This window comes from Elephas maximus, chromosome 22, assembly GCF_024166365.1.
Source record: "Elephas maximus indicus isolate mEleMax1 chromosome 22, mEleMax1 primary haplotype, whole genome shotgun sequence".
Lineage (NCBI taxonomy): Eukaryota > Metazoa > Chordata > Mammalia > Proboscidea > Elephantidae > Elephas > Elephas maximus.
Genome location: NC_064840.1, coordinates 55,013,652 through 55,085,740, shown reverse-complemented (window position 1 = coordinate 55,085,740; position 72,089 = coordinate 55,013,652). Strand labels below are relative to the sequence as shown.

Here is a 72,089-nt window from a genome sequence, read left to right as displayed (position 1 = left end):
CAACTCTGAGAGAGAAAGACTTGGCTGGGAAAATAGAAATGGCTCAGGGATTGCCAGCTACGATAGGGCAATAGTAACAGCAAGACCCAGGGCCCTGGTTCAGGCTTGGGTTGTCACATGTTTGGGTTACAGTAGCAGCCTCCTCACCTATCTATCTCCTTCCTGTGCTTCCATCTATCCTATATAAGCCAGTTGCTGTTGAATTGACTCCAAGTCACGGTGACCCCATGAGTATCAGAGTAGAACTGTGCTCCATAGGGTTTTCAGTGGCTGATTTTTCAGAAGTAAATCGCCAGAACTTTTTTTCTGAGGAACTTCTGGGTGGATTCGAACCTCTAACCTTTCAGTTAGCAGCCAAGAGCATTTACTGTTTGTACCACCCAGAGACTCCTCTATCCTGTATCATTCTGTCAAAATCGTCTTCTTAAATCATCCTTTGCATCGTGCTCCCTTCCCCACTACCAATAGATCGAAAGCCAGCTTTCCCCAACCTAGACTTTGAGGTACCTTACAACCTGGGCTCAGCCTGCCTCTCCTTTAGCTCCCATTTCTGTCGATGAACCTTCTTTCCCGGCCTACTTGCATTTCTTTCCATCATGCTGTTCCTCTCCTTCCCTCTCCTCATTGCCAAACTCTCTTCAGCGCACCTTGTGCTTTGCACAAGCCTTCCGTATTTCTTTCCTAAGATGCTTTCCTGAGCTTCCTTGCCCACGGAGATCTAATTCATCTTTCAGAGAGCTGCCCAGATTTATGGCTTCTGCAAGGCCTTCCCTCACCCAAAGTAATCATTCTTTCCTCAGAACTGTTTTAGAAATTTTCTGCATGTTTCACTTGGCAGTCAGTAAATATTCCAGGGGTGTGATCTTTAATAATATTTCAGGTCTTCTTCTGAGTAACTGTTCTCTTGTTGTATTTCCTACCTTCCCAACAGGATAACACATTCTCCTAGAGAGCAAGGGCTTACACACCTTGGTGTACACCACAGGGCATAACCCTCAAATACGGATTGATCTCCTTTGAATTCAACTCGACTTTTCAGGCTGTTTGAGGAAAGGTCTGTCTATATTTGTGGAAGTATGAGTTTCTTGAAAATAATTCAAGAGACCCAGTTTTATATCTTTCATATTGTATACTAACCAGAATAATACCTTCCAAAAATACTGTTCAAGAGAACTCCTTTGAGACTTCAATGCATAAATATGAATTATTTTTCGATTCTCTTGGTAGTTGGATACTGAGGGCTATTCCTTACTCCTGACAATACATAAAATTAACTTTTCATCCTTCTGAGGTAGTTCGAACCTCCACCCTGCTATCTTATGTACATTATTTCTTCACAGTGAGAGCCATTTCTTTATAATTACAAAGGTAAATGTCAACCCATCCGTCTTCTGGACTACCGTGGTTTCCCAGTATTGGGGGGGTTAACAATAGATGCACTTTACAAAATAAAGTCTCTTCCATAATTAGTCCACATGTGGGAAAAACTTTATCTTTTCTTAGCAAGCCCACTACTACATGAAGGAAAAAAAGAAAAAAGCCAAAAAAAGTTTCTGAGGGCTAGTTTCCATTCCTCCCCGTCTTCTGAAATGGGTGTGGACTCTTTCCCTAAAATGTGTAGCAACATAGTTCTAATAACAGCAGCAACGAAGTGATGAGCTTCTGTGGAACTCACTACACCTGCACTTAGACATTTAGGAAAGCTAAGAGGCCCAGAGAATAGAGCAGCTGATGAAAATCAGTGTGTGTGACTGTTAGAAGAGTTACCTACATAAGAGGGGCTGCTGTGACCTCATTGGGAAAAGGTCCCACAATGAGTTTCTTGTCCTCAAATGGATATTAAGTTTGTGAGATGTTATTCAAAGGCAGGGGGAACCAGTTGTCGTCGAGCGGATTCCAACTCATGGCACCTCTTGTGTGTCAGAGTAGAAGTGTGCTCCATAGGGTTTTCAATGGCTGATTTTTTGCAAGTAGATAGGTTTTTCTTCCAAGGCACCCAGGGCCAGAAGAAGGCATGTGAGAGCCCTAAGCACTGATAATCTGTGATGCCTCCTCCTTTCCTTACGCACACATTCAAATGGCATATGTGAGTTATATATATATATGTATATATATGTATGTGTGTGTGTGTCTTAGCTATCCCTGATGTAACGTCTTTTCAAATGCAACTATATTAGTGATTGCACGCAGAATTGGCGTATGCCATTTTAGTAGAATGAGATGAAATGTGCTTTAGGTGAAAGTTTACAGCTCAAGTTAATTTTTCATACAAAAATTTATACAAATACTGTTATGTGACATTAGTTGCAATCCCTATAATGTGACAGCACACTCCCCCTTTCCACCTCAGGTTTCTTGTGTCCATTCAACCAGTTCTTGTCCCTTCCTGTCTTCTCATCCTGCCTCTGGACAGGAGCTGCCCATTTGGTCTCATGCATCTGCTTGAACTAAGAACCACCCTCTTCGAGGGTATTATTTTACTTTTTATAGTCCTGCCTAATCTTTGTCTGAAGGGTGGGCTTCGGGAATAGTTTTAGTTCTGGATTAACAGAGGATCCATGGTGAATCTTTAAACTTAGTTCTCGTGTAAGAATGAACTTGGCATATTTCTCCATAAAGGTTTGTATTTAAGTCATTGAGATAAGCCTGCACTAATTTCTTGGATGCCTTCATACATTCTTTATCGGAAAAGAATGTATGAAAATCTATTTAAAGGAGCTTCATAAACTTCCACCGTTCTTTTCATGCAAGATCCAAGTGTGGCAATGATGGTGTAGTATGTGGTTATCCAAAACTGATATCTGGCACTCAAAGATACTTCTGGAGCACTTCCATCATTTACTTGTTTCTTTCTAATGCTTCTGCAATGGTGAACTGCTTGATAATCAGTGTTTGGCAGTATTTGTTTTGTTATGTTTTCAAAATTTCAAAATCATCTTGCCTTAGATTCAATTGTGTCCCCCAGAAATATTTGTCAACTTGGCTAGGTCATGATTCACAGTGTGTATGACTGTCTACCATTTTGTCATTTGATATGATTTCCCTCTGTGTTGTAAATACTATCACTATGATGTAATGGAAACCCTGGTATGATGTAATGAGATGGACTAGCAGCAGTTATATTGATGAGACCTACAAGATTAGATAGTGTCTTAAGCCAGTCTCTTTTGAGATGGGAGCTGGCACCCTGAATTTGGACTTCTAGCCTACTGGACTGTGAGAGAATAAGCATCTCTTTGTTAAAGCCATCTATTTGTGGTATTTCTGTTACAGCAGCACTAGATGACTAATACACTTCTCTTAAATTATATCAATGCCCTATTAATGATTAATAGAGATCTGTGCATGTCTTTAAATTTACTTCTAAATCTTGGAGAGCTTGATTTGTCTGATGAAAATGCTGCAATATATTATTCCACAAAACCAACATAAATATATACTCCAATGTTTGTATTTTGTTGGTGATGTTTTCGGCTTCTCTTTTAGTATCTCCTTTTTGTGTCTGGTCTTTGGCAATATTTTCTAAGGCATCTAGAATCTGAGTGTACAATTCCAGGATTGCACTCATCACTACACCATGCTTTTCCCAATGTATATTAGAAAGACATTTTAACGCTCAATCATTGCCTAAATATGTTTTAAGAACTGTCCATCAGTGAGTAGAGGAGGCAAAAAATGTGCAAAGTAACTGAACAGTAGGAAAAAAGTCAGCTGCTTCTGGAAAACAATCTACGGCACTACGTCCTACAAGATTAAGTGAATGTACAACATGTGGTATGAAAATGGCATATTCACAACATTCTAAAATTTTCTGTTGCATGCCTTTATAACATCCTGACACATTGGCAGCATTGTCACAGGGCTGGACTCTGCACTTAGAAAAATCAATTTTGCAAACTTCCCGTAAATAGCGAAGTACCTGATTTGTAATTTCTTCACCAGTATGCTTTTTAAACAAGTAAATGTGATAAATCACTCGACAGGTTTTCCATCTGTTGGAGGTATGTATCTTAAAACAATACTTAGCTGGTCTGTCTGAGAAAGATCAGGAGTGAAATCTACAGACAAACTGAAATATCGATCTATACTTATTTCACTGAAAATAGCTGATTGAACTTCATCACTTAATTAAGTTTATTAATTTGTCACACATTGCTTTAGACCTAAGATGGGTTGCCTTTTCCTGTGTTACCATATTTTGAAACGTGACCTGCTAAAAATGGACCAAACTGAGCAACAAGTTCAAGTAAACCAAAAAAATTTCCATTTTGTGGGGACCCAAACACATCATTTCTTTCTTGGAAAGATAGTCCACTATCAGCGATTATTATAATGACAGTAACAATCCATTGCAAAACGGCTTTCTGATACTGATGTTTTTCAGTAATTTGTGTTTTCAATTTATAAGTTAAGCCAACACCATGTCTTTGGTTTAAATTTGACAACATATAATTTCTGTAAGTTAAACTGTTTTCATGTTTATCAAACATATTTGAGCTGCACCAGTCGTTAAACCCATCTGTAACAAATTGAGAATTAAATGATTTAAAATTAATAGATTGCAAACAAAACAACATACAGAGTCAACTGATGGAGAATACAGTAACCACTCCCTCTTATAATTTTCATTATTAGCTTTGCACCCTAGAATTATATTCTGGCCACAGAACCTTGTTTACCATCCAGAAATTTTTGACACGCATTTTTAAATGGCCCACTCTGATGTTGACAATCATTTGGCCTTCTTCTGATCCAATAACTTACATCATTAGAAGAAAAATTATTCCATAAAACAGGATCTATATTCCTGTTATTTATGGGGTCTATGGATGTGACAACTTCAGATTCTAAAATAGTTTCACTTTCTGCATCATTATGAATTTTTTACTACAGCAAGGAATGGATGCAGAATTTGGAACTAGTTCTGGTATATTCATATTGCTATTAGTAATTTCAGCATCAGCGGTACTGGTACGACAATTTGCACTCATTAAACTTGACCGTTCAATGGAAGAAGTCTGTTCTGATTCATTACATATTAAAAAAGGAAGTTAATTTTGGAATTTTCTTTAGGGATTCAAAATTCTTCTCTTTTTATTTTCCGCGAGCTTTCGTTTCTACGTTCCACTTAGTTGCTGCTGCCATTTCATTTTATCTGGATATAAAATTGTGTCACTTTTTAAATTTGGCTCTACTGTAGTAAATAAATTTGAGTAATTGAAAATAAATAAAATTTATAAAACAAATAAAATTTACATTCAAATGTGTACCTTAACACAAAAGTTCATATTTGAAAATTAGTAAGGAAAAAAATTTATTTGGAATGTGTAAATTTTTTTAGTCAGGTCTGCAATAGTCAAAAGGAATAGTACTTAAATTCATTCGTCATATCATGTCTGTTGGCGGAACCTTCACAGATCTCCATGAGTGTTTTTCATCTTGAAATAATACTCAAAAACTTGCGCGCTTACTTTCTGTCCTTTGATGATGCGTCTTCACGGTTCATTGGCCCACTACTAATACTCAACAGGGGCACAAGTGATCAAAACGAGCATGATACAAGTACCAAAGACACATTTGGATTTGATTTGTGCAGGACAGGACCGGATATGTCATAAGTCATGTGATTATAGTGCCGTTGGCCTGTTTTTCTGTGGTCCATGAGAGAGAACTGAACATGAGGTTATAACAAATCCGACCAAAAAGAAAAGGCAAATACAATTGTTATCATACACAAAATTTATAAGACGTACATTTTATTTGTGGAGTTGTTCAACTCCCATATTTGGAGATACATACATAATTGAAGTAACAATAGCATCACTTTTCAAGGATCAGGTTTGTTACGTGAATCACAATAATATCAATCGATTTCTTAAAAGAAAGTCAGTCTGAAGGGAAATGGAAAACAAAATACATTTATATAATTTTTATTATCTAAATATTCATTTTATCTAAATATTCATTTCCTTAAGGAATTGTTCAGTTTCCTTCACAGAGATAGCAAATATTCTGACAAAATAAAAATGTAATATTTTGATAAACACTCTTTTGCTTTCTTGGGAGATGAATTTAGAAACACATTGTTGCAAAACAAACATTTTGTACAATAAATATTGAGTTTTACACCCTCTTAATGTGCCTAAGACCTCAGGTATTAGCATATTTGAAGCCCTAGGTGTACAGTGGTTAAGAGTTCGTCTGCTCTTTGGCAACCCTGTGAAGAAGTTCTACTCTGTGCTGTAGAGTTGCTGTGAGTCAGAATCAATTCAGCAGCAACGGATTTTTCTTTTTTAATTAGTATATTTAGAGTGATATCAAGCATTGTGTCCTGCACAACAGACAATAAAAAAACAACTCACTTGACACATGACAACCCCTATGGGTCTGAACGTTCTCTAGTATTTTCTACCTTTGCTCAAGCTTTTCTTCTTCCGCATGTCCTTCTTTATCAAGAGCCATATTGGAACTGGGGAAAAATGTACATTTTTTTTTTTATATACACTTATCAAAATAGGTCCTTATATTTTTAATTAAATATTAAAAAATTAATAAAAGCTCTACGATCAAAATAGCATTACTGTGTATGAAGCTCTATGTTACCCAATCTGTTCAGATGTCACTGTCAACCCTCATAAACTCACATAGGGGAGATGAGAGGATAACCCACTTAGCTGATCGTAAACAAGTGCTGATTGTAAACAACTCTTCTCATTGCACAAAAATGCAAGGCCGAGAAACAAATGAATGTGTCTTTATTATTGAAATTTTGATGTTCTGTTCATTATGGGTTGTTTGGTTGTTATTTGCATTAATTTTGATTTTGAAAATATTTAATTTAAAATATCAGTTATCTTGATTATGGAACTTTTTGGCATTCCTTTAAACTTTGCACCCCAGTCAATGACCTACCCTACTCACTGCCTTAAGTCTGGCAGAATCTGTTCTTTGCAAGCCTTATTTAGAATCTATTCCCCCTAATAAGCATTATCAGATCACCCTAGTTGGAAGTGATCTCTGCCTCTCTCGCACTTGTCCCGCATGCTGCTTGGGCCTGGATCTTGGTCTTGACCACTCTGCTGTGTACCAGGTGATTTATGTGTGGGTCTTGCTCTCTGCCTAGTCTGAGAGTTTCAGGAGCCCTGGTGGAGCAATGGTTAAGCACTCAACCGCTAACCAAAGGTTCGCAGTTCGAACCCACACTGTGGCTGTACGGCAGAAGGACCTCGCAATCTGTTCCCCTAAAGATTACAGTTTAGAAAACCCTACGGAGCATTACTCTGTCACATGGGATTGCTATGAGTAGAAATCGAATTGACAGCATTTTTTTAACAACAGCTTGGACCCCTGGTGGCGAAGTGGTTAAGAGCTCAGGCTGCTAACCAAAAGGTCAGCAGTTCAAATCCACCAGCCACTCCTTGGAAACCCTATGGGGCAGTTCTTCTCTGTCCTATAGGGTCGCTATGAGTCAGAATTGACCCAACGGCAATGGGTGGTGGTAGTGAACAACAACAACAATGCACACATAACTGTTCAATGAGTCTTGGTTTGATTAAATAACAATTCTAAATCCGTGCCTGGAATCTCATTCAGATGTTATTTTTTGTAAAGTAAAACTTAATACAAGTTCTATTGCAACCAAGGGGGATTTTGTCACTGAAGTTCCAAGGATATTAGTTAAAAAGTAGCCCCGTTATTTGGAGGCCAGAGTGTAGACTTATTGCACTAAAGTACCTCACAATGACCCCCTGAACTTCTTCTTCAATGTCTCTTTCAAATGGACCTCCTCCCGTTTCCCTAAATTAGACCAATGAGGGCTTCCTCTACAAGCAGGTCTTCCTAAATTCCTCACTTTCCTTGCTGTATGACTAAGCATAGGGTTCAGTGCTCCAAATTTTTTCCATATTCACCCTTATTTCTTACTCTTCTCCTTCTCTCTCTTACCCCACCTCTCGGGTGGGATCAGCCACTGCTCTCCTAGGTCACTGGGAAAGGAGGAGAGCTCCCCATAGCTTCTGTTGAAGTCCACCAAGCTTTGGGCCTGGAGATTCACTCTACTCCAGGGATGGCTCTGGGAAGGAAAACCCAAGGGCTTCAAGCCTTTGGGACTACTAACATTGTCCCTAGGTGGTTTGAAGACAATTCTACATGCGTTTAGTGGCATACTTTAACATACTGAAATCAAGCTGCTATGTGTTAAGAATTAAACCTAAACCAAGAGAATAAATTGGTATCTGAGAAAGTCAGAGCCAAGAGGTCTCAGTGATCTCTCTACCTCCCTGAAGGTGAAAAATTCAAGACCCTCAGGAGGAAAGGGAAGAGGAAGTAGACCCTGTTCTTTCTGGCAGGGTACAAAGTTTTCCAGGCTACTTCTGAAAAACCTCATTTGGTCAAGAGCACAGAGGAATGGAATTAGAAATGAGTTGATGGTGCTGGAGTTCAGCAAACCTGCTGGGTGTTGAAGGTGCCTATAGAGCACTGTGGCCCATTGGTAGCTACCTGCTGCAGATACCCACTGCAGACATTCTCAACTGTGTAACTTGACTTCCTGGAGGCCACCACTGATCTAGCCACCAAAACCCACAGCTCAGCCCTCTGCGTTGAGCCCAGAAAGGCCTCAAGAGAAACAAAACATAATTCCAGAAATGAATTAACCCTTTAGCTTGGGTTAACACCTTGCTTGCTCTATTCAACCTTTGCAGTGTTGCCAGGATGCTCTGACTCTCAACCCCAACTTTGAAAGCTGGGTATACATGCCCCTACTGAGCCAGCCTGGTAGGTGGTTTTGCTAGAATAATTCCCCACTTGGCCTCTTCAAGCCAGAAACAGACCTTGCTAAAGTCTCCCTAGAAGTGGTTCCTCAGTATTCTAAAGTCCGTGTCTCCTGTGCCTTATCAGTGGGGGTAGAGTAAATGACACAGGGATGTGGCAATCTATGTGGCTGAGCATGCCAACTCCAAGACACTATGAAGCGCTTTAGGGACCTACTGAAACAGACATGCTGGCCCACATGTTCACTGGCCCTGTCCCCAATACTGTGATCCACCAGAATATCTCTTTCCAATTCCAGGTTCTTTTTTCATTCACTCCATGTCCATTCATTCATATCTCATGCATACATTTGCTCGTCAAACATTGTTTGAGCACCTTCTACCTCCAATCACTGGCCAGGTGCTGGAAGAGGCTCAGAGATGACTCCCAGAGGACAGAGAACCACCAGCTGCCACTCTCCTCCCCGGCCAGCCCCCTACACTGCCAACACCCTTGAGGCTCAAGCCTCCCTTTGCCCCTGCCTCTGATTCCTGGGATGAAACTAAATCAAAATTCTTCAACAGGAAAAGTTTTGGAGACTGTCCTTAAAGAAAAGGTAAAAGCAGTATTCCTAAAAGAAGCAGAATGATGTTTCAATCAGGAAAACAGACTTTCAGATTAGCTGACTATTGCTGAGCACCAGGAACTGTGTGCAGGTCTAGAAGTTGTCTGAAAGGCCTGTGATGGGGTAATCTGCTGCTCAGCTCCTGGTGGGAGGTCAGTACGGGCCAATGTACTGATTCATCAAGAGGCTTTCTAAGAAAGATGGCAGGGCCAGGAATGTTCTAATTGGAAACATGTTGTTTTTCTCGTGCTTGGTCTCCCCTGACTCTCTTCACTAAGCCTAGTGATCGAGGGAGTTAATCAACTCAGTCTGTCCAGCATTGCAGTAGACATCAAGCAAGCCACAGTAAATAGAAGCTCCATTTCCCAGCTGGGAAAAACCTAGAAACTGATGAGTACAGCGAAGACCCATAGGCACATCTAAGTATGGAACAAGAAACAGTCAGATGTGTCAGCAACCTCTGAGAGGAAATAAAAAAAGATCTCACCGTCAGGAATCTCTTAATAGGAATAAAGGCGGAAATAAGAAACTAAGAATTTACTGAGGCACAGTACTGGGTTTCCCATATATAATACAATTAAGCCTCACCACAACCTACTGTAAGGCAAGTACTATTATCTTCATTTTCCCCAAGGGAAACTGAGGCTAGGGGCAACCTTACTTGATGCGACTATCAGTAGGACTGGGACAGGTACCCAGGTCTGTCGACTTGCACTCTCAGGAGTCTATTTGAGCTGGTGTCACTTCATTTTTTGTATTCATGCAGACTGGTTCTCACATCCACGGGGCGGGGGGTGGGGGGTGGGGAAGAGCATTTCTAAGGTTCCCAGTGATTCCCTAATTGTTTCCTATAATGGTTTCTTTTCAGACTACTTTTTACTTGACTTTTCTGTGACATTCAATGCTACTGACCACCACTGCCCTGAAGTGTCTTCTCGCTCAGCTTCAGGCAAACTCCAGTTTTTCCAGATTCATTTGTACTACTCCGTTTCTCCTTCTTCTTGGCCTGCTTGTCCAGCTGGCCTCAATTTAAGACACATGCCCCCTTTCTGCTCCTCCTTCTTTATTCCCTCTCTTGGCCAATGACATCACCATAGAAATCACCTCCCAAGCTAGAGCCACAAAACCATAGTGTTTTTAAGTAAAATTTTATTGTGATGAAATATATATAACAAAACATTTGCTACTCCGACCGTTTTTATGTGTACAATTCAGGGGCAGTGATTTGTCCACATGTTAAGCAACTGGAAACACTGGTGGCGTAGTGGTTAAGACCTATGGCTTCTAACCAAAAGGTCGGCAGTTCGAATCCACCAGGCGCTCCTTGGAAACCCTATGGGGCAGTTCTACTCTGTCCTATAGGGCCGCTAAGAGTCGAAATTGACTCAATGGCAATGGGTTTGGTTTTGGTTTGGGGGTTAAGCAACCATCTCCACTATTTGTTTCCAAATTTTTTCATCACCCTTAACAGAAACACAGTACCCCTTAAGGAACCAATAATAAACTTTGGTCTCTATGCATTTGCCTATTCTGGTTTTTTTATGTAAGTAGGATCATACAATATTTGTCCTTTTGTGCCAGACTTACTTCACTTAGCATGTTTTCAAGGTTCACCCACGTCGTAGCATGTATCAGAACTTCATTGCTCTTCATACAGGAGGCACAGTCATTGAAACAGCCTAGACATATCCAAACACCTGGCAGGACTGAGTTATTGGGCTTGAAGCCTAAGGACCGTAGTCCTGGGAGATATCTAGGTCAACTGGCATAACTTAGGTCATAAAAAAATCATTCTACATCCTGCTTTGGTGAGTAGCATCTGGGGTCTTATAAGCCTGCAAGCAGCCATGTAAAATACAACTATTGGTCTCTTTCCATCCAGAGCAAAGGATAGTGAAGAAAACCAAAGACTCAAGAAAACAGTTCAAAGGACTAATGGATCACAGGAACCACACCCTCCACCAGCCTGAGACCAGAAGAACCAGATGGTCCCTGGCTATCACTACTGTCCACTCTGACCAGGATGATGGTAGAAGGTCCTGGTTAGAGTGGCGGAAAAAAAATGTAGAGCGAAATTCAGATTCATAAAAATGACCCGATTTACTGATCTGAGAGAGACTGGAGGAACCCCCAAGACTATGGCCCTTATACATGCTTCTAACTTGGAACTGAAGCCATTCTCAGAGATCGCCTTTCAGCAAAAGATAGACAGAACTATAAATAAACAATGACACACTTTTTGAGGAAAGTGCTCACCTACATAAGACCAAAAGGACAACATATATGCCCAAAATAAAAGACGAGAAGGCAAGAAGGGCAGTAACCCAGGTGAACAGAAATAGGGAACTCAGAGTGGTAATGCACAGAGTGCTGACACATCGCAGGGATTGCAACCAATACCAGGGAACAATGTGTATATAAACTATTGAATGGGAAACTAATTTGCTCTGTAAACCCTAACCAAAAGCACAGTTAAAAAAAAAAAAAAAAAAGCCCACATCTTGCCAAATGGAATATCATTTCTTCCATTGGATTATATATGAAAAAATCTGTAATAAGGTTTCTTTATTTAAACACCTGGGATACTTTTTGGCCACCCTGTGGAACCCTGCACCTTCTTTCTTGCAGAGGCCAGTGTGGTGGCAGCTGCGTGCATCTGCAGCAGCCCCCTCTCCCTGGCCGTGGGAGGCCTTCAGCTCCAGCAGCTCTGAGGACGCCCTGCCCAGTCCTGCGCAGCTCTCTGCTCTGCGCCTCCCTCCTCATTACAAGTGAAATCACTGCGTGTTACAAAAAAAAAAAAAAACCGTGCCATCGATGCAGCGCAGAATTTTTTTAACCAGGCTGTGGCTCCGTTGTTAACAGCTAACCGCAGCGCTTCTGCCGCAGCTATTGCATTGTAAATAAAACAAATGGAAGAATTTCAGGAAAAATTAAGCCCTGCAGAGAGATTAGCAACAAAAGGGTGAAGCAGAAGGGGAAAAAGGATAACTGAGACCCCACCTCATCGAGGTAACGATTGAGCCCAGGCACTGTGGAGTATGTGTGGCGCAATCGTGTGGCTGGAGAAATTGACCACTTCTCTCTGCCTTCTTCCAAGGGTCCACAAGGCTCCCTGGCCCAAGCTGTGTGCACTTGAAGCCAAACACCTGGACTTTTATAAACTATTTTCTAATATCTTTCGCAGCCCAAGCTCCGGAAGGGTCTGTCTCTGGCTAGAGTGTTGATCCGCCTGATAATTACATGAGAAGAAGGGAATCCAGGTACAATTCTCAGCAATCCCTCCATCTGCAATCTCTTTTAGGAAGGCTTGCCACCCTCAGAAAGTCCCTGGGTGGCATGAGCGGTTGCACTTGGACAGTTCAAAACCACCCTGTGGCACTGCAGAGGACGAGCCTGTGGAGGTCACCCAGAAAAATCCCCTGGAGGGTTGGTTCTGTGTGTGGCACATGGGGTCGCCGTGAGTTGAGTGGACTCAAGGGCAACCGGTTTGGTTTGCTTCCCTCAGGGACCCAGAATATCATCACCTGATTCCTGCTAACCCAGTGGTGGTCAGGTTTGGCACCTCCAGGTATGTGGCAGGACAAATGTGGCCTGGACTTCTATCCTGAGATCCCCCTGCCTTCCAAGCTCCATGAGCTTCTGATCAATGATTACAAAGGGCCTAATTCATCTAGTTGGTATTCATGAGCACAAATGCCTGAGTTAGAGTTGAGGGGGTGGGAGGACTTTCTGTCTTGGCCAAAACTCAGAACTCACAAGGCAGATGAATACTGTGCTTGTGAGTGTTAGCCAACTTGACATCCGAATATTACTGTCTGACATATAGCATTAAATAATTGTCCCAGAGCCTCATAGGAATTCACTCTTTTATAAATAATAGTCCATATTATAAGGGAGCCACTAAATAAATCGCTATTAAAAAAAAAAAGCCCATTGCTGTGAAGTTGATTCCCACCTTGGCAGCCCCCTTTTTTGTGAGTAGAGCTGCTCCATGGGGTTTTCTTGGTTGTGGTCTTTGCAGAGGCAGATCATCAGGACTTTGTTCCACGGCAACACTAGGTGAGTTTGAACAGCCAACCTTTAGGGCAGTAATCAAGCGGGGAACCTTCGCACCACCCAGGGACCTATAAGTTGCTATAAACCCCTGCATGTTCCTCCTGCCTTCCTTACCTGAGCAAGTCCAAGGAGGGGCTTTAAACAGCTGTTGAAAGTTGATGGTCTCCCTTGAACAAGTTCTTTCCAAGCCCTGCATTGTGCCAAGCTGGGCCTTCCGCCCATCTTTATTCCTAGCAAGGCGCCCAGTCCGTGCGAGTTACTCACCTAACACATAAAAGTAAATGACAGTGTGTGTCCCCACAATGCCTAGCACAGTCTTAGACTCACAGTCCAAGCTTAGTATTATTGAACGAATAAATGAATAACTTCCTCACCAAAAAAAAAAAAAGATTCATCGCTCTTTATGGCTGAATAAATGCTACATTTTTTCATCTATTTATCTCTTGACAGATATTTGGGTTGTTTTCATCTTTTGGCTATTGTGGAAAACGCACAATAAACACTGGTGTACCAACACCTTTTTTTTTTTTTTAATGGCACATCCTTCCAGTCCTCACTCTCTGCATTCATTTTTACAAAGACCTATGAACTCTACATTCTTTTATTCCCGCTGTCTCCTCCATTTTCTCTGCTACTGCCTTGTTCCGGGCCCTTCTCTTTTCTCCCTTGTTACTAAGAGACTCCTAACTGGTTCTCCTGCTCACAGTGTCTCCTCCCCTCAGTCCAACCAAACACGACTGCCCAAAAGATCTTTCTAAAGGACAAATATGGCCATGTTAAAACCCATTGCTGTTGGGTAGATTCTGACTCATAGCAACCCCATTGCCATGTTAAGCAAACAAACAAACAAACCTGTTGCTGTTGGGTCGTCCAGACTCATAGTGATCCTATAGTAGAACTGCCCCACTGGGTTTCCAAGGAGTGGCTGGTAGATTCAAACTGCCAACCTTTTGGTTAGCAGATGAGCTCTTAACCACTACGCCACCAGGGCTCCTATGGCCATGTTAGGCACATGAATAAAACCATTAAAAATAGTCCCAAATGACTATACATCAATGCCTGAAGTCTCTGGGTTGGCTCTTAGGCCACTCTACAAAGGACTCCCACCGCATTTTGCCAGACCTCTCTCCAGCCACTCCCCCAGTCACCATACTCAGGCCCACTGACAACCTCCACCTGTCCCTGTCTTGCTGCTCACTTCTGCCCTGACGGCCTGACTCTCCTTTATTATGAGATGTATACTCTTATCTACCCCTCAAGGTCCAACTCAAATATCACCTCCTCTGGCCAACTCTCCATCTCTCTACCTGCTCCCCACCAAAAGTGGATGAATGCATGGTTCCCTTAAGGAGCCTTAGTGGAGAGATGGTTAAGCAGTTAAGCGCTGGGCTACTAACTGAAAGGTTGGTGGTTCCAACCCACCCAGTGGCTCTGAGAGGGAAAGACCTGGTGATCTGTTCCGATAAAAATTTGAGCCAAGGAAACCCTATGGGGCAGTTCTACTCTGTCATATGGGGTTGCTATGAGTCAAAATCAACTCTCTATACCCAACAAAAACAGGGCTCCTCTGTGCTCCCAGAAGCACTCTAATCCTTTGCCTGATAGAGCCCCACCCCTAAGCCCCTCTTTAATATTGAGTTAATGGTAGGAGTCAGGTTTTATCCAACTTTGCTTCTCCAGCACAGTGACTGATACACCTTACGAGCTTTGTAAATGATAACAATGACCATGAGAAGGCAGGAATGAACTTATGCAGTTAGATTAGGGACTTGAAGGAAGGAGGAAAGGAGAGAGATGGGGGTAAGCAGAGGCAAAGAACACCATGGCATAAATCAGCTTATTGATGAATTTAAAGGAAAGGACCAGGTAGGTTTTGTTTGGCAGAAAGCTGGTCGGCAGTTTAGAACTGGTGACTTGCCTTTGGAATCCCACGCCTGTTAAGAAGCAGCGGCTAGGGACCACAGTTCCAGAGGCTGTTCTTGACCTCTGGACCAACTGTGCATTCTGAAACGAAAGAGGATAGAAAAGTGATCAAAAAACCCCTTTACAATTTTCCCTCCAGCCTTTTTTAGGGTAACAGTTTTCTATGCTTGAAGAAAACTCCTTGAAATTGAAAAAACCAGAAGCTTCCAAGTTGAGGAGCCAGCTTTCCATAATGTGGTAAGATTCGCCTCCTGGTGGATATATATAAAACTTGGGTGGCGTAGTGGTTAAATGCTATGGCTACACCCCAAAAGGTGGGCAGTTCAAATCCACCAGGTGCTCCCTGAAAACTCTATGGGGCCGTTCTACTCTGCCCTGTAGCGTCACTATGAGTCGGAATCAACTGGATGGCAACGGGTTTGGGGTTTTTTTTGGTATAAACCCGTTGTCACTGAATTGTATGTAAAAAAAAGCTAAAATGATAAATGTTTTGTTACGTATATATTCACCACAATTAAAAAAAAGTGCCTTAGGAAGTTTTAAATAAATTTCAGAGACTTTGTTACTGCTAAAAAGAAGAAAACCAAAACCCATTGCCTGCAAGTTGATTCTGACTTATAGTGACCCTAAAAGACAGAGTAGAACTGCCCCATAGGATTTCCAAGGAGCGCCTGGTGGGTTCCAACTACTAACCTTTTGGTTAGCAGCCATAGCTTTTAACCACTATGCCACCAGGGTTTCCAAAAAGAAAGAAAAAGAAAATGGAAGGTGTCCTAGAAGATGGAGGAGGCTGCCAGCAGTCCCTTGTAGCTGAGCGTGAATGTGTATCAGAGATCCCTTCCTCCCTAGGGATGGCTCCCGGAAAGCCTCCTAGAGGCTCTCTGCTTCCACCCTTCCCCCAATAAGGATCCCACTGTGCCCTGAGGCAGCCAGTCTGCTGTTGGGTATATATCCCCTCACTGACAAACTGAGCCACATGCATGCCCAGGACGGCAAACTGATCTGGGCACATCAGTCCCTACTACTCCCTTCCCGCCATCCCAGTGCGGAGAATAAGAGGCTCATGGAGGGTCTAGAGACCATCTTTTCAAAAAAAAAAAACAGTTGCCTACAATTGCCCTCAAGTCCATTCCGACTCATGGTGACCCCACGCGTGCAGAGTAGAACTGTGCTCCAAAGGGTGTTTTCAAGGCTGTGACCTTTTGGAAGTAGATCTCCAGGCCTTTCTTCCAATGCACCTCTTGGTGGACCTGAACCACCAACCTTTCGGTTAGCAGTCAAGCGAGTTGACCCTTTGCACCACCCAGGGACTCCTCAGAGACCACCTATGGCACTGGTTTTCAACTTTTGTTTTTGTTCTTTAAGCAGCATAATCCTTTGCCTAAACAAAATTTTAGGTAAAAATTGGGGGGTGGGGGGGCAGGGATGGCCCCAGACTCTGCCCACTCATCCTTACAGAACAATGGGGATCACAGGTTGCAAGCTTCTGATCTAGATGACCCAAAACCCACAGGTGACCTCTGCTAATACCTTAATTCTTCCTCACAGTGAAGCCTTAGGGGTTAAATTGCTTGGGGCCCAAGTAATGGATGGATGAATGGAATGTTTTATGCCTTGTGTAAGTGTACTGAAAAGAGAGGGTGAAGAGAACATGATATCAGATGCTGTCGTTAAGCGAACGGTGGTGGCAGTGAGTGCCCATCAGATCCCACTTAGGAAGAGTAGTGAAATTTCTCTAATTGCAGCCCCAGAGAAGTTCAAGATCCCTGCCATTCCAGAAGGTGAGGGAGGGAAAGAGCACCTTGTTAGGAAAGAGTGGAGCCAAGGGCTTCCTAGGAGCTTTGGGGAGTTTGGGGCGCCATCTGCTGGTCACCTTGCCACAGAGCACTCTGAGTTTCCCGTAAGAGCAGGGAGCTGGAGGTGGTGAGTTTTACAGGTTTATAGCCCCCAAAGCTTCAAGCTAAGGTCTGGAAATTTCAAACAAACTTTCAGAAAGGGCTCCTTCACCCTTGGTTTATTGCAAAGTACACAGACTACCAGATTCTCCACCAGAGCTGGCTATAGAAGTACCCACACCAGTGGGTATAGAGGTATAGAGACACAAAGGAAGGGACTGGAAGAAATCCCAGGTGATCTGCTTCTGAAAATCAGCCAGTGAAAGCCCTACGGATCACAGCAGTCTGATCTGAAACCAGTCGTGGGGACGGCACAGAACCAGGCAGCATTTCATTTCATTGCGCATGGGGTCACCATAAGTCACGGGCCAATTCAACGGCAGCTAACATGTTCCTAGCATTGAATACCATTTCAAATCTGACCAACAACAACAAAAAACAAAATCAAGTTTTGTAATGGAATAAAAATAATATGAAGCAATTTAATCAAGTGTAAGATAACATTCCATATTATATTCACAGAATATAATAGTATCTCATAAACAAAGCTCCTCACAGTGGTGTCACTAGGGGAAGTGGGGGTGCAGACTGTGCTGGGTGACAATGTCAGAGGAGATGACACCAAAATGACTGCCTATAAAATTTTTGTGCAGTGTTTCAGCAGAAATTTATCATTTTTTATAAAAATATCCCTGTAATGAGTTATAACAAAGAAAACATTTTTTGCAAGCCCAGCTTACATGTCTCAATATACCTACTAAAAAAAAAACTATGCTAATTTACCTTTTGAACCTTCTAATGCACTCCAGTCAGAGCTGCCATTACACCCAATTACAATGACGCTTCACACTGCGTGGCTTTGTCTGCACGTGCCACAAGCACGCGCTGTCATTTTCATGGCTGCCGGTGTTTTTATAAGCCGCTGCCGTTGTCAGATTTTCATATTGTTTTAGCTACAATGTTGTAGTAATTAGTATTTGTGAACCTATATCAATAACTTTTTTTGAGACTGAAGCAGTATTTAAAGGAAAAGAAGGAGTGATATATGGAAATTATAATTTACAAGTAACAATACAAAAAACATTCCTAAGGATTCTGTATGGTCCTGTATGGGAGGAGGCCTATGGGGAAGGGGCGACACCGACCCTAGTGACACCACTGGCTACTCAGTGAGCATTTACTTTCATGCAAATTTTTCTCCAATTCAGTCTCATACCAAGCAAAGCCCAGCTGATGCTGATTTTCTCATGGCCCTTTTGGGAAGCTGGGTTCTCCATTTCCCCACATCCTTTAAGTGAGATTGTTGGTAATTCTTCTTCTGTTTCTGGAGAGTGTGAGGTCAAAGCCTGGACCATAGTGAGCTCAGAGCTCGATGAGGTGTAGACCTCTTTGTTATCAGTTGCCATCGAGTTGATTTCCCACTCGTGGGGATTCCCACTCATGGCAACCCCCTGTGTGCAGAGTAGAACTGCTCCACAGAGTTTTCAAGGCAGTGGCCTTTTGGAAGCAGTTCACCAGGCTTGTCTTCCAAGGTGTCTCTGGGTGGGTTCGAACCACTGACCTTCTGGTTAGTAGTCAAATGCTTAACCCTTTACGCCACCCAGGGATTCTGTAAACCTCTTTGGGTTCTCCCAAACCAGAGCTCGTGTCTCCCTTTGACTGCCGAGGACTGGCTTGACGAGTTATATGAAACATGTCAATATTCAAAAGATTGAGAAAACAGTCATTAGATTTGGCAGCCACAAGCCACTAGCACATTCCACAGGCCCACACAAGTAACTCCAGCTGATTTCAGTCACTCAGCATTTCTCTGTGTGAAGAGGAAAGCAAGATCCATAGAGTCCTAGGATGGTCAGATTGAGAAGGACCAACCTCCCTGTTTCATAGATGAGGACACCGAGACCCAGATTTGGGAAATGACAGCTAGTTGAGTGCTAGCAATGGGATTCCTGCTTCAAGTTTCAGTCAAGATTTTCCAAAAACTCACTTACCATGGAAAATTTGGAAGAGGGCAAGAGAAGTGTGCTGGGCAGAAGTACCCTTGAGGGGCTACTCTGAGCAGTATGAATGAGCACCAGGTGGTGTGTAAACAGATATCCAGGTAACTGGCACAGCTGCAAAGGCACAGGACTTTAGAGGCAGAAGAAGGTCAACAACTCCCACAGGTTTGAGTGGGCAGGGAAAGGCTCTCCCCTACCATCTTGGTCATCTACTGCTGCTATAATAGAGATACCACAAGTGGATGGCTTTAACAGAAGCTTATTCTCTCACAGTCCAGTAGGCTAGAAGTCTAAATTCAGGGCACCAGCTCCAGGAGAAGGCTTTCTCTCTCTGTTGGCTCTGGAAGAGGGTCCTTATGATACAACCATCTTCCCTTGGTCTGGGAGTATCTCAGCGCAGGAACCTGAGGTCCAAAGGACGCGCTCTGCTCCCAGTGCTGCTTTCTTCGTGGTATGACGTCCCCATGTCTCTCTGCTCGATTCCCTCTTTAATATCTCAAAAGAGATTGGCTTAAGATACTCTCTAATCTTGTAGATCTCATCAACATAACTGCCACTAATCCATCTCATTACATCATAGCAAAAGAATTTACAACACATACGGAAATCATACCAGATGACAAAGTGGTAGACAATCATACAATACTGAGAATCATGACCTAGTCAAGTCGACAGATATTTTGGGGAGACGCAATTCCATCCATGACACCCACTGACTCCAGATGAACGGCAAGTTCTTCACTGAAGTAAGTTCTAAAAGGCAATGATTATGCTCTTTGGTGGCTGTGCTGGCCCTCCGAGGTCTCCACCTCCTCTGATCCATCTGCCCCGGATGTGGAACTCATCTGCATATAAACCCAGTGCTGTCGAGTCGATTCTGACTCATAAAAACCAAACGACCCTATATACAGGCCTGCTAAAAAAAAAAAAAATTATTATTATTTTTTTAATTCTACTGCTGCTTCTCACAGGCAACTCCCCAGATGGACCCTACTGCCTCTGTGGGCTCTGTGTTCATAAAGTGCCTAGCACTTAATAAATGCTCAAGAAGTCTTTGCTATTATTATTCACAGTTTTTACACTTTATTTTCTTTTAATTCCCTCATAGAGTTGTCCAGCAGTAACTCTGTGGTGGGGGGCACTGACAGTTCAGTGATAAAATTCTTGCCTTCCACGCGGAGGAGCCTGGTGGCACATTGGTTAAGCATTTTGCTGCTAACCACCAGCCGCTCCTTGGAAACTCTATGGGGGCAGTTCTACCCTGTCCTATAGGGTCGCTATGAGTCGGAATTGACTCAACGGCAATGGGTATCAGTGGGTATGCGGGAGACCCAGGTTCAATTCCCAGCCAGTGCACCTCATGTGCAGCCATCAGTCGTCTGTCAGTGGAGGGTTGCGTGTTGTTATGACGCTGAACAGGTTTCATCGGAGCTTCTAGACTAACAGCAACTGGGAAGAAAGGCCTGATGAGCTACTTCTGCAAATCAGCCAATGAAAACCCTGCGGATCACAACGGTCCCATCCTACTGTGTGTTGGATATCCATGAGTCAGGGCCAATTCAGGGAAGTGTTTGTTGTTCTGAAGTCAGTCATTAACAGTCACTTTGTAAACATTAACACATCCTTACAAAGATCAGACTGGACTATAAGACATAAAATGATACTTGTGAGGAGTGTGCATCTTAGCTCAAGTAGATACACGAGACTAAATGGACAGCTCCTTCCGGAGGCGAGATCAGAAAGCAGAAAGGGACAGGAGCTGGTTGAATGGACACAGGAAATCCGGAGTGGAAAGGGGGAGTCTGCTATCACGTTATAGGGAGAGCAACTAGGGCCACATAGCAATGTATACATAAATTTTTGTATGAGACACTAACTTGAACTGTAAACCTTCACTTAAAGCACAGTATAAAAAAAAAGAACTGTCCTTACATGAAAACAAGTCCTTGAGAAAATAGAATTCTCAACTGCTTCCTTTGAGAGCTGGGAGGTCACAAACAGGGCAGAGTGAGAGGCTGCTATTCTTAGCTCAGGCAGGCTGAAGTCCTGAGGACGTTATGAGGGAAGATATGGATGCAGACAACTGCGAAGTAAGAGGGAAAACCCGTTGCCGTCGAGTCAATTCCCACTCATAGTGACCCTGTAGAGGGAAAAGGTGGATGAAATACAGAAAACAAACTTTCCTTAAAGTGCGTGAGTATGTGTAAGGTCTACAGAGCTGCCCCATAGAGTTTCCAAGGAGCGCCTGGTGGATTTGAACTGCTGACCTTTTGGTTAGCAGCTGTAGCTCTTAGCCAATAAGCCACCAGGGTTTCCCCACAGTGATTGGTGGTTAGTAAATGCTCAATAAGTCTCATCAGAATTAGTCTAGGCAGGACCCATTCAGCCTACTAGTTGAGTGTGAAAAGAATTTAATATGTGCTCTACTGCCCTCTTCTGGAAGGAATGCGGAATTGACCTTTACGTGTGCAAGTCAGTCAAATACTGGAAATCCAAGGTCAGTTCCACTGTGACAGCTGAGACACAATTTGGCAGGTGGCTCAGAAGGAAGGAGAAGCAAGGTGGGAGCAAATGAAGGTAACATGGCATAGTTCTTTAAATTTCAGAAAGATTTCTACAGCCCATCCAAATTTTAATAATAATTCATGCTCAAAGAAGAGCCCCATGTTAAATTTTGTTCTGGAGCAGATGTTTGCTGACATATTGGTTTACAGAGGAAAGAGCTTAGATTTTGGACTCACACCAACCTGAGCTCAAATCTTGGCTCTGTTGTTATGTGAGTAAGTTACTGTGTGGGCTCAAGCAGATTATTTAACCTCTCAGCCTCAATTTTCTCATCTGTAAAATGGAGACAATACAGTAATGACTGTAAAATGGATAAAAAAGAAATGATACAATACAGTAATCCCAGGGGAATGACATGAGATGACCTCAGTAAGAAGACTAACATTTGGGAGCTTCTCCTTTAAGAAATTTATTCAAGGAAAATTATAAAATTCCAATGAGAAAAAAGGATCTCAGTAAATGGAGAAATATATATTGATTCTGGCTTTTAAAATTAAAAAATAATAAAAGCTGACATTGCCTAGATAAAAATACGAATTTGATGAAAGTCCAATTAAAATCTTATGTGGCATATTTTATTAAAGTTTTTTAAAAGTTGATGATGAAATTTATAGGGAAATCAGCAGGAATAATACTCATAGATATTTTTAATGTATGGAATAAACATGTCAAATTTTAAAAACATGACATTATGTTTTATGAAGCAAAACGTATACTGTCCCATAGGGTTTCCAAGGAGAGGCTGGTGGATTTGAACTGTTGACTTTTTGGTTAGCAGCCAAGCTCTTAACAACTGCAGCACCAGGGCTCCATCAAAACCTAAGGGAATTGGCGTCTGCGATCTTAAATGCTAGCAAGTGGCCATCTAAGGTGCATCAATCAGCCTCAACCCACCTGGACCAAAGGAAAATGAGGAACACCAAGGACACAAGGTAATTATGAGCCCAAGAGACAGAAAGGGCCACATAAACCAGAGACTACATCAGTCTGAGACCAGAAGAACTAGATGGTGCCCACCTACAGCCGTGGACTGCCCTGACAGGGAACACAACAGAGAACCCCTGAGGGAGCATGATGGCAGTGGGATGCAGACCCCAAAATCTGGTAAAAAGACCAGACTTAATGGTCTGGCTGAGACTAGAAGGACCCCAGTGGTCATGGCCCCCAGGCCTTCTGTTAGCCCAGGACAGGAACCATTCCCAAAGCCAACTCTTCAGACAGCGATTGGACTGGACAGTGGGATGGAAAGGGATGCTGGTGAGGAGTGAGCTTCTTAGATCAGGTGGACACGAGACTATGTTGTCATCTCCTGCCTAGAGGGGAGATGAGAGGGAAAGAGGGGGTTAGAAGCTGGTGGGATGGACACGAAAAGAGAGAGTGGAGGGAAGGAGGGTGCTGTGTCATTAGGGGGAGAGCAATTGGGAGTGTGTAGCAAGGTGTATATGTTTTTGTGTGAGAGACTGACTTGATCTGTAAACTTTCACTTAAAGCACAACAAAAATTTTTTTTTAATTCTAAGGGAATTGGTTTGAGAGCAGCAACTACAAAAAATTAGCATACTATAGTAGATATTCAAAAATATATATTCAATAATTATTTAAATACAAGATAAGATAGATCATAAAAAATCATTTTAGAACCAAACCAGTCCTTACTGACTGACTCAACATGGATTACCGAGCACCTACTATGTACCTTTTTTAAAAGCATTTGTAATCATTTAATGAACCTCTCTCTATGTGACTTTAAGCTACCAGGACACAGCCTCTCCCGCAACACAGACACACAGACACAGACACACACAGCACGCTGAATCTCCTCAGCAATCCTGCTGAAGAATTTGGCCTTCTCCATGACAGACTGCTGACGGAGCTTTTCCTTTCCCAGAATGTCGTAGTAGCCCAGCCAGACCACATCGATGATGGGAGCAGCTCCAGTCTTATCTTCGGCAGCTTTTACCTGTATCTGCTCACTGGCCAAGGCTCACAATTTATTCAGGTTGGCAGTCGGGTCGAAGCTCTGGTAATGTCTCATACCAACCTTTCCAATGTAACGTGGGTGATACCCATGGAAGTTGATGCTGTGGGAATGCACACCACCAGCAATACCCAGGCCTCCCAGAGCTTCCAGGCTGTGCCGATGTGGCCGCAGTTCACATGGCCCCCAAGTTTCTGGGTCTTCCTCAGTCTGGATGGCACCTCGGTGGCAGAGATGAGAAAGGTATATACCCCTTTTGAGTTCACGCTACAGGTGTTTGGGATTCAAAAACAAACTAAATGCGGTCTTCTCCCTTAGGGATTTTACTTCTACTTGTGAAGCGAGACATAGTTTAAAAAAAAAAAAAAAAAAAGGTGACACGATTTAAAAATCAATGACACATGACAAACTGGTACAGAATTAAAGGTCAATGAAGAAAACAAGTGTTATATTCAACTAGGGCGATCAGTCACTGAGGGTTAGCCTGGGAAGACTTCAAAGAAAATGGAGGTTTGTATTATGATATGAAAGAGATGGGATTTAGGGAAGATCTTTTTTGGGGGGTTGGGGGGCAAGACTGCTCATTCAGACCCACTGTGGACTTCTCTTTTAAGCCCCGCTCCTACCCTACCCTGCCAGCCTTCCCAAATCCTAAGCCAGAGGTCTCCACCTGGGGGCTGAAGAGTTATCACAGAGACCTTGTAAATCTGTAGCACCATAGACTCTATGGGCTAAACAAATGATGTCATATGCATTGCTTAAGCACAGAGACCAAACCATATGTTACAATTTTATAAATGTAAATACCAATGTGATTTAATTGACAGGGAGAGGGGCCTCTTTGTTTTGTTTCATTTTTAATTTGTAGTTTTATTACATTGTGATCAGTGTGTGTTTGTAATATTAAACAGGATCCTAATAATACAAGGCAATAAAAAAGGAAGCACCATAATTGTAAAAACAGCATGGGGGGTAGTGCCTGACCTCCTCCAACCCAAGGGGGAAGGAGAACCAAGATCAACAGCCCAAGGCTGATTCCTATGAGGCAGGGGCCAGACACACCTCTTCTCTTGGCCATCTTTACCAGTTCTGACACCAACCGTCCCTCACACAGCACTCTCTACTTTACTGTTGGGTTCAGTAATTCGTTGCAATGGCCACACAGTACTCAAAGACTGTACTCACGATTATGGGGTTTATTATAAGGGAAATAACAGTTACAATTCAGGCTCAGGAACACTCAGGATACAGTTCTTTCATCAGGACAGCCTCTCCCCAGCTGTGCTCGCAGGCACACTTCTCCCTGGCCCTTGGCCTCTGTCCAGAGGCACTCAGTTTTCTCTCTCCGTGGGCCAGGAAACCCACCGTGCCGTCTTCTGCTGCCGGGTCTCTCCTGCCACTGCTTCTCACCGTCTTCAAGGTTACAGCTTGCTCTCTGTCTCCTGGGTCCAGAAACAGCTCAGCGCAGGAATCGAAGGTCCAAAGGACTTGCTAGCTCCTGGCTGTTCTTCCTTGGTGGTGCTGGAATTTTCTTCCCTGCTCTGGAATTGGCTCTCTTCTAAGACAAAACTGACCAAATCCCTTAGTAGGCCACAATTACCCTATCACACAGCCCCACCCAATCACCTGGGTAGGGGTTACAAGACCATGGCTAGAAAGACTGCACACAAATGTAATTAAGCTTCCACAGTAATGTACACAAAACATGAAGGAATCTCGCAGGTACTTACTGAAAGAAGCCAGAATCAAAAATAGATACGTTGTATGATTCCATTTATATGAAGTTCAAGAACAGGCAAGACTCATTGTGGAGCTAGACGGGAGAATAATGGCTACCTCTGCAGTGGGTCAGTATTGACTGATGAGGGGCACAAGGGAACTTCCGGGATGCTGAAAGTGTTCTATATGTTGATCTGAAGAGTAATTACACACACTCACACACACACAAATTTACGAAGCATATGCTTAAAAAAAAAAAAAATTTTTTTTTTTTTTTTATAACATACACATAGGGTTGCTATGAGTCGGAATCAACTCAACGGCAATGGATTGGGTTTTTATAACATGCACAAATTTAAAAGGAGAGAGCGGAGGTGGAAGAAGAAGAAAGAGGAGAGGAAGAAAAGGGTTTTTAAAAAATTTCAAAGGAAAACTTCATTGGGCAGTGGAGCTTGAGTCAAGACAGTGATCTGAGCATTTTTTACTTGCCCCAGCCCACCCCAACTAAAAAAAAAAAAAAAAAATTACCCCATCTAAGTGCCTATTAAATGTCCTGTATCGGTTCTGAAAACTAGGGAAGAAGATATGTATATGCCAGAAACTATGAAGAATTTCTGCTGGTACAGATATGACCAGGTGCACTGAAGCCAGGCTAACCTGTGATTCAACCCAGGTGAAGGGAAAGCCCTCCGAGTCACTGGCTTGGCAGGGGCTAGAGGCCAAGAAGAACTGTGGAGGCAGCCAGAGTGGAGTTGTGGGTGTGGGTTCTGTTCCTACACAAGTTCTTGAAAATGCTCCAGACGCAGAAGCCAACACAGAGTTGGGGATTCCAGCCTCATTCACCCCAAACTTGCAGGCTACACATAGTGCGTGTGCCAAGGAAGGTCAGCCAGAATTTGGCCCAGGTAACTACTAGCAAGAATGAACAAATCTGTCTTGGAAAAGTACAGCCAGAATGCTCGTTAGAAGCAAAGATGGCAAGGCTTCATCTCACAGACTTTGGACATCTTATGAGGAGGGACCAGTCCCTGGAGAAGGACATTATGCTTTTTCATAATGGACATTATGAAAAAGAGGAAGACCCTCAACAAGATGGGTTGACACAGTGGCTGCAACAATGGGCTCAAGCATAACAATGATTGTGAGACTGGCACAGGACCAGACAGTGTTTTATTCCGTTTTACATAGGGTTGCTATGAGTTGGAACCGACTGGAAGGCACCTAACAACAACAACATTTGCTAGCAAGAGTAATCATGCCAATTAGAGAAAGGGAACACCTAACTTCAAACTCCAGCAAATGTGAGAATTAAATGCAGGAGCACACACCAAACGCTCTTCCGTGATTGTCTCAACTCTGGCTCCCTCTGGTGTCCTTATAACCACATTACAACTATGAGTAATTTTAATGAGCTGGAAAGATTTGAATAAAGACCCACATAGGCTCTAATGGTGATCACCTGAGAAGAGATGCAGGTAAAGTGGACAACACCACATGAGAGCTAGCAATAACTTTTTAATTGTTGGAATGGAAATATTGGATGAAAACTGACAGAAAATTTAGCCAAAGTACCATGTCTGAATACGAAATTCATGCAGAAGGGGATGTCTATAAAAATAAGGCCAATTTTACATCACAGAACCCCAAAATGATTAGGAATTGAAGGTGGTGTAAGATAATAGGGCTGAAAAAATTAGATTAGGGTGAAAAAATTCTATGTAAGGAACAGACAGCTGGGTTCCAACCTCCATGCCCCAAAGTCAGGCAATAACCCACCTGCCACCTGGGTAGGAAGATTTATTCTGTAATAAAAATGAAGCTAGACAGGATACAAACTGAGGACGCCAGGCACAATAGAAGGCAGGGAGAGGTGCTGACAATGTTGGATTTTAACTGAGCCTCGTGATCCTGGAAAACAGTGAAGATTAAGACATCCCCCCAAGCTTTGTTCCAGAAAGCAGGGTAATCCATATGACTCAGAGAGTCACAGATGCCCCCCTTGATGACCCATGATAAGGCCAGACGCAAGCCCTCCAGATTTCTGTTCTTTGCTCCATAAATGGTTAGTTGAATTGTGCGTCCTCACTGATCAATCAGAACAAAATGCTTTTTAACCAAACTCTCATTAAGATGCTCTTTTTCTCCCAGGCCCCTGAACTTTGGCCCACCCTCCGCCTGAACCGGCAGTCCCTGATTAAAGGGCCCTCCTAAGATCAGGCTGACCTCAGACAAAGCATTCTCTGACCTACTGTCCCATCATGCCAAACTTTCAGCCCACTTTCCCACACCCAGATCTTTCTAGCCTTCATTCCTCCCTATAAAAGGAAAATCCAGTTTGCCTAGCCCTGGAGACGCTTGCAGATCTTACAGTCACAGACTCTCCCTATTGAATAGTCCCTCCCCCGACTCCCACCTTGCAATAATCCTTTCAAATAAAGTCTCTCCCTACTGAGTCTGGAGTTTTGGTTGGTGGGTGGGTGGGTGGGGGGCGGGCGGGGGTTGGTTGGTTGGTTGGTTGATTTGTTTGTTCTTGACAGCACCATGCTTAAAACTGTGAGAGTAACTGAAGTAAGATTCTGCTCCCACACCCCCAGCTCTTTCAGCTACTCTGTGTTAACCGTCCTCCATCACCACCACTAACAGCAGGAAGATTTTTCACTGAAGAAATTTAGAGACAAAATTTACAGACACTGACAATAGGGAGCTCTCCAATAAAAGATGCATTCCCACACAGTCACCCCAAGAGTAGAATTCCAGGGAGTGTGTCAATGCCTCTCATGACCAGGAGTGAACAGGCAAGGATTTCTAGACATTTGAGAAAAGTCTCCATCCTGAAAGACAACACCTAAAAGAAATCATGGAGCTGAGGAAACATAGGCCTACAAAGGCTGGGAGCAAAAGGTAACTTGACCTCCCGTAAAGAGATAAGAAATATTGCAGCCACAAAATGAGGTTAGGAGGCTATAAAAAATTCAGAAAGCTCTTGTAAATTAAATTATGATTGCTGGAATGGAAAAAAAAAATTACAAAGATTGGCTGGAAGATAAAATGGAGGAAATCTAGTGGAGCCCTGGTGGTGCGATGGTTAAGAGCTGAGCTGCTAATCAAAACGTCAGAAGTTCGAATTTGAATCCATCAGTGGCTCCTTGGAAACCCTATGGGGCAGTTCTAGTCTGTCCTATAGGGTCACTATGAGTCATAATCGGCTTGATGGCACACAATAAGTAGAACAAGGATGTTAAAAAGTAGAATAGGAGGAAAAAGACTGAAACCAGAGGATCATTCCAGAAAGTCATGCATCCAACTAAAGGATTTCCAGGAAGAAAGTAAAAGGAAACCAAAGAAGAAACCATCAAAGAGATAGCATATTAAAATTCCCAGAGTGGAAGAGCGTGATTTTCCAAGTTGAAAGGACCCATTGGGTACACAACAGAATGAAGAAAAAAATTTCCCCACCACAAAAGGACAAATATCATATGATCCCATTTATATGAAATACCTGGACTAGACAAACACACAGAGACAGGAGGTAGATTTGTGTTCACCTGGTGGCCCAGTGGTTAAAAGCTCAGCTGCTAACCAAAGTGTCGGCCGTTCGAATACACCAGCGGCTACTCGGAAACGCTATGGGGCAGTTCTACCCTGTCCTACAGGGTCACTATGAGTCGGAATCCAGTTGACGGCAATGGGTTTGGGTTACAGGAAGAAGGAAAAGGGAAATGGGGAGTTATTGCTTAATGGGTCCAGAGCCTTTTTTTAGGGTAATGAAAAAGTTTTAGGGATAAATAGTGGTGATGGTTGCACAATGAGGTGAATTAATTAATGTCACTGAATTGTATACTTGAAAAGGGTTAAAATGGCAGACTTTATTTTGTGACTATTTTACCACACACACACAAAAAAAAAAAAAACTCACAAGACTCATTACTGTGAAATTTCAGGATACCTGGAATACAATCTTAAAAGTTAAATGCAACAGCAGATCCCATTCAAAGGATGGAGAATCAGATGGCACTGAAGGTCTCAACCAAAAAAAAAACAACCAAGCCTACTGCTGTGGAGTTGATCCTGTAGTGACCCTAAAAGACAGAGTAGAACTGCCTCATAGGGTTTCCAAGGCATAAATCTTTACAGGAGCAGACTGCCATGTCTTTTTCCGTGGAGCAGCTGATGGGTTTGCACCACTGACCTTTCGGTTAGCAGCTGAGCATTTAACCACTGTTCCTCCAGGGCTCCTGGATGTCTCAACAGTGGCTCTGAAATCTAGAAGACAAAGGAATAAAATGTTCAAAATCCTAGGGAAAAATTACTTTCATCCTTTGAATGGGATCCTTTGAGTGATGGATGTTACTGGAGGCTGTGCTCCACCAACATGTGGGGACCCACCAAGAAAAAGGAAGATGCTGAATCCAGGAAACTGGAGATCCAGTTCCAGAGAGTAGCACAGAGAAGCCCCAGCACAGCAGCTGCACAGGTGGAATATTGTTCAGCCATGAAAATGGATGAAGTACTGACACAGGCTACAACATGGGTCTCCCTTGAAAACAAAATGCTAAGTAAAAGAAGCAAGTCACAAAGGACCACATATTGAATGAATGCATTTATAGGAAATGTCCAGAATAGACAGATTTGTAGGACAGAAAGTAGATAGATGGCTGGTTGCTTAGGGATGGAGAAGTAGGGTAGTGATAGCTAAAGAGTATGGGATTTCTTTTTGTGGGGATGGAAATGTTCTAAAATTGACTGTGGTAGTGGTTGCACATATCTGTGAATATGCTAAAAACCCATTGGAAGTGTGCTGTGTGCCAAAGCCACGTTTGCCATAACCCTCCCTGGTTCCAGAAAACAGGTTTGTTCCCATAGACAAGGTTATGGAGGTGAACTCAGCAGGACCAAGTTATGTAACACAGTGGTCCTAGAGCACTGCCCATGAAGCTCAGACTATCAGGGAGGATGCACAGGTGTTTAAGACAACAGAGGTACTCTGACACACCTGAGGAGCATCCAAGGATGCTGCTTGGAAGGGCTACATTGCCCCTTCTTCATGACAGCCTGAGAGGACAGACTCACTGTATGAGAGTTACAGAGCTGCCTCCAAGAATAGTGACAAATCTTCTTAGAAAGTTTATTTTTTCAGCTTGGGCTGTATCTTGGAATACTGAATTCCTTAAGTAGAACAGCCTCATTCACCCGCAGCCAAACATACGCACAAGCCAGCTGCTGCCAAGTCATGGAGACCCTGTGTGTGTCACAGTAGAACAGAACCACACTCCATAGATTCTGCAGCCACCAGAACTGGGCCTGCTGCTCTCCCTGCCACCCCTCCACCATCTCATCCCTTCTTTCTGTACTTTGGCTCCACAGGCACTGCCTTCCATTGTGCTGCCGTGGCCACACACGGTACCCCAGGTGTGGAAGCACCACGCATTTGTACTTCAGAAAGAGAATGTCTTCTGGTTTGCTTCCAACACTCTGCCTGACAATGCCCTATCTTTTTCCAGTCTGTTGAGCACAATAGCACGTTACTTCCACTGTCTTCTTTGTTGCATCATAATTGGTAGTTCAGAGTCCATCAACTTTTAAATATGTTTATAATCTCTGCACTCTTCTCTTTCATAATGAGAAAATGTATATCTGTAATGGTTCCATGGAGACCATCTGCTATTTTATACTAATTTTATAGACTACTTCTTATGGATCATTCTTGTTGGGTTGTATTTTTACTCCTAGAAGAACTTAGCATCACCTGCAAATGTGAGAAGTTTACCGTACATTCTTCTTGTCAATAGTAAAGCCTTTAATAAAGACTAACTTCACTTTCTACTTCTATGGGATTCTTCTTTTTCATACTCTTCCATACATGATGGAAAGCTCCTTAACCTATTTCTGATCTACAATAAACAATGACCCCTAACTTCCTTCATAGTGTTATGTGTTGACTCTTGTCAATGGTACTTTGAAGGTCTAAATAAATCATGGAGCCCTGGTGGTACAGTGACTAAATGTTCTGCTGCTAGCCAAAAGGTCGTCAGTTCAAATCCACCAGTCGCTCCTTGGAAACCCCATGGGGCAGTTCTACTCTGTCCTGTAGGGTCGCTATGAGTCGGAATCAACTCGGCGGTAATAGGTAAATAAATTATATCCACTGGTTCCCCCTTATCCATATGTTTGTCTACTGCTCAAATAATTTTAGTTGGTAGGTCAGGCATGAGTTCCTCTTAAAAAGTCATCCCATGATTTTAACATTTAACAATTTCTGTAACAAGCCCATCCTTTATTATAAGTGCTCCTCTATGTGTTCTCCACCCCTCCCTGGCTCACCCTGTCCCACTACTACCTTTTTACAGAAGTCTTAGTGGCAATTCTCTCATTCTGCCTTTTTAGTTACAGCTCATATATTTTGACAAACAATTTTCTAATTTTACCTTTGGACTCCTTCAAATCTGAGACAAATGTCATCCTGACTAAACGATGATACAAGTACATTTTGTTTTGACATCTAAGTTGAGTTAATACCAAATCTCTAAAAGCATATCTGTGCGAGCAGGGGCAGTTCAGAGGTAGAATCTCACCTTCCATGCAGGAGCCCTGGGTTCAATTCCTGTCTGTCAGTGCAGGCTTGTGTGTTGCTATGATGCTAAGCAGGTTTCAGTGCTTTTAGTCTAAGACAGACTACGGAAGAAAGGCCTAGCAATCTACTTCTGAAAATCAGCCAGTGAAAACCCTATAGATCACAATGCTCAGATCTGTAACCCATCATGGGGATGGGGCAGGACCAGGCAGAATTTTATTCCAGTGGGTATGGGGTCACCATGAGTCAGGGGACTACTTAACGACAGCAAATAACAACAATAAAAACATATCTATAAATTGAGTGACCTGAGGTTCCATGTCTAAGTAATAAGGATTCATGGCGAGGTTCAGCTTGAAAGTGTCCAGGTAATTGGGGGGTTTTGCTGAACCCACCAAGCTCCTACAGAGAAGAGTAGTAATCAGAGCTGGTATCACTCCAGAGCAAAGTCTGAGATCCCTGATCTGATATCCAGGTACCCCACAGTCTGACCCTGTGGGTCTCTCCTTTCCTGCCTCTACCTCTGCCTTGGCCATTGTTCCTGACACCAACTCTGTGCCTTCCTGCCTCCTTGTTCCTGAACACAGAGTACATGCCCATTTGTGGCACTGGTGATTTCTATAATGTTTATACCTGTTTTCCCAAATAGATGGGAAGATACTTAAGAGTGGGGCCTATGTCTCCCAACTCTTTGAAATCCTATCGCCCAACAACAGCTGTTTCAAAAGGTAGTAAAATGTCCTAATATTTATAGTATCTACTGTATTTGCCCCCACACTCTCTTTTTCTATATAAGAATATCTAGTATGCCGTGTCTGAATTAGGTAATAATTTACTCATTAGCAAGTATGAACAATGCCTCATTATAACCCTCATATTATGAAATCCACAGTTGAGATTTCAAGGCAGTTTGAGTGCACTTTCCTCATGAAATCTCAGGGTTAATAGATTTTTTTTTCCTGACCTTCTCCTATTTGTACTTCTAAGAGCCTAAGAGGCTCAGGAAAGGTAGAAACACACAGGGGAAATAATGAGAATGTCAGTAACGCAAGCACAAGAGAAATAGGATCGCTTTCCCTTTCCATCTGATAATGAAGAAAATAGGAAGACCCCATTCACTGAGGGCAAAGTCACTTTTAGCCACTATATTTACAGAAAAGCCACTCAACTTATAAAAACCAGGCCCCCAAAAATCAACAATTGGCAATTTGGCAGCAGTACAACATTAAGGACTCTTTCTCAACTCAGCGGGGAAAAAACATGTTGAGTAACAGAGGACAAAACACCTGTTCGGAACGTGCCAATGTAAAATAAGACAACAGATAAAACAAGGCTTGCCAGTGGCCCTGCTGCTCCCAGAGGCACACCGTACTCACTGCAGCCTCCAGGAAATGAGTCACCCCTTGCAAAAACTCTTCACAGCTCAGGTTTAATCAGCCTCACAGCAGCCTGTCCTCCCACAAGAGACAGGCCAGCTCAGGCATCAAGGATTAGAGGGTCAGCCATGGTTACACAGGTGAGGTGCAAACCGGGGATGGTACCCGTGGGAGGGGAGGAAAGATTCCCAGGGGAGAGAGAAGTGAAGCCGGTTGAGCAGCCCATGTTGGTGTGGTTCCAGTGCAGAGGTGGTTATGGGGTCAGAGCCTCACACATGCCAAGGCTCAGGAATCGCTGCTACTCCTCACTGCCAGGCTCCTCGTCGCTGTCCTCCCCCAGTGGAAATTCCTTTGTGGGCTTTCGGGTTGCGTACACCCGGGTCTCCATGGGACAGTCCTGGCTCAGAATTGCCTGCAGAGAGAGGCAGGAAGAGAAAACACTGCACATCTCTTCTGGTCTCTTCACTCCCTATCCCTACTGGCTCACCCAAGTCTAGAGGCACTCAGGAAAGACTCATGAAACAAGCATAGGACAGTCTGTCTGCTTCCTGTACATCCACAGGCCTCCCAAGCTTCCTAGGTGTATCATCCCTAGTCAGGACAATCAGCTGGTATGCTTTTAATTGAATCCTAACAGTGGTAACCATGCAAATTAGAGCAGAGATCCAGCTGACTTAGCATCTTTCCCTACCAGGCTATCCTGTCTGTCTTCTCTTCTTTCTTCTAGCAGCTTCTACAACTATCCCAAACCCGGCTAGGTTCTCAGGCTGCTCATGCTGCAGTAAGAAGAAAGTACCTTATTAACTAAAATCATATATTGTTGTTCTACCCTAAGGTTTTTGTACTTTTAAAGAGAATGACTTGGTAAGGATAATGGCAAACTTGAATGAGTGAATGGATGAATGCACTCAGTAAAATTCTGCCCATTTATGGGAGAGGTAATTTGGTATATTGTATACCTTGCTGGAAACTGCAGTAACTACAGGATGCCTTTGATGGTCCCTGCCCCCAACTCTCTATGAGCTCACCATTTTCCTTCTTTACTTAAGACTCTCCTTAAAAGCCCGGTGTAATGGAGGAGGTGGTTATGTAGGGAAGGAGAAAATGAGGAAGGGTAGAAAGAAAATATGAAGATAAAAAAGGGATCAGAAAACATGGCAAAGTAGATAGACTATCAATAGAATGAGAAGATAAAAGCACTGGATGAAAAGGAATGAGAGAGGCAATGGAAAGAAAGAGAAGAGTATTTTTTTTTTTTTTTTTTTAGTAGAAGGCAGAACTCCTTACAAGCTTCTCCTCCCTGGCTGGAGGACTCCGCAGGTAGTAGCAGAGAGGAGCATAGACGATATTGACGACCCCAATGATGACCATGAGCCAGGGAAAGCCAATGGCCCGCACAATGGCACCCCCAGTGGATGGGCCTATGAGGAATAAATCAAATTCGCCAGTGTTTATTGAGCATGTAAAACAAATGTAAGACACCATGCTAGGGGTAACAGGGGAATCCAAAGGATGTCTCAGGTCAAGTATCTCCAGAACCTTAGCATGATCAGCCTTCTGGCTCCACTTCTAACTAGTACAAAATAGTAGATAAGGGAGAGGTCCTGAGTGCTCCCTCTTTCCCACCCACCCCCAACATACCTATTGCAAAGCCCATGCAAAAAGCCACGTCAGCAATGGCATAGACATTCCCATACACGGAGGTGTGGCGCAGGTCTACCAGGTGTCCCATGATGGGCATGATAGAGGAATCCACCATGCCTGTGGCCAGAGAAAACAGGACGCTGTCAGTCAGTTCTACCCACGGCCCCTCCTTGCCCATGGCATCCTGCCCTCTCCTGCTTCATTTGGCCTGTGCCCTTTGCCTGCTGTCCTCCCTCTCAGCAAGGACACTCATATCATGTGGGAACTATAAGCCCATCTTCCCACATCAATGCCAGCCACACTCCTCCTCCTTCTGCTTTCCACCCACTTCCTCAGATGAGAAAAAGGGAAAGAACACAACTGACCCCAAACCAACATTCAGGGGCTTCTCATTTTCCTAAAGGCCACTTCTTACCTATGGCAAAGCCAAGCCCTGCAATGGGACCAATGAGGCCAGAAATATTGTGAGCCAGAGGAACCTGCAGAGGGGAAGAAGGAAGAAGCCATCAGAAGTCCTAGTGGGTCATGGTGGGAGCAGAGCTCAAACAGTTCTCACGCGAAATGCATTTATTAGGTATGTGCTGTGTGCCACATACGTTGTCTCTTTGGATTCTCATACCTTCCCTATAAAGAAGAATCTTCACGTTCATTTTAAAGATATAAAAACAAGATGGGTGCCATTTGGGTTAAAATCCCAGGATCAAGTTTGAGCCTCAGATTTGGCTCCCTTATACCGTAACGGTGGTCCTTTTCTGGTGCATGAACTAGTCTTCCCCCTCCTCCATCCCCTCAACCCAAACACACACTTCTGTCCTCAGTCTTCACTGAGTGAAGTTGCCTCTCTTTTCCATTAGCAACATCATCCAAAGGTGTTATTTAAACCCCTAATACTGTGGCTGTTGGAACAAGAAGACAGAGAACACAGGTCAACAACCAATTATCCGTAAGCTAGAGGGGCGGGTGGCATGGTCTGCGGTGGCACATTGTAAGCCTGTGAAACTCATTCTCATTGTTCTCCCAGGCCCACACGGGGGGCTTTCCCTCATTCTTTTTTTAGTTCTTCACCTCCCTCCCTGGGCACCTGCCCTTTCTGTTACCCAGCCCTGCCCATCCAGCTCACTGAGTCTTTGCCCTCTTCTGGGTATCACCAGCCCTCAACGATTCAACTTGTTGTTGAGATGTTGGTCGCTGGTAACAATTTCAGGTGTGGCTTCCTTAAGGGGTATTTATGTTTTATCAATAATGTTGTCTAAGATTCACTGTGGGCTCACCGTGTGCCAGACACTGTGCTCGAGGTTCATGTGGAGTATCTCAACAACCCTGTGAGATAGGTACTATTAGAATCCTCCCTACACCAATGAGGACACTGAGCATCAGAGAGGAGAAAGCAAAGGCTCAGAGAGCTTAAAGGGGGCTCTTGAAAATGGAAACACCTTCTTTCTTTCCGCTTCTCCTAAATATTCCGATGCTAGAGATTAAGGCACAGATCCCCTAGTAGATCCCCTGGTGATTTATGGGACACTGTCAGGGTGCGACGAGTAAATGAAGTCTTAAAATGCGCAGTTCTGCTGGCCCCAGTGATAGATACTATCACATATCACCTCACATGCTCATACTTAGGGTCTCAGAGCTCTGGCTCCAGCTGCCCCATCACCCTCTCCCTCTTCATCTCCACCTCCATGGGACACCAACTTCAACCAGCAGTGTCTCCCTGGATACTAACTCCAATCCAAGCAGAAACGATCTTTCTGACAATTGTTGCCAAGTCAACCATATGTTCATTTTAAGAGAAAGTGGTTCTTACCCGTCTGGGTCTCGCTCTCTCTCTCTCTCTCCCTCTCGTTCTTTCTCTGTCTCTCCCACTCTCTTTCTCTTCCTCTATCTCACTCTTTCTCTCTCTTTCTTTCACCCACTTTCTCTCTCTCTCTCACTCTTTCTTCCTCTCTCTCACTCTCTCCCTCCCTTTCGACTAGTCCTCATTATACTTACACAGAGCAAGCTGGTACCTACTACCACCATCCCAACCAGAGAGGACAGCCACCTGGAAGAAAAAAGCTATCACCAAACAATGTTATGGGGAATTATCTCTTCCACCTGCCACCCCATCACCATTAGTACTGGCCTGTCCTACCATCCCTAACTCCAGCAACCTCTTAGGACTTGAGAAGAGGAATTAATCTCTACATGCCCAGTTTGTACCTAGATTTATTCTTTCCCTGTCCTCTCCTTGTGTGCCTCATCTCTTCCCTGGCTCTTTCCATAGTACAGGCAGGGGAGGTACAATGGCGTGCAGCCTTCTGTTCCTTAGAAGAGGAATCAGCTGACTCAGAAGGTACTTGACCCCTGAGAATAACCCCAAAGCTTAATTCATGCTGTTTTCCAGCTCAGACTATGCCCTCATGCTGCCTCCAACCTATTCACATTTTGTTTTCTTCAAGGTCCGCTTCAAAACCCATGAGAATGCCAAGCTTCTTCCCCTCTCTGATCTCCTAGCAGTGGTTTTTAAACTTAAAAAAAAAAAAGCTGAACTTCAAAGACGAAAATAAAGCTGTTTTGATTGTAGTAGAGAAACAGAATCCAGACTTACACCTTCAGCCCCCCAGCCCTTCCTCCTTGGTGGCTTCTTTGGCACTTCTGTGCAATTCCAAAGGCATCCAGGGAACCATTTAACAACCACTGCCCACCCCCCATGTACTGTGATTTTTTTTTTTTTCCTGTAACTGTTCCCTTTGGGGTTATTTTATATCTTTAACTAGACAGAAAACATCTAGAGAGAAAAGGTTGTTCGTTACATACCCACTGCCTCTTCTATAGAAACCAGCTTAGGACCACCCTTTCTCTATGTTGCCTTCACCATCTACCCAACCGCCATCTTTCCAGTGTGCAGTTACCATCAACATGCAATTGTCCTAAACTTTCCATCTCAGAGAATCTGTTCCTCATCCTAGCTGCAAGGGTAACCTCAAAAGTCTCTCTCATCTTACATTCCTATGCCCTCCTCTGCTCCCCAGGCTACCTACCGGCCCATCTTGTTGGCCAACACACCAAAGAGGTTGGTGCCAATGAGGTAGGACAGACTGCCAGGCAAGAAAGCCAGACCTATAGACGGAAACAGATCTTCACCTTAGGACATGCCCAATTTATTCTTATAACACCTTGTCTCCTACAAGTGAGTGAAGCCCCTATGTTACGTTCAAGGGTTCCCAAACCACATTTGTTTTGTGGTTTTGTTATCCTTGTACAAGTGCCAAGCAGTTGTCATAGGGCCCACAACTCTGCTTTCCCTCAGGGCAGGACGTTAGTCAACTTCAATATGTTTAATGTGCTTCTAGCTCCCCACTTTGGCTTCCTGATGAATGGCCCTAATGAGCCATTCTCATGTATAAAATACCCTTGATGATCAGCATAAGAACATGAGCTGTAGAGAAAGGTGTACTTCCTGGGAAGTAACACCTCTGCCCTGCTATTTACCAGTTCTGTGACCTTGGAGAAGTTACCAAAATTCCCTGAACTTTGGTTTCTACATCTGGGAAAAACAAAGCTGTTATTATATCACATCAGGTTGCAGTGAGGAACAAATCATATAAGGTATATAAAAATATTTGATAAATTGAAACTCTGGCCACATTTTGTTTTGTTTTATGACAGTAAAGTATTCTGGAAGCATGGGTTTTAGAGTTCCATAGTTCTGGGTTCATATTGTGACTTGGCCACTTTTGAGTTCTGTGACTTGGGCGATTCACTTATCTTCTCTGAGTCTCATTCATTCATTAATTCACTCATTCATTCATCCATCCATTCATTCTAACAAACTTTTATCATGTGTTCTGTGTTCTAAGAACTAGGAATAGAAGTGCAAATAAGACAGAAAAATCTTAACTCTCATGGAGTTTACGTTCCAGGGAAGTGAGACAAACAATAAACAAGTAAACAAATAAATGGAAGAGATAATTTTGAGAAATGGTAAGTTCTGTGAGGGAATTTAACATGGTGATGTGGCAGAGTGACTGGGAAGAAGGGCTACCTTAGATTTGGTGGTCAAGGAGGTCGCTCTGAAGAGGTGATATTTAAGCTGAGACCTTAACAGTCAGAGGAGAGCATTTCAAGCAGGAAAAACAACTAATGTGAATGCAAAGGCCTTAAAGACGAAACCACTTAGTTTGTTCTAGGATAGAGAGGAGGCCTGTGTGGCTGAAGCACAGGAACAAAGGGGAACGTGACAGAAGATGAAGGCCCTGGAAAAGAATTTGGAATTTATTCCAAGTGCAAAGGGAAGCTTTGGAGGGGAATGATACAATCTGATTTATGTTTTCTAAAGCCCCCTGGTTGTATTTAGAAGAATCTATTCACGGGCCAAGAGTAGATGCCAAGAGGTTATTTTCAGAATCCAGGAGAAAAGTGATAGTGCCTCTGTTTAGAAATCAAGGTGGAGAGAAGTGGATAAAATGAGAGGTGTTTTGGAGGCAGAGCTGGGCAAATTTTCTGTTGGATTGGGTGTGTGTGGACATAGTGACAGTGAGGAAAAGAGAGAAACAAGGGTATTTCCTATGTGTTTATCTTAATCAATCAAGTGTCTAGATACATATACAGAGATGGGAAAGATTGGTGGAAGAGAAAGAGCTTGGGAGGAACAGGATAGGTTTGAAATGTCTATTAGATATTCAAGTAGAGATGTCAGTCAGTTGAATATACAAGTCTAGAACTCCAAGAAGAGGCCATAAATGCAAATGTAAATTAGGAAATCATTGGTTAATACATGGTTCTTAAAGTTATGGGAATGGGTAGGGTCACCTAGGAGAGATCAGATAGAGAAGAATAGAGACCCAAGGTCTGAGCCTTGGGAGTTTCCAACCCTTAAAAATTAGCAAAGGTGACAAGGAGTAGCCAATGAAGTAGGTAAGAGGGGACGAAATTCAGAAGGCAAAGAGGGTTTGGCCTTTGTTAGGTGCTGAGATGTGTCAACCTCAACTGGAAGTAAGGCAAGAAAGAAGGCAGTGAATGTGGGTACAAGTATAGGAAACCAGGTACATTTAAAAAAAAAAAAAATTTAGTGGTGGGAAAATGTATGTTCCTGTCTGACGCTTCTGTTCTTTCAATGAGTATGAGGCAAAGACAACAGAATGATAAAGGTGAAGGGATGGGAAGATATAGGAGTATTGAATTGAGAAGAAGTGTAAAGTGGTCATTTTGGAGAGTAGGAAGTGCAAGATAACTAGAGATGAATAGAAGGAATGTCGGATAGTGTGAAAACCCACTTTAGATTTGTGGCCCTAAAGGTAAGGTGACACCAACAGCCTGGTTGAGTTTTTCTACAGCTCCATTCAGTTGCTGAGGTGCGGGCAAGCAGTAAGCAGCCAGATAGGTTTAACCAGGGTTAAAGTTTTGCCAGGTGACCACACTAGAGGGAGAAAGGGGCAAAGCGAGCTAACAATGCTTACAAAGGAGTGAGATTAATGATGGTCCATGGAATCCAAGCTGATAAAGAGGTAAGTGAGGACATGAGTAGTGATAGAAATAGAAAAATAAATGGGGCCAATGAATTGGTGATCTCAATGAGGCCAAAAATTGCTGATATGGGAATATGAGAATACCTGGAACATGTGAGGTAATGTTGCGACTGCTTGAAATTGAGATTTCATAAGTAATACCATTAATGGTGATATGAAAGTCAAAGGTATGACCATAGGATTGATTGGCTAATGCACGGAGGAGAAAAAGATCATTGCAAAAAAATAGGTTAAGGAAGTATGGGGCCAAGACATTGGTAGGGTTATTCACCTAGATAGTGAAGTCACCAAAAATGGTGACAGGAGTATAGTTAAAAAGAAGAGCATGAGTCAAGTGTTGACAGCCTTAATGAATGAGGAGGGGTAACTAAAAGGTTGGTAAAGGATTGCAATGAAAAGGGGTGGGAGGTATAATTGAATGACATGACTGTCAAAGGAGATGGAGTCTTTGAAGGAGAAGGGAGACAAGAAGAAATGATTCTGAAGCAGCAGTGGAAAGCAAAGTCAGGAGGAACAGTGGACTTCCATCACGAGGGCTCCAGGGAAACAGAGTCCTCGGGAAGCATCCAGGTCTCAGGGCAAAAACATGAAGAAAGCATTCAGCGAAGCACATAGGGACACATGTTGATGACAGTCAGGGAGTTCCACAGGCCCAGATTTGAGAGGAAAATGTGAAATTGGGTCAGATTAATAAAGCTCTGAAATATGGGGATCATAATAATTTTTACCAGATGGGCTGGCTGTGGAGATTAAATGAGATCAAGCATTTTGCCTGGTGCCTGGCACAGAGTAAGTGCCCTGTAAACACTGGCCTGAATTATTATCATCATAACTGGTGGGTGATAGAAGCTTGAATCCAGATCTTGTTACTCCAAAGCAAGGTGCTGTGCACGACCCCACAGGGCCAGTGTGGTGGCACAAAAGGCTCCGGTATAGGGACTGCTTGGAACTGGTACTGTGAGTTTCTCTGGGTCTCACCAACCCTTTCTATGCCTCTCTGTACCTAGAGGAAACAAGGCTGCTTAATAAAAAAGTCATGACGATGACGATTAAATCAAAAGCAAACAACTCACCAGTTACTGGCTGATGGCTTGTTTGTTTTTAATATTCTCTTCTACGGAGTGGAAGGGAAGTATGCCCTAGTGTATTTGTCTAGTTTATCTGTACGGAGTGGCAATCTGTTTCAAACTAAACACATTTGTTTATAGTCAATTGCTTTTGTAAAATTTAGAGGTTATAACTACTCAACTGTCTATCTGGTATCTGGAATTAGGAGATGTAGCCTCCTAAATACATTTCTATTTTAAATGATGTGGAATTTCCTCAACTAGATTTTCCTCAATCCTTGTGGTTTAATCTTTAGTACTGGGTATAGCTTGCATTTCAGCAGTGTTTTATGCAAAATAGGTGTCCTAACTGTGTGTCTGTAGACACATATATTTTTCACAGCATATGTTTAAGGGGTAGGAGATGACACATAGTTTTGGTTGTGTTAAAATGATTTACACAAATGCAATTATGAAAATAGTGATAATAGAAATTTCTATTTACTGAGTGTATTCTTTATTCCATAAACTGTGCTAATTTCTTTAGAATACAGAGATCTAATCCTCAAAACAACCCTAAAAATTATTTCCAGGTTTACAACAGAAAAAAAGTAGGGTTCAAAGAGGTTAAATAATTTTTCCAAGGTCTCAACCAGTAAGTGGCTGAGTCAGGATTTAACCCCATGTTGACCTGTTGACCTGTTTCCAAAGCCTGAGCTGTTTCCCGTGCTTGGGCCACATGGTGCTCATTCAGCTCACAAATCACTCTCAAAAGCATCATTGCCTTTGTTCCGTCCAACAACCTGGAGAGATATTCATCTAGAGAAGTGGTTTTCCAAGTGTGGCCACCTGGCCCGCCATAGCAGCATCACCTGGAAAATTATTAGACATACAAATTGTTTCTACTGAATTGCTGGGTGGGGCCAAGCAGTCTGTTTTAACAAGCCCTTCAGGTGATTCTGATGTAAGGACATTTGAGAACCTAGGACGTTAAACTTCACAGGTGCAGAAACCTCTGCTAATAGCACCCAGGGAAGTTGTAAAAGACTTTAGCGACCAGGCCTTATCCCAAGGGTTCTGACTTGACATCTGAAGGCCTTTCTACAGCAGCCTCGGTCTGAGGCTGGGGTAACTGCATTGCTGAGAAGCGCCGTACTCTACTGTGGTTGCTCACCTGCACCAAGAGCCTGCATGACCAGGGCCTTGGGACAGGGGGTATGTTATCTGCACTGAACATCAACTAACTCAATTAATTGAGTCAAGGGAAGCTGCAGCCCAGAAAAATTCAATTTGGGGCTAGGAGTGGAACTGAGAGCCTTGCTTAGAATTGTCCCCTAGAAAATTAGATTTAGTGCTTTTTATTGCATACTGAGCTATATCAGGTCCTTCTCAGCTTCCCCTCTGGCTCCATAAACCTCTCCTCCCCACAGCGACTGAGTGATTTGCACGTAGCCTTTACTGGCCCCTTTCCTCAGGCTTCCTGGAAAGGGCAGGAGTCTGTCTAAACTCAGAGGAGTCATGAGGTCTCCCCAAAGGGGCAGAGGAGCATGGAGGCCTCTCCCTGAGGCCAAAAGCTTTCCACCGGGGTACAGAACCTTCTCTAGCCAAGGGCAGCAGAAAAATATACTCCATAAGCTCATTTTTTTTAGAGGGAAAATGACAGCAAAAGAGTAATCTGGATGGTGGGGAGTGGATGAGGCAAACATGAATGGCAATGGTGGGATGGATTAATATTCTAGGTGTTTCAAAGCTTTGTCACACATGTCATGCATTCCTCCAGCTAACTGCCTTTTGAACTAGATATTATTTTGATGCCCATTTTAGAGATGAAATAAGTGATGCTCAGAAAGGTTAAGTGACTTACCCAAGTTTGCATAGCTAATCAACTGAGCTGAGACTAAAACCTAGGTCTTTTGACTCAAACTCATTAATCCTTCCACCATCAGCTGAGTATGTGACCCCTCAGTAGGCCCCTTCCTCATCTTCTACCCTGCCCAGTCTCAGGCTGGTTCTCTGAGAAACTACCCACCCCCTCCAGCCTGATTCATGGTTATGAACATGGAAGGTAATCCTATGATAGAAGCACATTGTTCCTTTGTGACCCCAGTGACCTAAACCTGCCGATGCTTCTCGATAACCTGAGAAAGGGCCCAGGCACCCACCTCCTGCCCAACCCCAAGTTCGGACTGCGGTTACTTACCCAGCTGCCATTCGGAAGAGCACATGGTCTGCATCATCCAGATGGGCAGAGTGGGCTCCAGCATGGCCACTCCCATGTTGGCAAAGCAGAGGGAGCCTGAGAGACAGCCGACAGTCCCCCTGTGAGCCACCCGCCACTGCCCTGAAGCCCAGCCTCTCCCAGCTCAAAGCGCGGCCATTGCCTGCTTACCTGCAGCCACCAGGATAAAAGGGTCTTTGAGAAGTGTGAAAAGCGGGGTCCCCTTGACACTCTGGAGAACATGGAAAACAAACACTTCCATTTGCACAGTGTGTACATCTCTCCTACTGTCACAGAAACTGAGAGTGTTCAGACAGGGCCTTAGCATCATCTACCTCCACTCCTTTACTGTAGACATTAGGAAAACCCAAGTTCAGAGAAGGAAAATGACCTTGCTAAGGTCACAGAGTGAGCAGAGCACCTACTGTGTGCAAGGAAGGCACTGTGGTAGTCACAAAGAGGGGAAAAAACTTTTCAGACATGATTCTTGCCTTCAAATGACCAACGGCCAGGTCAGAGTTGATCGTTAGCAAGTCAGGATTGCACCACAGGTGTCTGGACACCTGATCTGGATACTAGATCTCACTGACACCCACGTTCTTCCTATGAGAACCACGGGCAGAACGCTGAATCCAAAATATAACGGTGAAAGCGATAACTCAGAAAGCTACTCAAGGTTTCTGAATTTTTTGCTCTGAACTTTGAGCCAAACTGGCCTGGTGCAGAGGAAGGGGAATAAAATTTGGAGTCAGGACAAAACAGAACAAAAAAAAACTGTTACCGTCAAGTCAATTCCAATTCATAGTGACCCTATAAGACAGACTAGAACTTCCCCATAGAGTTTCCAAGGAATGGCTGGTGGATTTGAGCTGCTGACCTTTTGGTTAGCAGCTGAGCTCTTAACCTCTGAACCACCAGGGAGTCAGAACATCTGGGTTAAAATGCTATCCTGTCTAGCTCTAGTTTCTCCCTCCCCTCAGTACCTACTCTTCATTCCAGCTGAACTAGTTCCCTCTACCTTCCTTTAATACATCCCAACAGTCCCTCAGCCTTCACTGTCACCTTTGCTAAACTACCTTCCTTCTCGCCTCACAGGGCCAAACCTCACCCGTTCTTTAATGTTAAGCTCAAATGGCTCCGTCATTTCTACAGTATTCCCTGACACAGCAGCTAGAACTTCCGTCTTTCACACTTCCTGAATACCATGTCCCAGTCTTCTATGGTGTTTACTACCTTCTGTTTTGCTTTGGTTTGGGGGTTATTTTGTAACCAACTGAATAGTTTTGGTATGGTAACCAACTCGCCACACATACAGAGATAAAAAAAAAAAAATACAGAGATAGATTAAGATATTTGTTGTTTGTTGTTGTTGTTGTTAGCTGTTGTTGAGTTGGCCCCCGACTCATGGCTATCCCATGCACATTGAAATGAAACACTGACTGGTCCTACACCATTCCTATGATCAGTTGAGGATTGGACTATTGTGATCCATAGGGTTTTCATTGGCTGGTTTCAGAAGTAGATCGCCAGGCCCTTCTTCCTAGTCTGTCTGTAAGCTCTGCTCAACCCTGTTCCGCATCACAGCCACACGCAAGCCTCCACCGACAGACCTGTGATGGCCGCACATGAGGCATATTGGCTGGAATCAAACTCAGGTCTCCAGTAAGGAAGGTGAGAATCGTACCACTGAACCACCCTGCCCCCTTATTTAGATATTTAGCTATTCTGAAACCCAAAGGATCATGCTTTCCCACCACGTGTAACTCAAAATAAAGAAGTAAAAAAAAAAAATTTTTTTTTTTTTTTTTGATCTGAATAATACAACACACATTAAGAAGTCCAATAAGCCCTTTGGCCCAACAATCTCGCTTTGAGGATTAACTATAAAGACAAACTTCTAACATCATAAAAATTTATATGCCCAAGGTTTTTCACTGTAACATTATTTGTGATTATGAAATGTTAGAAACTACCTAACTGTCCAAACATAGGAGATTGATTGAATAAAATAAGGTAATACAGAGGCACATTATGCAGCTACAAAAAACAATAAGGAAGAACTCTAGGACCTGATAAGGAGTGATTCTCAGGACATATTAAGTGGGGGAAAAAAAAAAAAAAAACCACAGTGCGCAGCAAAAGGTGAATATATACTACGTTAGCATTTATGTAAGAAAATGGGGGAATAAGAACATACATAAAATTATTTATTTTTGAAAAAAAAAAATAACTTGAAAGATAAGCCAGAAAACAATCAAACTGATTGCATAAAGAGGAAGGGGTGATAGGGTAAAAGGACTGTCCATTCTCTGAGTGTAGCTTTTTGCATAGGTTTGACTTTTAGAGGTAATATTCTGCATATTCAAAAAATAAAATTATCTGAGCAAGGATGGGGACAATATAACTAAATGAAGGAAAAACAAATGAACAAAACTATATTTCCCAATACATAATGAAGGGGGAATAAAGAACTAATGCAAGTAATTTCTGAACACAGTATTTGGCCTGCATTCCCTAAGTCTAAGGAAAAAAGAACTGCAAAAATCTTGAAGACTTCTTAGCACGCTTATTTTTGTAGTAGTATATAAGGAGTCCCTGAGTGGCACAAAGAGTTAAGAGCTCTACTATTAGCTGAAAGATTAGGAGTTCAAACCTACCTAGAGGTGACTTGGAAGACAGGCCTGGTGATCTGCTTCCAGCTCATAACCCTGAAAACACTATGGAGCAGTTCTACTCAGCACACATGGGCTCGCCATGAGTCAGAATTGACTCGATGGCAACTAACAACAACAGCATGATTATATAAACTATAGCTGATTTATAGGTATTGTAGAATTGCACAAATAGGTAATTGTGTTGATTTTGTTGGGAGCCAGGATTCTCACCATGAAAGAAGGGAGATATATATATATGAATGCGGGAAACAAGGGGAAAATCCTATGGTGAAATTGAAGGTCTCAATATGAACATACATGGCCTCCTAGCTCTGTCATTGAGATGGCCTAGAAACAAGAGCTCAGTGACAATGAGCATACCAAGTGCCCAGATTTTGATTTGTAAACACTATTCCCCACTAAAAAGAACCAGAGCTCCTTGGAAGAGAAATGGTTGATTCCAAGGCTGGTGCGGAGAAGGTACAAGATGAGTACGGACCAGCTTATTGTACCATAAAGTAAGAAAGTACTTGAAGAAATAATTAAGGTCATGTAAACAGGACACAGAAGCCAATTTGAATAAAATAGGAGTCCATGAGTTCACACTGATGATAAACAAATAATAAGTAAAATCTATCATATATACTTACACACACATACACATACAGAGAAAGGGAGAAGATAAAGCTCTTTCTTCAGTAAAATGGTAACTGATGGACATAGAGGGATTGGTAAAATAAAAAGACAAGGGTGTTGCAAACATAGTAAAAGATGAATTCAGGTAAGAATTATCATTGGATAAAAAATCTAGGGGGAAACTTTGAGGAGGGACAGGATACTTATATAACCTTATAGTGTCTGCCCAGAGATTATTTATTAATTATGAGGTGAAAAATATTAACTACTCAGTGGAGAAACCAGGTGACATCTTGACCAGTGATCAAAATCAGTATCACGGTTGAAAGGCGGATGGCATCATCATATGCCTCCCGATGTGACACCCTGAGCAGGACAAGACACTTGCATGATGTTCTAACCAGGGATACAGAACGTCAAGAGTGTAATGAGAAAACATCGGACAAGCCAAATTTAGAAACATTCTCTAAAATAACTGGTCCGTATCCTTCAAAAATATCAATGCCATGAAAAACAAAGACAAGCTGAGGAAGTTTTACAGATTAAAGGAGATGAAACTAATGTGAAACCTAGATGCAATATACAATCTTGGACAGAATCCAGCACTGAAGATAAAAAACCCAAAAACAATGTTATAAAGGGCATTATTGGGGCAACTGACAAAATTAGAGCCAGGAGTGTAGGTTACATAAAAACACAGTATCAACGTTACATTTCCTGAATTTGATACTACTGGTGGCACAATGGTTAAGCACTTGGCTCAACAGGAGAAAACACCTGGCCATCTGCACTCGTAAAGATTTACAGCCTAGGAAACTCAATGGGGCAGTTCTACTCTGTTCTATAGGGTGGCTATGAATCAGAATTGACTTCACAGCAAACAGCAACAACTGTGGATATACAAGAAAAGATCCCTGTTCGTAGGGAAAACATTGTGCATTAAAAAAGTGTGAAGGAATGATGTAAACAAAGAACTTTCAAATGCTTCAGGAAAATTAATTATGTACATGTGTGGAGAGAGAGGCGGGAGTAGAGGAACAGGGAGGGAGAATGGCAAAACGAATACGGCAAAATGTTAAAAACTGGTGAAGAATCTGCATATATAGGAGTTCTCTCTATTATTCTTACAACCTTTCTGTAAGTTTAAAATTATGTCAAAATAAAGTTTTAAAACCCCAATGAAGTGCTAATGTTTTTCTCCAGGATCAAATTCTTTTCGGAAATACCTGTTGGTGTTCTTCTGCTAATATCTCAACCCCAAGCTTAGACTATTCGTTGAATAATTTTTTTTTTAATGGCACATAGTAAGTGCTTAATAAATAGTGCTGGAACCATCTGGATTAATGTTTCTAGGCCTATACAGGTGGCAGAGTGGTGTTGCTCTGAGCACATTCCAGGCCTGGGAATCTTTGTAGAAGGTGCTTGGTGCTCCTTGCTCTGAGGAGTCCTGAATGGGGTGTGGTTCCTACTTCCCTCCCCCAAGGCCCAGACATCCTACTCTTAGAGCCAGTTCCCAAAGGATGGCACCATCTTAGATGACTGCAAGAGGCTCCTGGTCAGTCTGGGAGAATTGGTACACTACTAATATCAACTATGTCATTGTTTCTAAGTCTTTCAGATGTTTCTCTGCTGTCCCTCATTTTCTCTATCTGTAGAATGAGGCTAATAATAGGACTTAGCTCATGGAACTGATGGGAATATTGAATAAGATAAAGCTAGGCAATACTAAGCACAGTTCCTGGCACATAAAAAGCCTTATGGTTAGCTATTATTATTATTTCTAGATTATCTTGGAGCGTAGAATGCAAAGTCTTCACAAGGCCCTTTCTCCATCTTTGTCCAAGATCAAGCCAGACTCTTCTGTCATTCCCCACACTATCCTAAATGTAACTGCAGTGCAATGGATCACTTTTATGTGACCTTTCTAACCATAGTCTTGTAATTCTTACCAAAAGATTGGGAAGGATGATGCAAATAAGTTGTTTATGGCCCACAAGCTGATTGGACAGTTTGCTAATGATACAAATAAGGTGCATGGCACAATTGTGTGGGTGGAATGATGCAAATAAAGTGTATGGAGCCCTAACAAGGGGATTGATCAGTTTTGTCATCCTACCCACTAAAACCCACTGCCGTTGAGTCAATTTCCGACTCATAGCGACCCTTGAGGACAGAGTAGAACTGCCCCATAGAGTTTCCAAGAAGCGCCTGGTGGATTCGAACTGCCGACCTTTTGGTTGGCACCCATAGCACTTAACCACTATGCCACCAGAGTTTCCTTTGTCATCCTAACCCAGTCATCCTCTAGGCTTAAAATGAGCCACCCCAGAGGTGGAAAGCAGGGAACTCACTATCACCAAGAAGAACAGATGGGAACGAAGTGCATCCTTTGGACCCAGGGTCCCTGTGCTGAGAACCTCCTAGATCCAGGGGACAGAGAGAGAGAGAGTTGTAACACCAGAGACTGCACAAGTGGCAGAGAAACAGCAGCAGCAGAACCAGGAGACTGGCACAAGACGGCGCAGTGGGCTTTCTGGCCCACAAAGCTAGGCAGTTACAGTGGCTATGCCACCCCACAAAGCAAGAGAGCTGAGAGCTTTCAGACAGAGGCTTTCTGGTGGAGTAGAGTGCCCTGGGCACTTGTTGGTGGAGTTAAAGAGCTCTGTTCAAGCAGGACAGAGGCTGGGCCAGGGAGCTGAGGGCTGGAGAGAGGCCTGCCTACCGGCACAACTGAGAAGAGGCTATCTTGACCAAAGAACTCTATCCTAAGTCATTCCTGATCCTGAATTATAATCTGTTATTTCCCTAACAAACTCCATAACCATGAGTATGGTTTGTGAGCTCTGTGCGGCCACTGCAATGAATAATTGAATCCAGTAGAGAAGTAGAAAGTGCCAAGGGAGAGACAATTGCTGTCAGAATTGGTAAAAAGGTTGGAAGGTGAAGGTATGTCTGACCACCTCATAGAAATCAGCCTTAGGAATCAGCCTTGGGCTAATGTTGATCTTGATTCTCCTCTCTTCTCCTGAAGTTAGAAGGCCTCTGATGCTACCGCACCATTTTTACAGTAACCCTATCTGGGAATCCAAAGACAGTTCTCCCTTTCCCTGATCCTACCTCCTTCACCTTTCTTCTTATGTCTTGGTGTGGATGATCTAGAGATGCTTGGGTATCTGCACATAGCCACCCATATATCTCTTGGCAACAGAGCTTGGTATTCACTTACCTCAGGAGAGACTTTTGAAGGCTGTAGGATGCAGAACTGTAGTGCTAAAAAAGAAAGAGGGAGACAGCTCAGTTTGTCCATTGATTAGCTGGAGGCTCCAATAACAGCCACGTTGCTACTACTTTATCACATACAAATACACGCATCACATACGTATCTAACTCCCTGAGTTTCTTTCCTCTTTCCCGGGATGAGGCAGTCCTTGATGCATCAAAACATTCCCACACCACCCATTGTTAGTCAAGACTAATATCATAGCATAATCTGGGTTGTGACCTAGCTTGTCACCTGTATGTTGGCCTCTGATGATGACTTACCTCCGTCCAGTACTGCCAGGAAGGCCAAGATGAGGAAGGGAGCAGACTTCCCAACAAACTCATACATCACACTTCCAAAGGGTGCACCCACTAAAAAGAAAAGCAGGCACAGATTCCAGAGTTGAGGGCCAATTCCCAGCCAGAGGGTTTTGGTTACCCAAAGGTAAATGTATTAGGGGCAAATGAATGATGCAAGCAATGTAGTTTCAAATGTTTCAGGAAAATTAATCAATTAACTAATTAATTAATTGTGTGGGGGGGGATGAAAGAAAGTAAGAGACCATTTACTGAGAGCTATTAGGGCTACTCTACCACCTATCTGTCAATTTGTTGTACTATGGTACTTACATGTTGCTATGAGGCTGGAGGCTATGCCTCCACCATTTCAAATACCAGCAGAGACAGGTTTCAGCAAAGCTTCCAGACTAAGATAGATTAGGAAGAAAGTCCTGGCAAGCTACTTCAGAAAATTAGCCAATGAAAACCCTAAGAATCGCAACAAAATATTGTCTGATACAATGCTGGAACATGAGCCCCGGGTATTAGAAGGCACTCAAAATGCACAGTAGTCACAGCAATGGATTCAAACATACCAATGATCACGATGATGGCACAGGACCAGATAACTTTTCCTTCTGTTGTACATGGGGTTGCCATGGGTTGCCATGCTGACTTGATGGCAATTACTGTATTTTTACGCAAGTAACGTGTGCCTTTTTCATTTGTTTGCTAACCGTGCCCTCCTCTCAAGAGATATTTTCATAAGCACCACTATACCAATTTTTTTTTCATGTTGCTGTAAAAAAAATTAACATAGCATGCTTATGAAAATACCTCAGGAGGGGTGAGGGTGCAGTTGGCAAACAAACATAGAAGGTGTGAATCACTGCATAAAAAAATACAGTAACAACAACTAGGGCTACTAGGGGCTAAGCCCCACGTGACATCCTGGGAATTCGGAGATGGAGAAGACCTGGTCCCTGCACACAAGGAGCTCACATTCTAGTGGAAGAAATGTGTGTGTGAGTGAAGAGAGGAAGTGCACAAATAATTACAACACTTCATGAAAAGTGTGAGAGTAAAAGTTTACATTGCACAGTGGACTCGGTCAGAAAGCTAAGGTAGCCAGAAGGACTTTGCCAAAGTCAGTAATACCTGATGGGAAAGAAGCGTGTGTGAAAGACACAGAGGTGTCAGAAAAGAGAGGGTTGTTGGAGAATAAAGAGCAGAAAGTCAGTGTTACTGGAATATAAATGGGTGTTTGGGAGGGAACGAGTAGAGGCAGGAATGGTTGAGGCTGAATAGCAAAGGGCTCTGTATACTCTGGTGAGGTGTCTAGTTCAGCTAATCGGTTAGGAAGAAGTAACACTGCTTTTTGGCAAAGGAGAAACCATCCACTCTGGGCTTAGAAGATTCTTCTGGCTGCACTACAGAGAAAGGTGAGGATGTGCAAGAGATCGGGCAGGAGGCTGGTACCATGTTCTGATTGAGATGTGATGGGAATCTGACCTTGAAGAAGTGGCTGCAGAGGACATGATGGACTTGTTACTCATTTGGGAATGAGAGGTGATAAAGAATACCAGATCAAACCAAAGTTTTAGCTTAGCTGTTTGGGTAGATGGATATTAACAAAGAGTAGGGTTTTTGTCTTCTCGCCTTCCCATGGGGATGGGGGGTGGAAAGTGGGCCAGGAAAGAAACTTCTGGTGTTTTATTAAACTTAAATTCAGGTTTTTGTGTCTGATGTCCTTAATTAGCTTATAAGCTCCTGGAGGAGAGGGACTATGTCTGGAGCTTGTAACCTATATCCGTACTGTGCTAGCATTGTGCTTGGCATGTAATAAGTGCTCAGCAAAAGTATGTGGCTTGGTGCCATGAGGGATGAATCTCAAAGAAAGTATATCCTAATGATTGGCAGTTTGGGACTTGGAACCCTGAAAATCAGAGCCTGCATCCTGGTTCTGACATTTCCTTGCTGTGTGACCTTGGATGGACTATTTAACCTTTTTTATCCTCATTATGGATCCTCATTTCTATAATGAGGGCAATTGTTCTCTTTCATAGCATGGTGGTGAAAATTAAAGGACATAACGTCTGAAATGTGGTTAGAACAGAATCTGGCAAAGAGTGCCCTCTCATGTTTAATGTTAAAGCACTGGCCGTGCATGGAGGCAAACATGAGACAGGCAGTGGCTGCTGTTGTGGGTAGGTTCACCACCCTGAGCAGGCTCTGTTTCTGGACCTCACCCACGCTCTGATGGGCTGTTCAGCTTCTTAAGGAGAAAGAGATTTTGCCTTTCCTGGATGCTTGGGAAGGACTCAAATCAGGATTGGGGCAGGGAGGGAAGGAAAATACTTGTCTTACATGGTGTAGGGAACATCTGCCTCCTCGGGTCATCTTTGGGGAATCTGTAGTAACCCACCCTCCTGAATCTAGAAATAGGCACCACTTACCCAGCACTCCCAAAGCCAGGCCTCCCAAGGCTATTCCCATGGCACGCCCCCGCTCATAGTCATCCGTGTAGACACTTGCCAGCATTCCAAGACCTGAAGAGAGCAGGACAGATGGAGTTAGAGTATGGGAGCTCTCTACCTGCCTCTCTGACAGAGTCCTTGGTCTCCGCCCTATTGTATCTTTAGGGATAATCTTAGAGTTTCCATTTGAGGGGCTTTATAAAGCTTTACCCAGAGTATTTTACAAGTACTGTCCCTACTGGTTCCTCAAATTCTCACGTTGCTCAGTCATTCTGTTCAGGGTACTGAAGGACTTAGAAAAGCAAAGCCCTCTGGGAACGGTAACACAGAATACCATTTTCCAATTATATTGCATTTTATACCTTTTTATCATTTTCCTGGCACATTTTCCTTAAAGAATGGATTATGGGGCAGGTCAGGGAAAGAAAAAGCTGTGAACGCACAGCACTGTTCTGTTTAACAAGGGTGCCCAAGGAACAGCATGAAAGCGCTGAGTACGTGGAAGAGAGCACGGGCTGAACGCTAAAAGGCCACTGCGATATAGCAGAGCGTTGAAGACCCCTTCCTATTGACTAGCTGTGCGATTTTAGCCAAGTCACTTAAGCTCTCAGATTTATTTATTCATGTGTAAAATATACGCTTTGTGGGATTAAATTAAATAACGTATGTGGCAATATTTTGCCAACTGCCATGATATTACCAGTAGTACTATCAATACTGTTTCTATAAAATGTTAACAGAGGTACAGAGGAAGGACCATAGAGTGGTACTAAATAATAGCCTGGCCTACTTCACTGCTACAAACTAGGTTTGCTCTGATCTGAGCTAGCTACATCTGAATACTGTCAGAGGAAGTTACGTCAGGCATAGGGGTTCATAGGCTCCTGGTGGCACAGTGGTTAAGAGCTTGGCTGCTAACCAAAAGTTCAGTAGTTCAAATCCATCAGGTGCTTCTTGGAAACCTTTTGGGCCAGTTCTATTCTGTCCTATAGGGTCCGTATGAGTTGAAATCGACTCTAGCAACAGATTTTATTTTCTTTTGTTTGTCAGCAACTCTACAAGTACCTTATTTCTGAGTCAGAAATTCCACCTACTGGGATGATATTTCCTTAATTTCCTCTAATACATCTTATAGGATCCGAAGATAGTTTTTGGTAAGAGGTGTGCATGTGTGTGTGTTTGGAAGATACCAGAGTTACCTGCAACAGATGAAAATGAAGATCCAATGCCTTGAAGAGTTCGGGCTACAAAAAGCAGAGAATAGGTGCCAGAAAAAGCAAACACTGGACAAAGAGAATAGCACAAATACTCAAGTTAGTACATTGCCTTAGATCCTCCCACCTCCAGAACACATGCTCATAATGTTACAGATATGAGCCATGATGTGTAAGTTTGACTGAAGCATGACACCTGCTCCTTGTTTTTGGTGTTCTTTCAAATCCCCTGCCCCCTAGTCAGGACTGCTTTGTAATTGGCCTGAAGACTGAGAAACCACTGAAGCAAAAACCAAATCACCAGTCAGTGGATGGAAGACTGGGTTTCCCCATTTTTTGCCAGCAGCCCCACATCCTGTCCCCTGGAATCAGGAATGCCCATGAAGGCCAATATCCTGGGCTAGGAATTGGTTCTGAGAGCCTGTTCTGGGACCCTCCATATGCAACACCCAGCTTTGGCCTTTACCGTTGTTGTGCCCATTGTGGGCCATCTGGAGTATGTGGACAATAAGCCACGCACACTTGAAGAGCCATAGATATAGGGTAGAAAATAATGTCTCGTGATCCAATCAGACTCTTCCCCTTACCTTATATTGGAAGATCTTTTAGCCAAATCAAATTAGGGAGTATTTATTAAGTAACTACTAAGTGTGCCGCTATGTAAAGGCTCTGTAGGAGATATGAAATAACGAGAACATCTAGTTCACACCCTTGAAGAGGTTCAGCCTATTAAAGGCTAACATATATGAAACTGGAACCAAACAGGAATCTGTTATCAAAAACTAAATTACAGGGTGCTGGTGCTAAAAGCTTCAGTCTAGACACATCTCACCTCCAATTCCAGAAAAAATGCCTCCTAAAGAGAGAAGACTCACTCCCAAAGTGTCTGCGTCAGCAGAAGTTTAATCTCTTTGCCCATTCATTATAGATGTCATTTGGTTGTGCTTATAATCTTGCCCCATTACTTCCCGACATGATCACACTCACTGTTTCCCAAACATGCACATTCTTGGTCTCTCCTTGCCTGGCCTCCAATGCCCTCTCTCAGGCTTTTTGATTTCCCATCTGTCCAAGGTCTACTATCCCTATGTCCTTTGAGAACAGGGTGACCAACTTGTCCCAGTTTCCCCAGGAATTTCCCAGTTTTAAAACCAAAAGTTCCACATCTGAGGAAACCCCTCAGTCCCAGGAAACAGGGATGGCCGGTCACCCTGCTTAGGAAGACCAAAACAATTTCTTCTTCACTTTGCACACCTAATGTGGGTTGCCATTTATCACCTAATTATATTAAGCATCATTCCCACCTGGGGGACCTCATAGGTAGCAATGGGCACCAGTGACTTCTTTTTTTTTTTTTTTTAAATAACATTTTATTGTGCTTTCAGTGAGGATTTACACAGCAGTTTAAGTTCCCATTCAACAATTTCTCTACAAGTTGTTCAGTGGCATTGGTAACATTCTTCACAATGTGTTAAAATTCTCTTTTATTTTCATTCTGGTTGCTCCATTTCCATTTATCTAGTGTTCCTGCCCTCTTCATCTTTTTTCTAAATTTTAACCATTTAGTCCCATTAGGTGATTTTTTAAAGAAGCGCAATACTTATAGATACTATTCATTATTTTTTGAGCCAATTTGTTACTTATCTACAAGGTAACGTCAAAGGTTAGTTTCGGTTCAAGGTTTGAACTCTGTCTCATGTCCAGAGTCTCGGAGAGTCCTTCAGTCTCAACCAGCCCAGTATGTTTAGTTTTTGTTTTTAGAAATTTGAGGTTCTGTTCCATGTTTTTCTCTCATTCTGTCAGGGTCCATCTATTATGACCCTGATTAAAACAGTCAGTAGTGGTAGCCAGGCACCATGTAGTTCTTCTGTTCTCGTAGTAGATACGGCCATGGTTTGTCCTGTAGACTAGTTTCTTCTTTGGGTCTATGGTTTCCCTCTTTCTCTTTTGCTCCAGATGAGTACATCTATTCCTCACTTATCAACTATCTCATTATCCGACATTTAGTATCTACAAAAACAGTAAAAAAATTTATCCCACTATTTTGCACATTATTGATATACATCTGGCAGTAACACTGAGATGTATCGCTGGCTGTGATGTTTAAGGTTATGCGTCAACTTGGCTGAGCCATGATTCTCAGTGCTTTGGCAGCTTTGTAATAATGTAATTTGGCAGTTATGTAATGATGCAATTTGGCAGTTAATGTAATGATGTTGTTATCCTCCATTTTGTAATGTGATGTAATCATCCACCATTTTTGCATAATGCCAATCTTCACATAATGACCTGGTCTTTGGAACCTAACCATGTCAATAAATGAGGAGTATATTCTCCATTTTCAGCCAAGGTCCATCTGACGTCAGCAATGATATCCCTCGTTCCATGTCCTCTTCTGAATCCAGTTTGAATTTCTGACAGTTCCCTGTTGATGTAGTGCTGCAATCATTTTTTAATTATCTTCAGCAAAATTTTACTTGTGTGGGATATTAATGATATCACTCAAAAATTTCTGCATTGTGAAACTAATGAACGTTAGTTTCTGTATATTTACTTATTCGTGTCATTTCATAAAAGTGAGAACATACAATATTTGCTTTCTTTTTTTTGTGCTTGACTTATTTTGCTGTGCATAAGGTCCCCCAGGTTCATCCATATTCCAAGATATTTTGGGGTTCGTTTTTCTTTATTGCTGAGCAGTATTTCATTGTATGTATGTACCATATTTTAATTATCCATTCATTCATTGATGGACACTTAGGTTGTTTCCATCTTTTTGCTATTGTGAATAATGCTGTGATGAATATAGGTGTGCATATATATCTGTTTGTGTCACTTATATTAGATCCCTAGGTTATATACTTAGGAATTTCTGAGTCATATGGCAGCTCTACCTCCAGTTTTTTGAGGAACCACCAGGCTGTCTTCCACAATGGTGGTACCATTCTGTATTCCCACCAGCAGGGGATGTGGGTTCCCATTTCTCCATATCCCCTCCAATACTTCTTATATTCCTTTTTTTTTTTTTTAATCTTGGCCATCCTAATGAGAGCAAGATGGTATCTCATTGGGTTTTTGATTTGCATTTCTCTGATGGCTAATGATGATGAGCATCTTTTCATGTATCTGTTGGCCTTTTGAGTATCTTCTTTGATGAAGTGTCTGTTCATGTCCTTTGCCCCGTTTTTGTTTGGGTGGTTTGTCTTTTTATTGTTAGGTTATAGAAGTTTTCTATATATTTCAGATTTTAGACCCTTATCAGTTCAATGAGTATCTCTAACTTGAAGTTCCTCATTTCCTTTGATTCGGCTAGAATTTTCACAAACAAACTGCAGTGTGCAGACGACAGAGCTCAGCATCTCTAGTTCCCGCACTTTGCAGCCTTCCATCCCTGAATATAACAAATTCCTGTTAAATATTGTTGATAGGAGTCAAATATGCTGGGAGGGAAGAAAACTTGAGGAAGAGGAATAGAAAAAGCAGGTGAGTGACAGAAAGGCAATAATAAAAACAAGAAGGAGGAGGTGTATTGTTGGAGAACAGAGAATCAGCAGAGGTATTAGATGCCGATAGTGGGTCCACAGGCTGCCTTGCCCGAAACTAACCCCCAAACTCCCCTCCTCGTTCATTCATTCTTATTTTAATTCTCAGGGTAAATTTACAGGTTTATTTTTCTTACTTACTCTTCTGATTGTCTCCATTTTATTGGAAAGATTTGGCAGATATTAGCTAGATTATTTGCCTTTCCCTTTCTTGTTTTTTCAGCAAATTTGCTTTCCTAAGCTATAACCTTTAATGTCCTTAACTTGAAGGCAATAGGTTTTTTGGAATTTTCCAGTTGCTATTTTTATTGCCCAGCTAGATTTTTTATTAGCTGCTCTTTACCTTTTCATATCTAATCGTATGACCTCTTCCCAAAGATGAGGGGTTTTTATTAGACTCGCTCAAAAGATTATTGCTACAGACAAACACACACACACAGTATAACAGGATACACATTAAAATAGTCTTCGTTATTTTTCCCAGCTGAAGTAAGTGAAGTGTCTGTTCTTTTATAGCAGAATTGAAAAATTCCAGCTAGACTGAGTTGTCAAGCTTAGAAGCTCCACTACCGCTCTATTCTGCATTCCAAAAAAGGCAAAACGTTTATATTAATGTCATAGGCCACTTAGTCAGATGCCTAAATCCTATCTGAGCAAAACTGGCCTGCTCAATTCACTATAGTGCATGTGATAAAATCAAAGGTAATTAGTGAAGTCAAGAAAAGGGGAAGCAAATTACTTACTAATTGTGGAGAAGAACATGATAACAAAGCCAGCAAACATGGGAATGTGATATCCAATCCTAAAAGGGAATTAAAAAAAAAAAAAAGACCCAATTCTAATAAGCATCCATATACTTGGACTTTAGTTTTTAATTAAAGTGGGAACAGAATGCAATTGAGTACGTGGTCAAACATGTCTCTGAATGCAGGAGTCCAGATGGGACATGACATGTGAATGAATACAAGCCAGGCCAAAATCATCTTTTCCAGAAAGGATAGCCTAGTCAGACTATACATTCCTTCGGAACATCAGGACAATCCCAATGACAACTACAAGAAAGCCAGTGCTCTAGACTGAGATATGACTGTTCCACTCCTGTAATATAATATCAAGCTATAATATCAGCAGTCCATGGCTGTTGACTGATTCTCTTCTTGGTACCCAATATTTGTTATATCTCTAAGAAAATCTGAAGCCCATGGCATTTCCTCAATATCATGTGAACTTTTCCAAGCACCCCTGGGGACCAGACAAATCACTTTTCCTTCTTTTTCCCTTCTAGCCATTTTTATGATATCTCAGCCCATCCTCTTATTCCTGAGCCCCTGAGTACTATGTGGAACATTGCGCCCATTGAGATACCTGTTGGTGAGAGGCCCCACAAATGGGTTGATCAGAAGTTGCATCAGAGCCTTTGAAGCAAACAGAAACCCGACTCGTATGTTCTCATCCTTTAAGAACTCTGTGCCTTGCAAGCAGTTGTTTTTATGCACTGAGATGGCTTCAGTGACTGGAGGGGGGATGGTGCCAGAAGTGTCATTCATCTGCACTGTGCCACAGGGCGCACTTTCTTCAATAGCCATGGTGTTATTGTCAAAGAAGGAGAAGATGGTAGAAAAGGTAGACAAGGTGAGGCCATGCTGGGAAGCCACGGCAGGGCCCAGGTACTGAGAAGCGTTGACTTGTCTGAACTCTGTGGCGTATAGGAAGGTGGGCACAATGGGCACTGAAAGTCAAGGACAAGCGATGAGGGCTAAGGGTAGATTGTCTTTTTACCACTACTAGGTACAGGAACATTTCTATTGAGGTCCAGTTTTATGTTAAGGAAGGTGTTTAAGTGATGAGACTTGAAGCCTACCAGAGACTGTGCTAGCACAAATTACCCTATTAGCTAAAGTTCCTTAGGAGTCCCCAGGTGGTACAAATGGTTAACTTACTCAACTGATAACCAAAAGGTTGGAGTTTCAAGTCTACCCAGAGGCACTTCAGAACAAAGACCTGGTAATTTACTTCTGACAAATTAGCCATTGAAAACCCTATGGAGCTCAGTTCTGCTCTGACACACATGGGGTCACCATGAGTCAGAGTCCACTTGACAGCAACTGGTTTTAAAGTTCCTAAGTCCCAATCATATATCAGATTAACGACTTGTCTCAGGAAGATTCTTCCTTAAAAACATATATCTTGTCCAGGAAGAAGAACATGTTAGTTCCCATTTGTGTATTGACGTGTAAAGATCGATGGACTATCAACTAGCAAAATGTGGGGCTCTGGGGGAATGAAACTCTCAAAAAGGTGGGTTTTGATAAAAACCAAAAAAAAAAAAAAGTTGTCATTGAGTCAATTCTAACTTATAGCAATCTTATAGGACAGAGTAGAAATGCCCTCTAGGGTTTCCAAGGAGTGGCTGGTGGATTTGAAATGCCAGCCTTTTGATTAGCAGCCAAGTGCTTAACCACTGTGTCACCAGGGCTTTGATAAGGAGTAGTATATCCAGTATAAAGTATGCTATTTTGCCAGAGGAGAGGCTGGAAAGCATCAGTGAGAAGAAGCTCGCTGGCTCACAGGAAGCTTGGAGTCATTCAGCACCTTGGGAAAATAGTATGGGGAAGAAGGAGAGGAAAGGCCAGCTCTGGATCCAGGCCATCCTCTTTTCTGGCTGATGCTCTCTGAACCTCCTTCTCTTTGAACTTCCAAGGTCTTTTAGCAATTCTTGGAAAGCATCAGCCACCATTTCCTGCTGTCTACCTCAACCCCCAGCAACATCTATGTATACTTGAGCATAAAAAGATTTCTCAAGTCCATCCACTGCTGAAATCTAGCAGGGTATGGGTTGCCTACTGGGGCCCAAAGCAAATTAACCCCCAACACAAAGACCCTCAAACGTACCCACCACAGTCAGCAGCATGTTGTCCAGCAGCAGAGCAATGAACACCACCAGCAGCACCAGCTGCCGGGACCCTCTCCCCTCCTTCAGCAACCGCTGGGGAGCTTCTAGAACCACTCGGAGCATGGCGAGGACTGGGCTGGGGGTGTCTTCTCCTCCAGGCTCTAAGGAGGGTCCTGTTGCAGCTACAGGTCTTCTGCAGCCTTTACAGAAGAGGGGACAAAATCCACTATAGACAAGTGAAGCTCACTATTAAAGTGAAAGTGCGAAGAGTTGCAAGCAGTGGGATGCAAGTAGTAGCAGTAGTAGAGTGGTATTTGGAAACATGGAAAACATGCTTGAGTCTCTGCTCACTTTTTACAAACCTAAAAGACAAACCATTGCCTTCAAGTTGATTCCAATTTATGGTGACCCCAGGCGTTACAGAGCAGAACTGCTGCATAGGGTTTTTAAAAGCTGTAATCTTATAGAAAGCTCCCTGGGTGGCACAAATAGTTTGCACTTGATTACTAATCTAAAGGTTGGCCGTTCAAACCCACCCTGGTTACCACAGATGAAAGGCCTGGCAATCTGCTTCCATGACTATTACAGCCAAGAAAACCCTATGGAACGGTTCTACTCGATGACATAGGACGTCACCAAAAATTGGAATGACTTGGTAGCAACAGACAATCTTAAGGAAGTAGATCTCCAAGCCTTTCTTCCATGGTGCCACTAGGTGGACTCGAACTGCCAACCTTTCTGTTAGTGGCCAAGCACAAATTGTTTGTATCACTTACCCAGAAACTTATAAAAAAAAAAGAAACTTATAAATGTCAATAATTCTACTTAGTTCCCAGAATGCCTTCTTGGTAACAAATAACTCAATTTGGCCTTTTGTCTCTGGTTTCTGAAAATATCCCTTGGAATTTCCAAGCAGTCAAGGTGCCTTTTGGTTCCTAAAATAGCCAGACAACGCTTAAACATGTGTAAATGAGTAGGGACTACACAGGCCCCACCCTGCAGCAAACCTCAGAAGGGAGGGGGACACAATGCAGTCAATCATGTATATTCATTAACTGAATCAATCATAACTATGCATTAAGGCCCCAGTCATGCATATTCATTGAGGCCCCAGTGACTAAGGGGCACTGAACCTTATATTTGTCTTTTTAGGGGGCTTCCTGGAGTGGTGAGAACTTCCATGCACAGAAGAGCGTGGCAGGCCCCTGGGGACAATGGGAGTCTCACACAGTGACCACCCCCAGATCTTGCCTGAAGCGTCTCTTCACTTGTATCCTTTCTTGTTATAATAAATGGTTAACTGTAAGTATAGGTAGTCTCTGAGTTCCGAGTCATTCTAGTGAATAATTGAACTTACCTGGGGCAGAAGGGCTGGCTTTGCCTATTTGGCAGGGGCTGGAAGGACAGAGTCCTAACTTGTGGAGACCCAACTCTGGGTGGTTAGGGACAGAGAGAGAAAGTGCCACATGGGCGGCTGATAACAGGATGATGGAGAAGTGGGAAGTGGGGATATGAGTTATCCTCACATATTGGAAATGAGCATTATGTTAGTTATCATGAACACAGTAACCATTGCTTACTGTTTATGTCTTGATTTTTACCCAGCACAGATTGAAAAGGGACTCCACAGATCACTATCTCTTTGTTTCTCAAGCTTCAGATATTTGCCCATCACCTTGATGGTTTATGCCATACCCAAGGAGCACCTATACTGTTATTTACTTAATCTTTTCCTTTAAATCCACTCAATTTTTAAAATTAAAATACTTTTTTTTTAAAAGTACCTTTATGTACTGTGGTAAAAAATATTGGTCTATGTACCACCAAAAACATCTCATGTGCCACTTGGGCCACCCACTGAAGAACGTTGACCTAAACCAACCCTTTCATCTCACAGATGAGAAATCTGAGGCTCAGGATGTTGTATTTGCCTTAGCTCACACAATTAGCATCAAACTGGGATCAAAGCACAAGCTTTTTTTTAACTTGCTGGCTTGTACTCCAGCATCTTCCCTTGCTCTGTGATATCGGAAGCACCGCCATTCTTTTGTTCAATCTCTGATCCCCTGCTCAAAACGATGTGTTACTTTGGATAAATCAAATACTAACTTTCATAATTACCTTTCTTAGTTGGGATTTTACATCATTAGTCAGCATTAGGTCACAACAACTTGTTAAATTGCAGGCAAGAACAGTTTTGGGGAAGAATTTTCTTTTTATGTGACTTCTGTTGCGGTATCAATACTACCGATGATTTAAAATTTAAAATACATCGCTGTCATGAGCCATATCAGGTCCCAGAAATTGTATATCCCTGATTTGGTAACTCTGCTTCTAGGAATCTATCTTAAGGAAATGATCAGGGATGCAGACGAAGATTGATGTTTAAAATTATTAACTGCTGAACTATAAACTATATTAGTGAAAAAATGCAGCCCACTTAAATATCTACCAATAAGCAATTGATTAAATACATTGTGGAGCATTTTAATGATGTAATATTAAGCAGCTCTTAAAAATCATGTTTTCTGATAATTTTCATGACTTGGAAAATAAAATACAATGTATGTAATAAAAGGGTATTAAGCTATTTACAGTTCATTCTTCTGACAGTCCATGTAAAAAAGAAATATCCATGTGCACATTTTTAAAACAGTAGAAAGATACACACCAAAATGCCAGCCATTTATAATCAATGACTTAAACTATCTTCTTTTTCCTTTTCTGTAATTTCTAAATATTCCACAATTAACCACTTTTATAATTGAAGAAGTAAATATGTTTAAGTGATTTTTACTGGGGTTCAGTGGTGGTTGTGGTTGTGTGCCGTTGAGTTGATTCAGACTCATAGCAATCCTATATGACAGAGTAGAACTGCCCCATAGGGTTTCTTAAGCTGTAATGTTCCCAGGTCTTTTGTCCTACAGAGCTGAAGTTGCTGGTGGGTTTGAACCACTGACCTTTCGATTAGCAACAGAGCACTTAACCATTGTGCTTCCAGGGCTTCTCTGGGGTTCAATAGCCAGCCTCAAATGTTTGAAATATTCCAAGCACTGAGCCACTCTGTTATAAGCCCAGGGCTGCCCTTCATGCTATAGTTTTAAGGGAACCAAACGATCCCAAGTGAACCAAATTTCCTGTTAAGTTTTAACCAGCAAATGCATGCAATCATTTAAGACCCGTCATTTCTCTGTACAAACAAGATATTTCAAAACTTAATTTTACTTTGCATATAAAAAAGAAAATAGAAAGAGACTATGAGAAAAGCCATGGTAAGCCAAGAGCTATAAAATGGAGTAAAATAAAGTACTAAGAGGAAAGAAAACAAACAGGGATTTGCCAACAAATCAGTAGTAAGCTGTGCTTTATGGTCAAAATCCTCTGGTGAAAGACACGGATTACAAGGAGGGATTAAACTTGCCCAGAGAAAGAAAAATCTTACCTTCAAACACATCTTGGTATGAGGCACTCAATGAGGTATTGCCAGCTGTTAGCAGGACAGCGGGGACCTGTTCTCTGAAACTGGATGTGTGGATGGATTTATTACTACCTGTTATCTGAGGATGCCATGTGTTCCCTTTGTCTACAAAGATTTAATTGGAACCTCCAACAGGTTCCATTCAGGCCCTTGGTTTCCTGCGTCAGAGGCAGGAAAGCAGAGCTGGAGAGGAGAAAGAGAGGGGAGAAATTATCCTAAGCAAAGATGCACTAGGCTGAGCTGTTTTTCATCTGTGCTTATCTATCATCGAGCTCTTTAACTCTTGCCTGGACCGGAATACAAACTGAAAGACAAAATTGAACCAGAGTGCAGTTTCTCTTCCCTGTTACTTAATGAGAGAGGCTCCATGTACCCCAGTTGCTTCTGGTAAAGAACCAAATCTTAGGACACTTACAAGGCAAAAAAAAAAAAAAAAAAAAAAAAATCTATGCACGCTGTATTCAAGCTATAAAAACCCAGCATCAGTAGCCATCATAATGGCATCTTCACACACCAGTACTAGCTCAATGCCTGGCGCACAGTAAAAAAAAAAAAAAAAAAAATTCTTGTTTGAATAACTAAATGCATGGCTATATGGAAGTTTATGGCTCATTGTGGGATCTTGGAGTGGCACTTTGGATCTATATTATTCTGACATAAGGAGTCATAAATGGGACAAAGAAAATAAACCATTTGCAGAAGAGCAAACACAGCCAATGAACAAGAGTCGCAGCAGTGTTTTCCTGTTTGTGGAGCTGGTGGGTCAATGAGGCCCTCCTAATTGTATGAATTAATTCATACAATGAAAAAAAAATTGGGGTCTTTCAATGTAGGACTAAAAACAGAAGGAAAGAGCTGTAAAATAGGAATGGAGAAATAGGGGGAGGAGACAAGGATATTAGAGGAGTGTTAGCTTCTTATTGCTACAGTGACAAATTACCACAAACTTAATGGCTGTGCAGTAAGTGTCAGCATGAATTCAGTCCTCAGGCTGTAGAGACTGATCCAGTCTTCACATTTCCACTTCTCCATCCTCATCACCAGCTATGCTTGTGGTGCTGTCTCTCTGACCCTAGTCACCTGGAGCAAGGTCCGAGCTCACAAGTTAAAAGGACACTGTCCTCCAGGCTGCCAGACAGGCAGACGCCAGGCACAAGTTTGGGGAGTCCATGCAACACCCCCATGTTATGACCTTCTGGTTACAAATTCAGGATTGGTTTCCCACTACCTCTTCAGGATGCCAGCCGCAAGCTTGGGAGTCCACATGACATCCTTACTTTCTGACCTGCTGGCTCCCACTGCCCCTTTGGGTTCAATAATTCACTGGAACAACTAAAAATTCAAAGAGTATGCCATACTGAGGACTACAGATTCATAACAGCCAAAAAGGAATGAAGAGATGCATAGGGCCAGATCTGGGTGGGCTCCCAAAGTGGAGCTCCCATGTCCCAAGGGATGGGCTACCCTCTCAAGAGCAGATATTCTCATTAACCAGGAAGCTCTCTGAATCTTAGGGTTCCAGGCTTTTAACGGCCAGTCCTTCATGATAGGATAAATTATGCCTCCTCAAGGGCAGGGGTTTGGGGACTATGGCTTAAGGGGACTTCTAAGTCAATTGACAAAATAATGCTATTATGAAAACATTCTGCACCCCACTTTGAAATGTTGCGTCTGGGTTCTTAAATGCTAACAAGCGGCCATCTAAGATGCATGAATTGGTCTCAACCCACCTGGATCAAAGGAAAATGAAGAACACCAAGGTCACACGATAACCATGAGCCCAAGAGACAGAAAGGGCCACATGAACCGGAGACTTACAACATCCTGAGACCAGAAGAACTAGATGGTGCCCAGACACAACCAATGACTGCCCTGAAAGGAAGCACAACAGAGAACCCCTGAGGGAGCAGGAGATCAGTAGGATGCAGACCCCAAATTCTCATAAAAAGACCAGACTTAATGGTCTGACTGAGACTAGAAGAATCACGGCGGTCATGGTCCCCAAACCTTCTCTTGGCCCAGGACAGGAACCATTCCCGAAGACAACTCATCAGACATGGAAGGGACTGGACAATGGGTTGGAGAGAGATGTTGATGAAGAGTGAGCTACTTGTATCAGGTGGACACTTGAGACTGTGTTGGCATCTCCTGTCTGGAGGGGAGATAGGAGGGTAGAGAGGGTTAGAAACTGGCAAAACTGTCATGAAAGGAGAGACTGGAAGGGCTGACTCATTAGGGAGAGAGTAAATGGGAGTATGGAGTAAGGTATATATAAGCTTATATGTGACAGACTGACTCGATTTGTAAACGTTCACTTAGAGCTCAATAAAAATTATTAAAAAAAAAAAATTATGCCTCCTGAGGCTCGGTGATATCAGCCTCCCAAGTGAGTCTTTTCTGGTCTGGCCAGCCGCCACTCACCAGCATAAATTCTCAGGTGTGGCCTGCAAATCCCAGACCAAGGCACCATGTTACATTGTTAAGTGCCATCCTGTCCGTTCTGACACATAGCAGCCCTACAGACAACTGAACGAAACCCTGCCCAGTCCTGCACCATCCTCACAATTCTTGCTACGTTTGAGCCCATTGTTGCAGCCACTCTGTCAATCCATCTCGTTGAGGGTCTTTCTCTTTTTTGCTGACCCTCTACTTCTCCAGGAACTGGTCCCTCCTGATAACACGTCCAAAGTATGCGAGACAAAGTCCCTCCATCCTCACTTCTAAGAAACATTCTGGCTGTACTTCTTCCAGGACAAATTTGTTCGTTCTTTTTCTGACAGTCCATGGTATATTCAATATTCTTTGCCAATACCATAATTCAAAGGTATCAATTTTTCTTTGGTCTTCCTTATTCACTGCTTAGCTTTTGCATGCATATATGTAATTATGAGTCAGAATTGACTCGACGGCACTGGGTTTGGTTTTTTTTTTTTTTTGTATGTTAATTAAAAAATACTATGGCTTTGATCAGGTGTACCTTAGTCCTCAAAGTGACTTCTTTGCTTTTTAACAATTTAAAGAGGCCTTTTGCAGCAGATTTGCCCAATGCAGTACATGGTTTGATTTCTTGGCTGCTGCTTCCGTGGGCATTGATTATGGATCCAAGTAAAATGAAATCCTTGGCAACTTTGATCTTTTCTCCATTGATCATGATATTGTTCATTGGTCCAGTTGTGAGGATTTTTGTTTTATGTTCAGGTGTAATCCATACTGAAGCCTGCAGTCTTTGATCTTCATCAGGAATTACTTCAAGTCCTCTTCGCTTTCAGCGAGCAAGATTGTGTCATCTGCATAGCATACTATAACTATATAATATATATTATTATAATATACAATATATTGTGTAATATATATTGCATATTATAATAATGGAACCCTGGTGGCACAGTGGTTAAAAGCTCAGGTGCTGACCAAAAGATCGGCAGTTCAAATCCACCAGCTGCTCTTTGGAAACCCTATGGGGCAGTTCTATTCTCTGCTATAGGGTAACTATGAGTCAGAATCGACTCAATGGCAATGGGTTTGGTTCTGGTTTTTATTGTAATAATATGTATTATATAAACAAAAACCACACTGCCATCGAGTTGATTCTGACTCATAGCAACCCCATAGGGTTTCCAAGGCTGTAAATCTCTACAAAAGCTGCCTGCTACATCTTTCTTCCATGGAGCTGATGGTGGTTTTAAGCCATCAATGTTTTGGGTAGCAGTTGATCGCTTTAACTGCTGCACCACCAGGGCTCCTTATATATTATATAGCTGTATAATATATGTTGTAACATATAATTCCAGCAACTCTAACTACTCTATGCTAGTATCCACAGGTCGGTTAACTGTGACCATGCTGGTATTCACAGGCCAACAAAGCCTGGAGTGTTCTGGTTATACAAATACCCATCCCTGTTAATAACCAAAGTGTTAGCTATTATACAAGAATGAGCTCTCATCTTCCTCCTGTTTAATGAAGCTGGTGTGAGAATAGTGACACAGACATCCATATACATTATTAGTAGCTATGCAAATAAAAAAAAATGCAAATAGATAACAATTTTTTGAGGAAAAAATTAGGCATGTATCTCAAATCATAAAAATCATCACACCTTCTAATTCAGTTATGTCACTTCTTGAGAATCTATTCTTTAAGAAAAAAAAATCTAGTCTAAGAAAATAAGCTGAAATATGGGGAAAAAAGCAGAGGTGCAAAATTTTTACCATAGCATTTAGAGGGAAAAATGGAAACATCTTGAATACCCAACTGCAGAAAAATATTTCAGTAAATCATAGTATGTGAGCTCGAGGGACTATCACACGGCTGTAAAAACAGAGAAAAAAACTGGTTATTATGAAGACTATATGTCAACTTGAAAAAAATTACATATGCATATGCATAGCTATTATAATGGGAAGTAAAAAAGCAGGATTTAATACTTTATGCACATTGTGATTACATATCTATGAAACCACCACATAAAAAAAAATTTTTTTTCCACCATATACATAGGAAAAATACACCCAAAATTCTATCAGCGTTTATGCTACATGGTGGACTTATGGGAACTTTTTTTTCTTTATAATTCAAATTATACTGGAAAAAAACTTTTAAAAATAGGAAGTCACTAGTAAGAATTAATAGCACAGTCTTTCTGTAGATGTACCTGCTGGACTCTGAGCCCTGCTCTGTCCGGCGCAGCCTGTTGAGGGCTCTCCTGGGCTGAAGCTGAAGTTTGAGGCTCTTTGATGGTCATCCTCTTATCTTGCTGGTTAAGGTGGCTAGCACACAGTATCCTCAGACAGACAGCTTTTTCTCTAGACCAGCTAACATGCACAACCCAACTACACTCACCTTTGGCTGTGGTGGACATGGTCTGCCAGAGTAAATGGTCCTGTGACTCATATCTGGAAGGTGCTTTTGTTTTTCATTGCTTCCTTGCTGTTCGAATATTTAAAAATCAGTTCAGACTTTCACTTATACCAAGCATATGTCAGTAATTTAGCCTTGGTTGGAGAGGTTTGATTTTCAGTCCAGGTTTCTGAAATGCAGACCAGGGGACTGGTTCTTTATGGCCATGCTCTACATGGCATTATGGACTCTGTAGGAGTGGGTTTGTGTCCAGAAAAGTAGGAAATTGCTGTGCCTGGTGACACAAGAGAAGTGCTTGCTTCAGATTCAGGGGAACGGGGTGCTTTAAAAATCTGAGAGCAACGTAAATAGATGTTGTAGGGATTCTGGCACCAAACTCAGTGATAAATAGACCAAGGATTAGGGAAATGTAGCCCCATACAGCATCTTATCAACCTCAGTCCCCTTGAGGAGATAGCCCTGCCTATGGAGATAAACGACTCCAAAGGGTTTGAAGCCAAAAATGATAATCTGTCCCTGTAAAGCCAGCTTCTTTATCTGTGGGTACAAACAAACAAATGAAACACTAGTTGTCATTGAGTCAATTCCAACCCTTCCATGGAGCCACCTCTGGGTGAGTTTGAAACACCAACTTTTCAGTGAGTAGTTTCGAGCTTATCCATTTGTGCCACCTAGGGATTCCTCCCTAGGGCCAGATCCTTTCAAACCCAGTTGGATTTCCTGCTGTGCCCGGGGCTACCAGGAGAAGCCTGCAGTTGTCCCATTACAATGTAGAACCCGGCAGTAAGTTGCCCTGGTAGAACTTGCCCAGGGGATAAGGGGTGCTCTTCTGGCTCTTGCTTCTCATCTGCTATCTCAGCCATGTCCTTTGTTTCTTCAGTAAAAACCTAAATTTTGTGTCCACACTCCTGCCTATTTTGTGCTTTCTCCCTGTTCTCAATCTCTCTTCATCTTTTCTTCCATAAGGCCCCTCCCCCTCCCTTCTTTCCAATTCCTTTCTGCCTGACCAAGCCTCAGTCTACAACTGCATCCCTGTTCGTATGTGTGATGGTTAAGATTGTGTGTCAGCTTGGCTGGGCCATGATTCTCAATGTTTATATGTGATCACCCCCATGATGGAATCTGCTGCGAGTAGCTAATCAATTAAAAGGGAGTTGTCTTGGGCGTGTGGCCCACATCCAAATATAAGTGGACATTCTGGCTTTTGCCTGCTCTGGATCCTACAGCTGGCTCCTACTTACCTGACCTCCAGTTCTTGGGACTTGAGCTAGCAGCTTACCTGCTGATCTTGGGATTTGTCAATCTTCACAGTGTGTGAGCAAAAGCCCCACTCTCCGATCTGCCGATCTTGGGTTCACCAGCCCCTATGGCTATGCGAACCAGGAGAAGCCTCTATCCTGATCCATGGACTTGGAACATTCCAGCCTGTACAATTGCTTGAGCCATTTCCTTAATATAAATCTCTCTATATATATTTATATGCTTTACTGGTTTTGCTTCGCTAGAGAACCCAGCCTAAGACAGTATGTCATGACAGAAACCCTCCCTTACTGTCAAATTCCAGCATTGCTACCTTTCTCTGATCGGTAAACTATATCATCCCCTGCTTGGGAAATGCAGACCCAGCTAGACTTTACCAGTCAGTACTCTTACCTTCAAACCTTTAGTGCTAACCTTGGAGCTATGCAGGAGTTGGTTAAGAACAAGACTGGCCATAATGTTGTTTGTCAGTGCTTCTGTGCTACCTCCTAGTTTGTAGCATACTGTCTGGGGTCTTAAAAGCTATAAAGTGGCCATCCAAGGCACAAGAATTGGTCTCCACTCAACTGCAGCAGGAAAGGAAGAAGAGCCAGGAATAGAAGGGGAAAGTGGAATGTGTCTGGTTGCCTCCATGAACAACTACCTCCTTTAACATGAGACCAGAAAAGCTGGATGGTGCCTAGCTACCATTACAAAACGTTTTGATCAAAGAATCTATAAAAGAATCCTGGTCAAAAGAGGGGAAAATGCAGAACAGAATTTCAAATTCTGATAGAATCCAGACTTTCTGGAGCCATTGAGATTGGGTGAACCCCTGCAACGACTGCCCTGCGATAATCTTTAAACTTTAAACCTTAAGCCAAAACTATCCGCAGAAGTCTCCTTTGAACCAAAAACAAAAAAAAACAATAGTTCAGCTTATTTAGTAAACTGACTATGTCTGCCTTGAACATTGTGCTCTTTTAAAGAATTATGTAAGTAATACCCAGTTGACAACAGCAATCTAAGGTTTAGATGAGAAGCTTAGGAGGAAATGAATTAAAGTTAAAGGCGATGGAATAATTTGGAAAAGAATAGCAAGAATGGTTGTACACTGAATTTTACATTTAGAAATTGTTGAAATAGCGTTATCTTTTGCTGTGTATATTTTCAACAACAACAAAAAAAAGAACAAAACTGGCCAAAAACCAGAAGCAGAGATATGACACCTTGTGATGCTTATGACAGTGTGCCTTGAATTACAGTTACCTGCTTTTGGACAGTAAGCTACTTACGGACAGGGATTTTATCTTGTTCATCTTTTATTTCACAAAGCATCTGCCATCTTGCCCAGTAGAGGTGCGCAACAACAGGCTGTTGTTGATGATGGTATTGATGATCGTGATGGCACCTCTCTGAACGTTACACAAGACTGGCTGAGGCACTGCAGTACTTGCAAGAGGCTTGCATTTTCTCAGAGCTCACTGCTTAAGAATGGGAATGAGAAAATTCCACTTCCCATTTGGAATTAGAAATTTCAAATTATTCCAGTTCCATTTGGAATTCAGGTTCCAAACTCACCCATCCTTGGTTGTGTGGGCAGAATTCCACAAGCAGAGCTGAGGGTTTTGAAACCTACCACTTTTCCTTAACTCCTCATTAACTTTAATTCATAAACCAGAG

At 42.6% G+C, this 72,089-nt stretch overlaps 1 protein-coding gene across 1 annotated transcript; it reads right to left on the bottom strand.

The window, feature by feature from the left end:
- Positions 1-33,382: 33,382 nt before the first annotated feature.
- On the bottom strand, positions 33,383-60,952 carry SLC18A1 (solute carrier family 18 member A1). The gene is made up of 15 exons (XM_049865497.1): positions 60,829-60,952; positions 59,302-59,665; positions 58,680-58,738; positions 54,380-54,463; positions 53,160-53,252; positions 50,707-50,796; positions 50,390-50,433; positions 44,045-44,105; positions 43,856-43,951; positions 38,123-38,201; positions 37,092-37,143; positions 35,518-35,581; positions 35,100-35,219; positions 34,746-34,879; positions 33,383-33,870 (listed from the first exon to the last, which is right to left on the bottom strand). Exons 1-15 carry the CDS (start codon positions 60,950-60,952, stop codon positions 33,757-33,759), a joined length of 1,578 nt encoding a protein of 525 aa, XP_049721454.1. The 3' UTR covers positions 33,383-33,756.
- Positions 60,953-72,089: the final 11,137 nt, after the last annotated feature.

Excerpts from the sequence above, each read along its gene's own strand:
- SLC18A1 (XM_049865497.1), bottom strand. The coding sequence starts at position 60,952 with ATGCTCCGAGTGGTTCTAGAAGCTCCCCAGCGGTTGCTGAAGGAGGGG. Across the intron at positions 59,666-60,828 it reads CATGCTGCTGACTGTGGTGG|TGCCCATTGTGCCCACCTTC; the intron begins GTACGTTTGAGG and ends CTTGACTTTCAG. Across the intron at positions 53,253-54,379 it reads TTCATTTTCATCTGTTGCAG|GTCTTGGAATGCTGGCAAGT; the intron begins GTAACTCTGGTA and ends TGCTCTCTTCAG.